This window comes from Aulonocara sp. 'chitande type north' Nkhata Bay, linkage group LG16, assembly GCF_057382095.1.
Source record: "Aulonocara sp. 'chitande type north' Nkhata Bay isolate Kocher_YH1m ecotype deep benthic linkage group LG16, A_spYH_male_GT1.1, whole genome shotgun sequence".
NCBI lineage: Eukaryota > Metazoa > Chordata > Actinopteri > Cichliformes > Cichlidae > Aulonocara > Aulonocara sp. 'chitande type north' Nkhata Bay.
In genome coordinates, this window is record NC_141359.1 from 25,453,955 (window position 1) to 25,526,043 (window position 72,089).

General features: G+C 38.8%; 1 protein-coding gene across 3 annotated transcripts; it reads left to right on the forward strand.

The window, feature by feature from the left end:
* Positions 1 to 815: 815 nt before the first annotated feature.
* fign (fidgetin) lies at positions 816 to 29,097 on the forward strand. Of its 3 annotated transcripts, XM_086266689.1 has the most exons (3): positions 816 to 984; positions 1,831 to 1,865; positions 22,029 to 29,097. In XM_086266689.1, exons 2-3 carry the CDS (start codon positions 1,841 to 1,843, stop codon positions 24,260 to 24,262), a joined length of 2,259 nt encoding a protein of 752 aa, XP_086122815.1. In that variant the 5' UTR covers positions 816 to 984; positions 1,831 to 1,840; the 3' UTR covers positions 24,263 to 29,097. The 3 variants fall into 3 exon arrangements, with proteins under 3 accessions (XP_086122815.1, XP_086122814.1, XP_086122816.1); XM_086266688.1 differs by having other exon boundaries at positions 816 to 1,865; XM_086266690.1 differs by lacking the exon at positions 1,831 to 1,865.
* The last annotated feature ends 42,992 nt before the right edge of the window (positions 29,098 to 72,089 follow it).

The following is a 72,089-nucleotide window of genomic DNA, read 5'->3' on the forward strand; positions in this document are numbered from 1 at the left end:
ATTTTAGGAAACAATGGGAAACAACTATGTTAGTTCTGTTTGAAATTAAAAAGATTTACCAGCACCAGCACTGATAGCTCATTGATTTGTATCGATCTATATATCTATATGCAATATATAGATCTATATATATACCTAATAGTGTAAATGAATTTCAGTTTTATGGGGGGTTATGTGAAGGGTAAAGATGTGATTTCTTCTAGGCTTGATGCACTGGTTTCCAGTCTTCTTTTCAGTGTGAGGTTGCAAGGCACTTTGCATAGACTACAGTGTCTAACTACCTGCTGCTCGCTGTAAATTCGTACTCCCAGCAAACATGCATATGTCTACGTATTGCTTAATATTTTCTTACCCTAAACCAGTGCACTGTTGATGCACTGCATGTGGTTATTCACATTATTCATGCCATCATTTGGATCAACAATGGCAGAAAAAGCAGCTGATACGCTTGGTGTATGACCTGGAAAACAACAGATGCTTTTCATTCTCATTGTTGACTCTGTATATGTAAAATGTATGCAAAGCCAAACGAATTACGCATCATACCTACAGTTGAATAAATGTGCAAATACACATGTGGCTCAGAAGAGTGTTTACAGCAGCACACATACACAGTGCCAACGAGTTCTCAGCAGTGCTTGCAGAAGTATAATTAGATAGTTAATACGTCAAATTGCCCCAGAGCAAAATTTTTGCCATGATAGGCTACAAGTGAACTGCTGCTCATTAAGGCTCATTCTCTTTGAATTTGGCTCTCGCCGGACAGAACATGCGCAGTGTGCAGCGTACTGCCTTCAGTCAGTGGAGCAGCTGTCCAGGGTTTGGAATTCCAACATGGCAGAGGCTGTGGTCAGTCTTCACCTCACTAACTTGGAATGGTTTCAAATCGTGAGCAGCCACGCTTAACCCCAGCGAGCCATTCATCTGCACACTCACTGGATCGATGGTACTATAAACCCTGACGCTGCCCTGTCACCTACACAGGTAAGTCCTGTTATGTCTCTCAGTGATGCGAACAATTAAAAAGAGAAACGGAGCAGCTCTGCACGCACAAATGCTCGCAGCGAGAGAGACGGTGTCGCGCGTCACAGAGCTGCAGCGCAGTCTGTGGCCAATCATTCTGCGTTCTTCGAATCAAAATTACCGGCCGCTGCTTTAGAAAATACCAAAAGAAGATTATGAAGTTGGAAAGGGACTTTACAATTAACGTGCAACACTCCGTTGTGTGAAGCGAAGGTTACACGCACGGCTGAATCTGTCTCCAAAATAACTTCCCTGCAACGAGAAGTTTTTGCATGTCAGCCTGAATAAAACTTGCCGCGATAACCGCAGGCGGGTGGTTAATAGATGGGTTGTCATTGCGCGCTTAGTGGGACAACTGCTGGCAAGTAATCTATTTTAAAAGTAAAGGGAGGGGGCATCACGCTGGTTTAGCCTCTTCCTCTAATGGGCGGCATGAAGAATGTGTGTTTTGTGTCATCCACAGTCTCTCACATGCTTCCTATTCTCTTGTTTCAACTCGCGCAAGAAGTGACAGCCTCCAGCCGCGCCTGTGTGGCTTTTGCGTCTCCTTCCAGGGCTTTTTCTTTTTTTCTTTTCTTTTTTTTTTGCTTCGAAAAATATGAGTCGCACGATGCGTTCTTCTTCGTTTTTATTATTCTTAATTATACGCTCTAAATGAATACCTACAGGAAGAAAAGGGGACCGTGCGTTTTGAAAGTTGTGAAATCCGATAGCTGAGCAAAAAGTGGCTGTAATGAGAAGCAACCTTTGGAATTCCTCCTCGTGAAAATTCCGTTTCTGCTGTTTTCCCTCTCCTCTTGTTTTTAGGCTTGAAGACATGATCACTAGCACCAGTATATATGGTATGTTCAATTTGTAATTATCTTTAATATTATTATTTTTAATTGTCATATTTGAAAAAAGGCTTCCATTGCAGTAAATGTGTGTGTGTGTGTGTGTTTTTCTTTGTGCATGCCTGGTTCATCTACAGAAGTTTACTTGATTTAGGTTAAATAATTTAATGATTGTAGATCATAGACGAGGGTACATCGTGATATTAATTTTGTACAAGTGGCATTATCAATTAAGTTCAAAGTGCCTTGTGTAGGTTAAGAAATTTGCCCCCATTTTAATTGGTTTGGTTTCTGTAATTGACATACTTGATGTCCAGTTTTCCTTTTTCTTTGTCCTTTCCCTGCTTTCATTTCCTTGCATGCATAACTCTAACAATATGACTTCTTTTGTTAGGGTTACAAATTAGTATTAAGAGCTCTCATTTCAAACCTACCAGCAATTCTTATATGGAGTCTGATTTTATAGTATAGTTTAACCATAAATAGAAATATTTGCCCATCTAGAAAATTGCATTTTTTAAACATAGTTTATTTTCAGATTTATGACATGGCTTTGAATTAATGGGTGTCTTCAGAGTTGTTAGAACATAAATATATTGTCATGGTTCCATAGTAATCAGGTTGCATCACAAATATACTATAGTTATGAAGCATGATCTAAAATAATTTATACAACAAAACTACTGGTAATACAAGCTTGCTGTCTTGTTTCAACATTACAAAATACCTGATGAGATAACCCAAGTAACCCAAGTTTAAGGAAAACACACACTGCTTTTATCTTTAGCTGTCACAATCCAGAAAGACCTACAGGTGAAACAATATCGTATTTCCTCACAAATTAGTTCACAAGCAACGTATAAAAAAATGCTGTCATTTATGATAAAGTGGAAATGATTCGTGAAAAGCCAGTAAATGAACGCAAAGTCAGTGAAGTAACAAGTTGTGTGCTTTCTCTCTTTTTCAAACACTTTGTCCTAAGTGAACCTTTTCCACCTCCATAGAACAATTTACTTAATTGTGTTCGCACATTTCATTTGCATGTTTTGCTTTGAGAGGAAATTAACATCATCAGCAGTGAGCTGAAGTATGTTTTCATTCCTCTTCAAAAATAACAGCATTCCAGCATCCGTCACTCAGTGGAAAAAATGTACATTACCGCCACGTTCATTATGTTTGAGTGTTTGGTTGTAATGTGTTTTTTTTTTAAGTGGGTATTAATTTTGTCGGTTTGATTTAAAAAAAAAAATGTTTTTCATATTTATACCCCATGTGTGGTAGGTATTTTTATTGCAGACTTTTGGTCTGAGCTTCTCTGACATGCACACTGGCTGAGACTACACTTAGTTTTAAACATTAAAAAATATATTTTATTTAATCTGTAGCCAGAGCTTGTAATCTAAATGTCATGTACAGTGTATACGATCTTTAAATGTATGATTTCAAATGATAGACTTGTGTAATTTAACTGACAATTTAAATATATATATATATATATATATATATATATATATATATATATATCGCAACGCATGCATTTTCCTGGAGGTTTACACCTACAGTATAATTTTTGTGGCTATTATGACTTCAGAGGTGGGTTTATGGTTTTATCTTGATAAATTTACAGTATTTGTACACACTAAATAGCCTTCTTACTCACCCTGAGCATACTTATCAGGATTCAAACCCTGGAAGGGTTCCATGTATGAGCTCCTGCAGCGTGTTAGCCGATTCTTGCAGATCCTTACTTAACCCCAGACACCTCTGTTGTGCATGGAAAAGAAGCTGACAGCTCTGTTTATTTCTGATAGGATAGCACTTATGATAACAACCTAAGCTGCTATTTGACACAAGTCTCAGTTTTGACTCCTGTTTTCATCACCTACTTTGCCTTATGTCACACATGTTCACACTTTTAAGAGTGAGTGCAAAGAATAACAAGAAGTTGCATGAAGTAAACTAAAAAAAACTGCATGTACTTTATGGCAGAAGGATATAGAAATATTGACAAAGGGATTCCTTGCTAATGGTGGTCAAAGAAATCCATTTCTTTTCCACACTGCAGTGCAATGTAATAAAATGTTTGGGTTTTTTAATCATACTTTAAAAACAATTTGGATATTTCACTTTTTTTTCTTGCTTATTTTACTGCTGCTTCTTTATATGTGCTAATAGCGTCACATAAATCTAAACAGGTTTCCTGAAACACAGTGTAAACAAATTAAAACAACAGGTGATTTCTTGATTTCTTGTTGAGTACATCTATAATTAAGTAATATAAGTACACAAACATGAAGCAAAAAATAATTATGACTGTGCATCTTGTGAATGCATCTTGTCCTTGTGAATCAATTTAGCTTCTCTAAATCTCTAAATGTTCTGTCTATAATCTAAAGTGTGTAACATTACTAGTGATCACTAAAATTGACAGCACGGTTTAAACTATTACCTTAGGGAAGTGGTGTGTGGTGGAACTGACACTTTATATATGTACTAATCACAACAATTAAAGCCAGCCCCTGAATACCTTGAGCTGACTCTCTGTAAACACCCCGTGGGATGTCTGCAGGGCTTTTGTAAATAGATGAAATGCTCATCTTTACAGACTGATCTATTTGTCGGTAACTAGATGAAATCCCATTCAGCCCCTTGACTACAGTGTGTTGTACCAGATCAGTGCAGGATTGTCATCTTTCAGAAAATATGTTAAGTGGTGTCTTTCCTGTTTTTCATATAAAAAGCAAGGGAGTCCCCCAACGGAGTAAGACTCAAGCCAAAGGGACAGAAAAAAAACCCCTCCAATCTTTAACATGTTCCCCCTCCTCTCTCTTTGTTTCTTTCTCTGTTCGTTTCCTCACTTGTATCCACATCTCTGTCGTTTCCCTTATGGCAGCTTGCTATGTTATCTGTGTGTGTTTCACTCTGCACTGACAATTCTTGCAGTGATTTAAGTTGGACTGCATTAGAAGGTGGAGGCAGCTGTCTGTTGCTATACTGAGGGACGTGTTTGCTCTACTGCAAAGATGAAGGACCGTGAATCCTTGACATCCTCCCTCTCTCTTCCCTCCTCCTCCTCCTACCATCTCATTTAGACACAGTGACTGTCTGCTCAGACTTGTTTTTTTTCCCTCTGAGTGACAGCATATGGCATAGACATTTTCTAAAATGCATGTGCCTACTATTGGCTGCTTGTACTTACCCTTCATATGTCTCTTAGCTGCGGGCCTGTCACATTTTTTTCTAATTCTAACAAAATACTCTGACATTAATTTAGTTTAACAGGTAGTAATTGATAAAACAATGCTGGCTTTATATTAAAGAAGCGAACAGATATTCAGAGTCTGCTTTACTACTGTCTGTAATTTAAACGGCCCTTTAGAGTTCCTTTGTTTATTGCAGTTTGTTTTATTTTTTCAGTCAAAAAAAAATGTGCAGTGGCGCTTTTGTGTGTCTGTGTGCTTGCAGGTCAGCCAGCCTGTTTTTCTTTGTGTATGTTGAGGACCAGTTTGAGGATGGACACGGTGCCCTGTTCTATCTTTAAAGACACTGGTCCTTGCATAAACATGCTATAATATCATTACGATCCATACCATAAAGCATAATATGATTACAGAGCTTAGGATTCAGCAAATGGCTAATTATAATGGCAACACTTTCATAGGGTACGTTGCAGGGGCAGGTTTGTCTAGGCCCTCATTGCCAGGCATCTTATTTACACAGTATAGCATTTGTTGCCTTAAAGTCCTTGTTCTTCTCATTTCCAGCACACTGAAACAAGGGCTTTGTTTCATCTCCTTCACATGAGGTGTCTCTACACTCATAAGAAGAGAAGGCAGTTCAGCGCCTGTTGGGGATTGGCTAGAATAGACAATTCCCAGGTGTACTAAACTAGGTTTAGCACTAAGGCTTTTAATCTGGACTTGTAGGAGATTCATGTGCATTCATAGATTTGCCTCTGTAATTATCATACCCCCAGTGGCAGCCACAGAGACGTTTGCCTAAATCACTGATGTCCTCATTACACTGTTTACATTTTAATTAGTCATGCAAAATTCTTTATTTCTAACCGACCAAAAAGATTTGGTTTCTGCCCAGACTGTTTTGTGGCTCTTTCTGAATAGTGTCTGCGTCTTGCAAAGAGAACTGTTGCTTTCCCGTGTTTTTCATCTGTTAATGTAGCTTTCTTTACATCTCTCAAGCGTTTTATAATTACATTTATAATACAAAATATAATTGATTGACTGAGAATGTCATTCAGGTGCTTTATGAGCAAGGTCTGAATGAAGAGGCAGCAGACAACTCTAGATGACAGTTCGAGGATGTTATTCCTCTCTGAGAAATAACAACATTATGTCCTTATGACTGAATCTGCTTCCATAACTTTAATTTATTTCTTTAGCCAGATAATTTACTGCTACTCAGAGGCAGTGAATACCCAACACTTAAGGAGTATGATTAACAAAATCTACAATTCTATGATTTTTGAAAATAGCTGGCACTCTGAGCTGTCATTGTATGCCTGAGTACTGTTGCTTATCACTGAATAACCTTGGTGAAGAGTGGTGTTTGTTCCTGTCCTTCTTCCAAGGTGTTTTCTTTTTTGTGCTTGCTGTTGGGGAGGTTTTTTATTGTGAAAGAGGAGCAAGCCTTTCACTAGAGGATAAGAAAAAAACTCAATATTTTTGCTGTATTGAAATTCCACTTGTGTTCTCACAAACCAGTGTCTGATTAAACTGGTAATCGAGGCCATCATTCTACTGATTTCACTGAAAGCCCATGCAACTAGACAACCTTAAATACTATTTCATTTCACCACGTTTGTCAGACTCATTATAGGTTATTCCTAGTGGTAAATACCCTACTTCTTTTATGTAAATTGTCACATTTGTCTTGGTGTTGGCTTGTCCTAATCAATATTTAATTGTGATAACAGCTGACTGGCTTTGATCCTGCTACTGTGATTCTAAATGTAGCTTGCTCTAAATTTAATTTGGATTTCTTTTTTTTTTAAGTCATTTTAAATAAATTTCTCTCACAGACTAACAATGTGTCAAAACCATTTTACTTTGCAATCGTCATAATGACAATATAATAGTGTTATAATTCATAGACTGGAACACATCCTTGTATAAACTTCAAAAATTATATTCAAGAGCATGCACACATTAGCTCTGAATATAAGAGTTCATCTTTTTTACTGGGTTTTTTTTCATCCCCTTTTCATCACACCTGAGGCTAATTGTCTCAGATATCAATTTGAGGCATTTAGCTAAAACGATGATCAGATGAGATGTGAGCTATCAGTGGTTTCCTTAAAGTTCTTAGCGACTCATTCATCCTCCGTGGAGTCCGGTGACTGCCGGGCTGGCATTGTGCCAGGAGCTAGCAGAGGGAGCCTTGAGTGCCAGGGTCGAGAGCGTGCGTTGAAGTTTGCCTGATGATGTGGAGAGGAGGGAGATGAGGATGAGTGGAGGGAAGGGGAAGGGGGGATAGAAGGTTGAGTATATGCTGCCATGAAGGTTTAAGGTGTCAGGCTGCGGCAAAGGCAGCAGGTGTCTGCAGTGACACTGTAGTGTGACCACAGCAGTCTGCGCAGAAGTAAATCGGGAAGACTGGATACGTGGGGAAAGAAAGAAAAAAAAAATACTCGTTGTGTGACTATTGTTTAATAATAAATGTAGATAAGTTAAATTCATAAAGCTGTTTCTAACTCTTAAGTGAATAGTCCCGGAAAGCCTTGTTGTCTTGCATATGGCCTATTTGACAGTCCCTCTTAGAGTCCGCCTGGTATTAGATTAATTTAAATCAGGAGACGAAGGAGCGCAAGAAATGAACGTTCGAGAGTTCAGCATCATCACTGAGCTTTATGAGGGCTGACACCTCTTTTGTGTTCATTATCAGGAAATCACCTCAGGGAGTCGTGTTGACTTTGCATGCTCTAAAATAGCTGTTATAGTGGACTGCCCCACACTCGCTTGCTCACATCCACCGCAAGTATCTGGGGAGGCAAGGTGGAAATGGCAAACGAAGGTTTCGCTGAGAATAGCTAAACATAGTTGAAACTCCCACTTTCGCAACGGAAATCAAGCCATTTGTCCATTTGTCTGTCTAGGATGTTGCTGTCAGTAAAGAAAACCTTGTGTTCTGTTTGTGATACCTGCTTGTAGTATAGTCTTGTAACTGTAGACAGCAGAATGGTTTCATACTTTTAGACGACGTTTGCTGCACTGTATCCAAGTCACAGATTATCTTTTTACTTGGTTGAAATATAAGTTTGAAGTGTTTTTATTGATATATATTTACTCTAATGTTGTCCTTTGGAAGGAAAATATATTATTATATCATTGTTGGCTTTATTCGACCTGCACGCAGCATTTCTATATGGTACGGAACAATAGTAAATTCATTTACTTGGAGCGTGATGTTTCTGCAGCACAAGCCCCTGACTGCATCGCCTCTCCCACATCTTTAAATGGATCCCATGAGTCTTCAGCTCTGTTGTTTCCATTATTCATTTCAAAACTTCCATGTAGCATGGAGAGGCTAGAGGGGTGAAAAAATAATTTTATGTCTGAAAAAATTGATGTAAAGCAAAGTCACTGCTTCATGCAAAGTGTGCCATGCCTTGGGAGCATGCGAGCTGGTGTACTGTAGGAGGAGGGAGTGTTTTGGGCAAGGGATGGACTGTGTGTGTGTGTATGCGTGTGTGTGCGTGTGTGTGTGTGCATGTGTGTGTGTATGTGTGCGCACGCGCCTGTCAGTCTGTCAGTTAGGTCTAATGTGGCTCCCTAGAGGTACCTGGGGGAGACCCATCTAGCACCCAGTCAGCCTCTGCTGGCGGCCAAGTGGTGACAACGGGTTCCCACAGAGAGAGGAAGTGTCATAGTATGTATGTAAACTAGTGACAGATGACTGGAGACATGTGGCCTGTAGACACTGAGCCTGAAAGTAAAGCAGTTTTGCTTTGGCTTCCTTTCTTTCTTCCCACTTGAGACCTCAGAGAGTGAGCATCAGGCTCCACAACAGCGCGGAATACAGTGACAACAGTTCAAAGATGTGAATAAAAAGGATGCAAATCATTTGGCATGAAAAGACACATGCTATGTGCAAAGGTTTTGTTTGCCTTTGAAAAGCTGTAGCAAAGGAGTGAGGAGTTTTTAGTGTGCAGAGCTTCAGGCAGCTTTTCTAGGCCACAGGTCATATGGGTCAGTGTTACACTCCCTGCAGCCTCACTTCAACCCTCGGTCTTGAAATAGAACATGCAACGTCACCCAGCCAGGAGGGAGGTAGATTCCAGACCTCAGTGGCCACAGGCTGCACATGTGGAATCTGCTCGTGTAGTTGACCCCAAGTGTTTGAAAGTTAGAATGCTCCCAGTAGAGTATTGTTATTTCATGCATACCCAAATGAGCACGGCTGTACAATCTGCCTTCTACAAAGTGGACCGGTATACTTTACTGTATGTTCACTCTGTGCACCATTCATCATGGGAGCTCATACTAGCCAGAGGCAGATTTATTTAACTATCCACACATAAACCTGGAAAAAAGGAAAAAAAATAAAACAAAAATAAAACAAATAAACAGAGGAGTAAATGTTTTTTTATTGCACATTTCTGCCAGAAGGACTTGTGCCTACTTTCCTCTTTCAAACATTCATTGTAATAGAACAAGCAGCACATGGGCGATGGGCAAAAGCAGAGAACATTTAACAATCAAAGCTGTGTTTTTTTGGTGTTTGCTTGTTTGTTCAGGGTTTTTTTTGGCTGTATCAACATAAATCAGATTAATTAAAATTTAGGGCACAATAGTTGTTAAGAAAAACTTAAGAACAGAAGACGTAATAATAATGGATTGCATTTTATATAGCACTTTTCGGGGCCCTCAAAGCGCTGTACAATTCCACTATTCATTCACTCTCACATTCACACACTGGTGGAGGCAAACTACAGTTGTAGCCACAGCTGCCCTGGGGCAGACTGACAGAAGCGAGGCTGCCATATCGCGCCATCGGCTCCTCTGGCCATCACCAGTAGGCGGTAGGTGAAGTGTCTTACCCAAGGACACAACGACCGAGACTGTCCGAGCCAGGGCTCGAACCGGCAACCTTCTGGTTACAAGACGAACCGGGAACTCTTTGAGCCACGATCGCCCCATGTAAGACACAACATCACGCAGATTATTGAATATATCCTCAGTATTTTTTGAAAAGCCTTTTAGTCACCCATCTTTACTAAATTCAGACACATTATAACAATATGTGTAAATTAATTAACATTAATTAACATTAATTCAATGAATTAATTCATTTCTTTCTTTTTAAATTTAATACGCTTTGTGTAGTTTGGCACATTGCAGGAAGAATCTTAGCACATGTTTACAATCGCAGAGGGACGAACAGTTGTCTTTCAATATTTGATGATGAATAACATAAAGCACAGTGCTGCTGTGTTATGTATATAGTAAGACACGACCATTTGTTAGCTTGGATATCAAACTCCTCACCAATTTTCTTACAGTGACCATTGAAGAGAAAGCTATATTTCCAAGCGACGGTCCTGCTTTCTGTCAAGGGAAGTAAAATCCATCAGCACTGATGAGTTCGTGCTCCATCGAATATATCCATGCCAAACTGTTTATTGTGAGGTCTAATAGTGCTATTGTGCTATTCTCTAGTCCATGTGGTCCAAGACCCAATTCACATTTGGGCAATGGGTGACCCTAGGTTGTGTATATTGATGAGTGGGATTTGTTTCTTAATAGAATTGTGTCTAATTAATTAGCTTTAAATTGCTTGAACTCTGAACATGCAAATACAGCACAATGCGGAACAATCATTATTTTAAACGGTATAAAGAACCGCGTATTAAGTCGACATAATGAAATGCTGGAGATCTTTGTGCCTGTTTATCCTGTTTGTGATACTTAACGCATTGTAGTGTATAATTCACATCTCTGAACTTTCTCAAGGAATGGATTTATAACCCTTGAAAAGTGTTAGTCAAAGAAAATGTAGAAATAGTTTTAATGCGCACCTCTCAATTTCTATTAATTACCTCATTTATTTTTCACAGTTGCTTTGTGACACAGATTGACCTTTTGTCTTTCCTTCATTTCATAATCTATTAAGGAATGCTCTGGAATAATTCTCATTTCACATCCCTTTCTGCATTCATGTCTCATTTATGTCAAAACACTCTGAAGGCTCCCCATCTCCCACTTTCCTCACACTGGTTTACAATTGCACTATACTGCCTCACTCATTTCTGCTTTTGGAAAAATTAAAGTATTAGAATTACACTAAAGTACACTACACTATTACCCTTCTTAAGCATGGATATAGTTGCAACAGTCATCTATACAGAAGATAAGCATTTATTCCAACCACAGATATCTGGAATTTAAACCCTATTACAAACGTCTAAGCCCTATAAAATAATTTCATGATTTTGAGTTTTACAGGGCTGAACTTCATTTGATGTCATGAAATTTCCGTAGAACCATTGTAATGGGAATTTTAAATGATGATATGTACTGTACAGAGATACAAAATGAATGCTAATATGGACTTTTTCAATAATCCATAATGCGTTTTCCATAACGTTACCTTATGTTGAAAGGTCATATTATCCTGCTATTGTCACATGCAAAATTTATATCAAAATGTTTTTTTTCTAAATTGATTTTTATAATAAAGCAAGAAGATTTAAAATTGTGATTTGACAAAATATGATCCTGCTTTATGGAGAAACCCTAACACATAAGAAACAATCCAGAGATCTGGCAGCAAAAGGATTTTAGGTGTTTTCTAAATTATTATCAGATTTTTAAAAAATAACTATTTTTTTCACTTGCTTTTTTAAAAAAGTTCTTCCTTTTTCATTTGTTTCACATTGGATTACTTAAAGAGGTCGTGTCAAGGCCAGCTTGAAAAATTACAAAACTCTGGTTATGAACAAGCCATAGAATTTTATTCTGGAAGTATGTTGGAGAACACTGTGCATCAAAGGGCAGGTTGAAAATCACGTTCACTCAGTGTCTCTGCATTTTACTCAACAGGTGTTTGTGTATATAATCTAAACTGAATATGCTTGAAGATAAAAATAGTTGTGCTGTCTTTTATTTTTCACAATTCAAGTTCTGAACTCTATAAGGAGGAATGGATACTTCATAAAGTTGTCAGTGTCTTTATGTTTTACTTGTTCCAATATTTGTTTGCTGTTAAGTGAAAGATGTTGGTATCCTCCCTCACATCACTGTAAATATTACTAATATTTAAATATAACAGTCATATTAAAGTTATTTGTATAAAACACTGAACAAAACGTCTCCTATACTGTCATTGGATTTGTTTTTACGGTCCAGCTGCAATAAGAACTGATCTAAGCAGGTATTCTTGGTTTGTCACTTTAAAACCACTACAGTGGAATATTAAAAGATTTACACCCTTTTTTTTTCCAGAGCATTGCTTTCATCACTTGCATAAAACTTCCAAATTACATTTGAATTTAAACACACTTTTAAAAACAAATGTCCTATTGCATTTCCAGGGTATTGTGCTCACCATGCCACCTCTTACAGTAGAAGCCATTGTTTGCCAGTGGGCGAACCAATCTCCTGGACAGCTCTTTCCTTGTAAAAGTTCCCCTTCACTACTTCACTTCAGTAACTTTATTACAGTATAGCTGAGAGATTTCTATTTCATATTGACCTAAGATTGCTTCAGTTGTCTCATTTCACCTTTTGTCTGGCCTGTGTTGGAGAAGTGACCTTCTTTGAGACTTGCAGTCGATATCACAGAATGCTTCAGAATGCTTCAGCGAAAGGCTGACAGCAGTTACAGGCAAACATCCTTTTTCTGTTCACTTGGCTATTTTCAATTAGAGTTCAATTTGAACTTTTAATCACTTCAATGTGTAAGAAATAGTAAATAGAACAACAGATGGCCGTGGATTTCTAGTGTATGCAAAAATAACGGCCATTTCCTTTTCCATAAGTGCTTTTAGACTGAATTCTGTAGGGAATGACTTGGGGCAAATTTAAATACGTTTTGTCGCTCCTTTTTTGATTTGTTTTAGGGTTTTGATTTTTAGTTTGTTTTTTGGGTTTTTTTGACCAGTAATATATAACAATGGATGGCTCCCCATTGGCAGTCTAGCGATTTAAAACAGCGGCCATCCAATGAATGGTTCAAATACCCCAACTGATTGTGTCATTTGGAATTTGATCAAAAGGAAAATAAAAAACAATTCTGATTTGTGCCTCAGCATTGGGAACAATTACCTTTTTTTAATAATGTCATTGCATTGATGTCTTAACCAGGTTAATATGGCTAAAAGCCTAATATTTGGAAGTGGAAAGCAATCACAGTTGTGACTGGACCAGTGAACAAGATAATCTGTTAATTTCCAAAGGGGCTTAGCTTGTTGTTTTCTAATTCAAGTAGCAGGTTTTCGGCGAGACCAGTTCAATACCTTACATTAAAGTACAAGTGATAAAAATCACAGAAACAAGAAAACAAGCTAATAAATAAATAACCCAAATTTACACCTTACTGTTTGCTTTTTTCCATACTCTTGTTCCTCTTGGACTGGGGAGTTCCTTGGGGTAACAGGACGTTTGGGAATGAAAATGTTACTGAATAGCTTTTGGTCAATGAGCCTTCGTGTATCAAGGTCACAATCTGCCTCTCTTCTCTTTTGAAGTGTGTAAGTGATCCCTTGAGGAGTGGAGTAGCAAAGTTCATATAGGCTTGCAAGATCACTGCTTCTACTGTATGTGTGCTCTATGGTTAAACAAGCTTCACCCAGTGCTTGAGTTCAATGACTGTGTTCTTTTGACTAACAAGCCATTTGAGTATTCATCAGTATTATGCACTACAGAACACTATGAAGGCTCTCTCCTGTAATTGTCTTAGTTATATTCACTGTACAAGTTTTACTTGTGCATGGAGGGCTGTTAGTTTAGCATATGTGTGGATTTAGCTATACTTAGGGTAGTAATGGAAGATGTAGCCTCAGGGGCTTCTTGGCCTGAAGACTTATGGTTTAATGAGCATCATTTAGACGAAAAAATGATAGCTCAGAGATTTTCTCAACCTATGATTTACTGAATTGCAAAGAAATATGTGGAATACATGTTACCCTAGAGCGAATATTTGGAGTACATAGTAAAAATGCATTACGCTTTTAGATTTGAATTTCAAAATTATAGAGATTTACACTGAATAAAGATAAACATGTGACGATTATGTCATCATGCCATGTAAGCAGGGAATACAGATCAGATGACATTATTGACCTTTTCTATGGTTACGTTAATAAACATGTATTCAAAAGGAGCTTCGAATTCTGGTTCAAAGCAGAAAAAAACCAACAGTCTACTTTAATCGTTTTGTTGATCCATCCATTTACTCAGATCTCATCAAGTACAAACTCCTGCTCCTTTTAATAGTTGCTTTGTCTGATGCTGTTAAAGTGATACATATGCACTTATATAAAATGGTTCTGTAATTTGAAATCCTGGTTTTGCTGGGATTTTCAATATTTCATGGAAGTAAAGATGGTACAAGGTGTTCTTCCATTTGTTCTTCTACATGCCTTAGTAATGCAGAAATCAAGTGACCACTGATTGTTTGAAATGTAGCTGTAAAGACAAAATATTTGACAATCCTGACTGGCTTCATGTTAAAAGCCCTCACAAGACCACTAGTTACATGATTAAGAAACCGCTGTTCCATGTTATGATCCCAAATGAGTAATGGAATGGACAAATTTGAAGGTCTAGACTTAGCTCGGTTCAGTTCAGTTCAGTTTTATTTATATAGTGCCAAATCACAACACCGGTGATTTTGTTGTAAGCAGTGTTGGTCAAGTTACTTGAAAAAAGTAATCAGTAACTAATTACTGATTACTTCCGCAAAAAAGTAATCCCGTTACTTTACTGATTACTTATTTTCAGAAGTAATTAATTACTTAGTTACTTAGTTAGTTAGTTACTTTTTAAAAACACGATTTACAACCTGAAGAGGTGATAAAGCGATAGATCTTTCAGCCCAATTCTACTTTTTCTACATAATCCATCATACAAAATGTAATCAAATGGAAAAGTCTCTTTTTTTAACTTGTTTTATCAGTTTTAATCTTTTAACTTTATGCATCAAGAAAAAATTTTATTATATGCAACATTCTCTGACTTGAATAAATTAGTTTAACATTTAAACCTATTTTCTACACATTCCAGCACATAAAAGAAAATATTTTTTGTGTTTACACTCACTCTTTCAAATAGATGCAAGTAAAACACAGCAGGAAATAAATAAAGTCAAAGACTCAGCGGTCCTGTTGCTCTATTTTCACCTGTAAAGCAGGACTAGGGTAGGCGGAGGTTTACCCTGGTGCAGGTGTGCCGCGGTCAGTTGAAGAATCCGCGAGTTTCTCTGTGAATTTCCCATTATGTTGTTGCGCACTCGGTGCTTGCTTGGAAGTTTAGCGGTTTTTTTTTTTCGCTGTAAAAAGAATTTTTTTTCCCACGCACGATGGACGCTAATGTTTTTGTCACTTTTTATGGAATCAAACTCAAAGTAAGGTCAGTACTTCCACGCTTTAAACGCTGCACGCTCATACGCTCTCCCACAATCGATATGTGATCCATTGTTGATCTGCACACAGCTGTTGTCACCAACACAGCTGTCGTGAGACATTCTCGCAAAAAATCACGGTTTTAGTAACGCAGTAACGCAGCATTCCTACGGGAAAGTAACTGTAATCTAATTACCGTTTTTGCAATAGTAATCCCTTACTTTACTCATTACTTGAAAAAAGTAATCAGATTACCCATCTCTGGTTGTAAGCGATAAATTTACTGTCAATTATAACAGCAATAGAGAAAGATGTAGTTTTTAAATGTCTGCTTTAGTGTTAGTAACATACAATGAGTGCTACCTCAGTAATGGTGATTGCAACTACTAGGGCCACTTTGGTTAAGCTATTACTGTAGTGATGACTATTAATAGGTGGTCTACTAGTATTGTAATGGTAATTTTATGCCTGACATTAATACCGTTTTTTAAATAAAATATTATGTATGACTTTAAAGACAAGTAGTTTGCCTCACATTTGTTCAGCTAGTTTATATCTCTGCAAAATAGACCACACCAGTTTTTGAGATAATTTAGCTAACATGCCTGGCTCATAATGGTAATCCTATAATCTTATGTAAAAACCTAATAAGCAACCAGTGCATTAGATTAGGGGTGCAAAACATGCAGACTTGGACCTAGCAATAGTCCGAAAGAGGGTTTGCTTTGGTGCACCACATGACTTTGCAATTTAGAAATTGTCAGACATAAAATAGTTTTGATAAGTTACAAAAATTCTAGATTTGAAAGTTTTATTAATTCAAATCTACTGGTAATGACAGTCTTAATTCCAAGTAATCTTAGCAGACAGCCATCTCTACACTAGCTAATACAAGTGAGTTGGTGTGTAGATGTGTGGCTGTCTGTCTCTCTATGTTAGGCCTCTAATGGACCGATGACCTGTCTAGGGTGTACCCCGCCTGTGACAGCAAGGACAGGCTCCAGGCTTCCCACAAACCTAAGCTGTATAAGCGATCAAGAAAATGGATGGATTTTATTGTTTTGGGTGAATTCCTATTCAAGGCCACATGTTATTTTGCCCACCACAGACAATGTCACTCGGTGGGGGGAATAGTACATGCAGTTTGGTTATGTGTTTTCACGATAGGCAGTGATTACATGTGGGACACCAGTGAGGGATGATGATGATGATGCGCAACAAACTCTTTGTGGTAGGTGAGGATGCCTGAACAGAGTGGACTGAGATCTTATGGAGTAAAATGAATTTTGTGTGTGTGTTAAGCCTTTGGTGAAGTGCCCTTTTTGCCGGTGCAAAGAAAAAGATGACTTTGTAGTTATGTGTGAAGGAGGTAAGCTGTCTGTTTGCTGCCCTTCCCAGGAGGAACTAGCAGTGACAAGGTCAATAGAAAACTAAATTATGAAAAAAAAAAAAAAGCCTAGAGAAGTCTTTGTGCAATTTCGAAACTAAGAAAATGTTAACTAATCTTGTACCTCTAAATTTGATATTAGATGTCTATGGACACATACGAGAAAGAATTGTAGAATTGTAACTTGTTGTCCCATAAGTTATAATAATGGCATAATTAATTTATATATGAAATGTATTCTTGATGCCATATTTATATATTACTTCACCAACTGGATCCTGATTAGTGGGATTATATTAAAGTTTTAATTTCTTTGAGTTCTCATTGCCGGCCTTTATAAAGTATTTCAAGTTAAATGTCCTGGATGCATTAAATGTTTTTCTCTAAGCAAACTGAAGTGTTTTATATCTTTGTACTTAATTTATCTGAATAATACGTGACTGAAATTAAATCACACAAGTTTAAATTTCTTAAATGCTACTACTGCTATTTAAAGAAACTTGCAATTATGGCAACTTGTTTTGTTTTGTGTGTGTGTGTGTGTGTGTGTGTGTGTGTGTGTGTGTGTGTGTGTTATCCACATTGCATTAATTCTTAATTCTGAATTACTGACAACTAGCCCTAGTAATTTCAATTACAACATTTTTTAATAAATATCAAATTAATTTCAGTACTTAATAATAAACTTAATTTGCAAAACTTTTTGTGTGGAAGATGTTTCTACATTTTTATTGCCTTTTAAAATTTGATTCTTAACACGATTCAGTACATTTTCTTTAAATTTTCGGTGTCAATGTCTTTTTTTGATATTCCAGAAACAACCCAGTTAAGTACAATAATAAATGGATAAAAAGTAGTATAATAAATAATAAAATGTGAATTTTAAAAATCCTCCTTTAAACCTGTTTTTTTCCATTATTTATTTTATTTTGACAGGAGATATAATATGTAATATTGTAATATACATAAATTATCTCATTCATTGTTAATCTATCAAATCAGCGGGTTCATTGATAAATTACATTGTTTCTAGTTATCTGAACTGTGCAAATGGCTCAGCATTGGGTAGTTTTAGATAGATAATGTTAATACATGTGCTCAGGCTAAAGTCAGACACGTTTTCCTGTTTGCTACTTTGAAATGGTGCTTCCTCTGTTCCAATGGGTTTCAAGCTCATATCTTCCTGTATTATTGGCATTATAAAAACACTTTCAAAAGATGCCATAAACATACTATAAGCACATTGTACAGTCATTTCCTCCTTTTAAGTTTGGAGTAGAATAGAATCATATGGCATCATTTGACTTTGATAGTCTGGAGACCTGTAGTAATTTGCTACTATGGATAGACAGACTGAAATGTATAGGCAGTAGCTGCGGAAAAGACCGTAACTGAGGAAGGCATATCATTTCTAAATGAGGGGTTAAATGGCACTCTGCCATCCAAAGATTGGAGCTACTGCTACATGGAGCTCTAAATTGAGTTTAAATAGTCTTAACTTGATATGTGAGATGAATGACTGTAGCTATACCGATTACCATTTCACATTGTATTAGAATGTTTTGCCCCACCCCTACTTAGAATATCTCCAGTGAATTTGAATATGAATATCAGCTTGTTTTTATTTATAAACATAATTACTGTCTGTCTGCAATATTTTCACGCTTGTCAAGTAGAGAGCTCTGTGTGCAGAATAAAAGCAAAAGCTCCCATAATTATGTTTACGTCCAGCGATGAAAACCCCAGGGTTGTAATGATCAGTAATTATAAATACTTTTCAGCATGTCTACTGCCTCAGCTGGGACTATTGTGTGGTGTGAAGTGCAGAGTTTGTGCAGCTTAATTATGACATTGTACATGACTAAATGTACCAGTCTGCTTTAGCTCTGCAAAACACTTCCAGTGCATAATCACACTCAAGTTTGACTTTAAAGAGCTCATTACAGTTAGTTTTCTAAAGAGCGGCTTATTAAACACAGTTACCTAATAAGCATCTTTGGTGGTGCAAATTGGTAAAAATGGTAATGAGTCTGATTAGGCTGCGTTTCAATTACGACAGCTTTCACCCCCCACCTCCCCAACCCCCTGATTTCCCCTCCCCCAAAACCAAAAAGAGGAAGGAAAGTCCAGCTCTTTATGCTTGGGAACCCTCCTGGAAGGCATTTTGCTTTCTCTCTCTCGCTCACACTCACACACATAGACAGAAAAAGGAAAAGAAAACCACTCTGCCACCTCTGTGCTTCCTTTCAGCAGCACAGTAATGAATAGAGAATTGTGCAAGCGGTGGTCCAATTTACGCACTAGGAAATTGGATGGACAGAGTGGAGGCCCACTCTTGTTTGCTTAAAAACGGCCTAGGCTACCAGATTAATAGTTCCCAAAAAGGTCAGCATCTCTGTTTCATCGATGATGATCACTCAACTTGAAATTTAACACCATAACACAGCATGGCATAACATGCCGAATGTATTTTCTGATCTTCTCTGATGATATTTTATTTATAATGTATAACTGAAATTGTTCTATATTATTCTGTGCAGGACAATTATGTGTTTTATCAGATAATTCTTGCCTTTATCATGGGGTCAGTCAGATGTCTTATGAACTAAATAACTCCAGAATTGGACACATTTTCAATACAAATGTTTACTTACAATGATCATCTTAAATATGCCATAGAGGATTATTGAGACCAATGAATTAACAAACAGAGAAAAGTCTAACAAAGGCCTTATTTGTGAGTCGCTGATGAGTGGAATTTGAGCTCAAGCCCTGAGGCTATCTGAAAACATTCCTCTAATAGAGTTCTCTGTAATTATACCATTTCAAAGAAGGACAAAGGATCTTGTGGATGTTGTATTTGAATTTCTATGAGGGTACAATAAAGAACAACGTTGTCATGTAAAACCAAAGTAGGTGCTTATTATATTAATTTGCTATGTGTGTGTACACATGAATTTATGCCTCTTGATGGATTAGTGTCTATATGTGTAATTATTTGCCTTTTATTTATGTATAGTATTTATTCATATGCTTTCTTTTGGTATGCATTGATCATCCATTCTATAACATTTGTTCTTTATCAAGCCATTCTCTGATTTTCGTTAAAATACTACTGTTTATAAATGTTTCAGTATAATTAAACTGGTTGATGCATTCAAACAATTTCAACACCCAGTGATACCAATTAAGACTGGAATGTGTCGTGTTATTGCTGGTGTATGTAATACCCATTTATTTAGGCCAGGTTTAGGTGTAAGTTTTTCTTTTTCTTTTTTTTTTTGTAAGTGCAAATGTACTTTATTTTAGCAGTGCGTTGAATTTTGATCATCTTGAATGGTCTCCTTTTTATAAAATACTTGATGTTCAGTGATCTCAAGTATGCTTCGCTAGAAGCACTTCTTTGCTTGTCCAAAGTGGCACATTGTTCAGAGAGGATTAGCTGTAATAGAAAAAGCTTACTCAATAAGCTGCGTGCAATTTTGTTATTGACAAAATGTGCCTTGAGTGTTAAAGAAGTCTATTGAATGATTTTACAGAGATTTTACAGATATATATATATATATACAGTAGAAAACACATTAGCAGAGAGGAATAAAGAAAGGGGGTGTCAGACTGTAATGGAAAAATATTTTTTCCTCTGCAGACTCTTTAATTTGCATTTGACCCACCTACATACCTAGTAAAACAGTTGATCTGGAATATAATGAGTGACTAACACAGTAATGTTAGTCAGTAACTACTTTTGGAATTCTCAAGCGTGTAGACGCTTCATTTTAAGTTCATTAATATTAGAAATATTAGATTAAATACACTTTTTGCAAGATTTTGTGGTATGACATGTATGACTTTTTTTATTTTATTGTTTCAGATTTTAAAGTTTATCACTGTTCTCCATAGTAACAGGATTTGTTTTTACATGTCATTTTCTACATATTGGTAAACATTTCTATTCAACTACAGTATAGCTATGCTATTTTTATGTATTGGCTTTTTGCCTCAGGTTTTCTTTCCTTTATGATTAGCTTGGATGGTTGACAACCATGTGAGCTATAGCATGGATCTCTTTGACTAAAACCTTGTAAATTAACACAATTAGTGCAGCATCATCCCGCTAATTAGCTGCTGGTGTCTAGAGTTGCTGGTGGGCAAATAGCTGGGAGGGAGTCAGAAGGGAATCGACAGCATTTGTAATCTGGACATTAGCTGATTGTTGCTGTGGTATGGACTTAACCTACTGAAATATACAGTATAACACTACACTGCCTCTTTAACAAAGACAGACATTCTAATGGGCAGAAACAGTTGAGTTGAATGCATCCTCTCTCATATCTTCTTGTGGCATTTGGTCAGATTAGTGTTCATGAGAGATGTGAGACTGTGTACACAATCAGATTGCCTTGAGCTGTAATCTCTAGTAATCTAAATTCTTTGGGGATATAGTACACCCTCTGATAATCTCAGAGTAATAGATGACAGCGTGAGTAAAAAGTTTTATTTGCAGATTTATTTTAGTATTTAACTTGATTATTTCTGTCATTCAAACCTTTAAAGCTACATAGAGAGGCTGGGGAGAAAAAGACAAGTGAAGCATGGGGGGGGTTTTTTGTTTTTTTTCCCTCATCCTCACTCTGCCGATGAGGGAGCAGTAGGCAGACTCGATGTGGATGTAATTCATGCTGGGCTGAGGGGTTTGTGTGATGAAAGCAACAGAGCGCTGCCAAGGAAGATTGCTTTGCTGCTGTCCTCCAAGCAGATTTGAAACTGTCTCAGAATGCCTCAGATGAGAGTTGGATTATAGACTGACCTGCAATGTCTGTGTCACTCTGCTCTGTGTTGGGTGGATTATACCACCGTTACCAAGTGATGGGTCCCACATCCTCATCGTGTCTGTGATGTGTATTCAGATAGTGTTTTCTGTCATAAGAGACATGTAGAGATTATGAAGCAAATAGTATTAAACATTATATTTCTGATATTGTATAAAATGTACTTAGTACATAGGTTAAACAAATATATCTTCTTCTTTTTTTTACTTTGTATGTTTTTTTTTACTCCTCTTACAAAACGGTCATAAAAACACCTATGGACTTCAGTGTGTTTGAATTTTTATAATTTGACTGTAGAATATTATTGCATTTAAATGATGGTAAACCACAATTCAATGCTTACATTGATATATTTCTTCCCTATGTGAAATATCCAGGTCTAAAGATGCAGTGGACCCCAGAGCACACACAATGGGCAGAGCAACACTTTGACATCTCATCCACTACTCGCTCGCCAGCACACAAAGTAGAGGCCTACCGGGGGCACTTACAGCGAACATACCAGTATGCGTGGGCAAATGATGACATCTCTGCGCTGACTGCCTCCAATCTGCTTAAGAAATATGCAGAGAAGTACTCTGGGATCCTAGAAGGCCCAAATGAAAGAACCCTGCTGTGCTCCTACTCTGATAGCACTACTGGACTCATGAATGGACGAAAGTCAGAGAATGAGTCCTGGCAGGAGGGGATTTACCCAATGAACTGTGCTCCAGATGTTATATCTGTGAGCAAAGCTGGAATGACAGCTGCCCTACCCCCTACAGATGTGTCAGCTAGCATAGGCAGCTCCCCAGGGGTGGCCAGCAGTTTGTCTGAGCCTAGCTATTCCAGTAGTAACTGTGGAAGTCACACAGCCACTACTCTCCACTCGGGCCTCCCCTCTCAGGAATATACTGCCAGCTACAACGGTTCCTACCTGCATTCTAGCTACAGCGGCCAGAGTACCCCCGCCCTCCCATCCCCACATCCTTCTCCTTTGCACAGCGCTGGGCTATTACAACCCCCTCCCCCGCCTCCTCCTAGTTTAGTGCCGAGCTACAACACTGGGTCTCCAAACCTTCCCAACTACAATTATCCTCCAACAGGGTATGCTTCGCAGGCTGCAGTTGGCCCTGGTTATAGCCCTGGGGGAGCACCCCCTCCTTCTGCTTATCTGCCGTCTGGTATTGCAGCTCCTACACCAATCCCTCCCTCCACATTGCCTGGCTACACCTACCAGTCCAATAATCATACCCCAATTGCACCAACACCTTTGAATGGCAGCACATCCAACTCATTAAAACGAAAAGCTTTCTACATGAGTGGACATGGAGATATGGACTCAAGCTATGGTAATTTCAGCTACAACCAACAGCGCTCTGCACAGAGCCCCATGTACAGAATAGTAGATGGCAGCATCTCAGACTCAAACAGGGGCAGTGGCTTTGAAAGAAATGCTGAAGCGACATCTTTAGCTTTTAAACCAACGAAGCAGCCAATATCTTCTGATCAGCAAAGAAAATTTAACTTGCACTCTGGCAGAGCACTAACTCCTCCATCATACGGCTCAACAAAAAGCTCTGCAGGTGATCTTAGAACTACTGAGCCCTACAGCAAGTTTGAATCTCCCATGATGAGCGAGCAAACCGAAGAGCACAGACAGCACCTCTCTCACTCCCTAACGGGGTCTGATATAGGTACAGCTACCTCCTCCATCCATGCTGCAGAGGAACAGCTGAAGAATAGTGATTCCAACCTTGTAGAGCTGGTAACCACAGAAATCCTTCAGCAAGGCTCCCCAGTGGACTGGAGTGACATTGCAGGTCTGGATATGGCCAAAGCAGCCATAAAAGAGGAGATACTATGGCCCATTTTAAGGCCAGATATGTTCAGCGGACTGGCCACGTTACCTCGGAGCCTCCTTTTATTTGGACCTCAGGGAACTGGTAGGACACTTCTGGCACGCTGCATGGCCAACCAACTGGGGGCTGCCTTCTTGCGATTAAGCAGTTCAGCACTGGTGACCAAGTGGTTGGGAGAAGGGGACAAGATCATCCAGGCTTCTTTCCTCATGGCACGTTGTCGCCAACCAGCAGTAGTCTTCATCAGTGAGGTGGACCTACTGCTGTCAGCCCAGCTCAGTGAGGAGAGTCCTGTGAATCACCTGAAGGCTGAGCTTCTCATACAGCTTGACAGTATTTTGACCTCTACTGAGGACCATGTTCTTGTGGTCTGCTCCACAAGTAAGCCTGAAGAGATCCCAGAGTCCCTGCGGAGGTACTTTACCAAGAGATTGTTAATTCCCTTGCCTGATGGGACTGCACGCCATCAGATAATCAGTCAGTTGCTCTCACAGCATAACTACTGTCTTAGTGACAAAGAGATGTCACTACTTGTTCAGAGGACAGAAGGCTTTTCAGGACTGGATGTGGTCCAACTCTGTCAAGAGGCTGTCGTAGGTCCGCTCCATGGCATGCCTGGTACTGACCTGTCAAACATCCACCCCAGTCAGATGAGGCCAATCTCTTACCAAGACTTTGACAATGTGTTTTGCAAATTCCAGCCCAGCATATCACAAAAAGAACTTGATGTGTACACTGAGTGGAATAAAATGTTTGGTTGTAGTCAATGAAATGGGACCTATCAAACACAGTTTCTTTAAAACCAGTTGTTAAGTACAAATAAGTGTTTAGCCTTCAGTGAGGAAGAAAAAAAAACAAACAGTGATGACATGAACATGCTATATAGAGTAAAGGAAATTTCCTTTTTTGGCTTCTGACAGAAGTTATCAGTCTGGACGTCAGACTTTGGTTAAAATCAGAAAAGAAACTTTATATGGCTAAATCCATGTGTTAACTACAACTCAAACAGCTTGGAGAAGATGCCCCACATTTTTGTATATACATATATATATATATTTAAATATATATATACTATTCTGCTGATCTTGAGATTTAGTTGCTATCAAGTGCCTGAGGTGGTGCTGTTTAAGTTTTTTGTTGTATTTTTTTGCCTCACAATCTTCATTGGTGAAATGTGCTAATACAAAAAAAAAAAGCTTTACAATGTGACAAAACCTTGCTTTCTCTTTATTATTGAACAGTGTTCTTCAGCTGTGTCTGTTTTGTGCTCTCTGTGAACACCCGTGGTTAATTTGAGCTGAATTAAATTTACTGGCATAATTTTAGTTGGGGTTCATTACCTTACACAGATTTTATGCATGTGTAAGTCATTTACTTACCATAACTTTGGTATATCCATTATTTTTAGGTGGAGAATATGAAAATATGTTTGTTTGTTTTTCACTCAACTTAAATTTGGTTGATGTGCTATAAATAAAAGTGACAGTTACATTTTTTGAAAAAAAGCTGACACAGTGAATTCAATTTCAACATTAAATTACTATGTAATTCTTGTTAAAATATCAGAATAGTCACAATGTAAAATTCTACCATTTTTTCTTTTGATGTTCTCTATTTGACAACTCAGGAAAGTGATGATGATGTTGATGATATGTCTAGTACCTCATGAGCTTGTATCAAAGCACTACACAATACACAAGCATCTGACTTGCATTTAAAATCGCATCATCTAACCATGAAAGGCTATTTAATACCTCAAAATGAGAAGTTTCCTGCAATGAATGTTTGAGAGTAATTCTCATTTATTTGTCTAGGATTCTTTAACTTTGAAATTAGTTTGAAATGGAAACTTGTTCTATGATCAGACAATTGCCTTTAAAAATAATGGAATCATTGTGTATCTTGACTTATAGCCTTAAAGAAATTTCTGTTTGGAGCATTTTTTCCCCTTTTGGCTGTCAAAAGAAAAAAAAATCTTCATTTACATCAAATAAAATGATCCTGTTGTTTAGTTCCCAGTTTGCAGACATAAATTCCTAGCTTGTGGTTATGCAGAACTGAAAGAAATACAAAGGGTGTAGACAAACATCTTGGGGTTGAGAATGACGACTGCCCCAAGCGATTTCATTCCATCTTGCTGCTGTTTTATCATTAATGAAACCTAAGGATTATGTATAGCCCAAGTTTCTTTCTACCTCAGTTTCTTTGTTATCTCTGAAAGACAAATTCATAGGGACAGCAAAATGTCAGCATCTCTTCTGCTTGTTCGATTAGAAAATCCTTTGAAAACGAACAAAACAATTTCTGGAAAAAAAAATCTATTAGCTTTACATTTTGATAACTGCCAAGAACCTTGTTACTCACCATATGATATACGTAAAGGGGAATGCCATTGAATGTCAGGTTTGTGATACACTATGCCTTTGCCTTAAGGATAATTTGCTCTGTGTTAGCCAAGATTCACCAGTGATCTTGTTGCTGTACCTTGCTAGACCCCTGAATCTTTGTCTAACATAGACGTGTGTAAGCCTGCACATGTTTTGTCTTAAAAATGATTCCATTATGTTGAAGTTTACTTTTCCTTCTTAGGCTATAAGTGTAACATCCATGAATTGAGTGGCATTCCCTTTTAGGGACATTTCCAAAGGCTAGTCTTGCATTGTCTGGTAAATTGTTTTTATTTTATTATAATTTTCACACTTAAACTCGTACAATGTTTTCAATCACTATTTGCTGCCATTTATCAGTACATGCCCATGCAACATTTCCAACAATAAAAGAGCCAATCTGATAGCTGAATTGGCAAGTAAAAGTATTGAATGTATTATGTACTCATAGTAGTAAGGAAAGCAAAGCACTCGCACATTGAAAAATGTCACTGAAGTAGATGCAGATGTAGATGGGTAGAGGCACTTAAGGACCGTATTTTTTTTGTTGTTGTCTATTGCACATATTTTATCTTTTATCTTTTATTAGACAACATTCACAATGATCACTGCTACCTGGTATGATATCATTAATTTTCGAAGATCCACATCAGGATGTTTTCAAAGCATTTAGAACAATTACAGAGCAAGAAATCTACCAGCTGCACCAAAAGTCTGTTTCTAGTTTCATATAATCTATGTAACACTTTACAGAAGAGTAATCTAAGCAGTTTAATTAAATCCATACAAGTAATTGTAACTGGTAAAACGGTAACTAAACCCGACACATTTTGATCAGCTTAGGGACAGAATCATTGTATTTGTTAAGTTTGAAAATTGTAGACCTACACATATTTGGAGAAACAGTAATGAAGAATATTCATGCCTTCTTCACTTATTTATTATATTCAGTAGTTTGTTTGTAACGCACGACTACAGTCAGGATCGATCATGTTCTGTACATGTAATACCAATGGTAATTTCCAACACCAGTTCTTTGAAGGGACTGGAATTACCGGGAAGTTATAAAAAAAATAAACATACATTCATTGTAAGTTCATTAGTAGTAATAATTGTCGCATTATGTCAATTGTAACAGTCATACTCACCAGTCACATGCAATTTTTCTCAAATGAAATTATCCTAAAACATTGTAACATTGTTACATGAAATTTGGCCACTGCTCAGGGCAAACACATGAAATTGGAAAAAGTTGATGCTACTTGTAAAAGCCCTTACACATCAAGTATTTACTGCCTTTTATGCGTCTGTTTGTTTTGGGTTTTTTTTTTTTTAATTTTCTCTCCTATATAAGATGAAAACAGTTTTAAGGAAGCTGCGAATTTACCTTTATTGCCGGATGTATTTATGTATAATTGGAAAATCTCTTGCCATCTCACTGGGCATTGTTAAGTTACAGAATCAAAGTATGTTAAATGTTTAAGAGATACATGAGCTTGTGAAATAATAAGTTTCAAGTCTCACCCCATCAAAGTGAATGGACATAGCATATCTGCATGGAAGACAAATACACATATGGTTAACTTGTTTATTACAGAGTTTGGTAGAAAATGACACACTGGAATATGAGACTGAATATAGAAGTTTTTTTCTTCTTGTTGTTGTTGTTTTTGTGTTTTTTTAACAAGTAGGTACTAAGAAGCCTTGAGCACGATTTACAAGCACAGATTTCACAAGTACAAAAGATCAACTGTTCACAAGCAGCAGAGATGTACATTGAAAGGGGGAATAGTCCACTCAAATGAAGTTGTATGTAAGTAATCTTTCGTGCATTTTAGAGAAAGCTGTCTCCCAAACAATGTGTAATAGAGCACAATGTAACACAAGGCACATAAAATGTTACATTTCTATGATTTTATTTGTCATGACAGCTAAACGGTAAACATTTTTTTGACAAATATCTGATATGAGGAAAACTTAGACACATTTATCAAAATACATTGTAAAGTTCAGATGTTGTAGATGTTATTATAAATCATTCAGTATTGAAGGTGATGTGGGTATACAGTCACAACATGTCAGCAGAACCTTTGATAAGCACATTGACTCTCAGTCACTTGTATCATCTTTTTCAATATCTTTCAGTTTTTCTGTGATTTGATTTTGCCGAACTGCTTAAAATGGTGTTTCCATCATGAGTTTTTTCAGTCTGGCATTCTTTATAACCTTTTCTACCTCATTGCTACATATTTTACATGTAGTACTCATGTCCTGTCATTTTGAATGTCATGCATTTGTGGATAAAAATTTAAAACAAACAAAAAAATGCATAAAATAAAAGCTTGCCCTTGAATTTGAGCAGTCTACCTCACAGAGACTGTCTTTACGCTGTCAAGAACTAGTCACAGAAAAAAAAAAGGCACCTTGAAAACAAAGATGACGTTAACCTGCACATACAGTACTGACGTTCAGTATATTCACAATATCATGTTTCCATTAACCTTGTCTCTTGCAAGGTCCCCAATGCAAATTCTTTTCCTAAAAAATAACGACTTGCTTTAATCTTTTGTGAATTGTTGTAGTGCGCATGTTATTGTGTATATCTGTGCACTTGCAATTCTACATGCAAGTGTGAGGGATAACATTAAAATATGAAAGTTCTGAATTTTTACTTTTCATATACCTGTACAGAAAACAAACTTGCACATAGCTGTATGTATTGTACATTTGCTAATGATATACAGCGTACATACGGAAGTGCACCACATACATGTTTATATGTGTGTATGTATTGCCATACTTACAGTACAGTCGATTTAAATGTATTTTAATTTCAAGGTACATAAAGGTTATTGAATACTGAATAAAGGTGTTTTCTTTTTTTCCTGAACTCTGAATGCATTTTGTACTTAAACTTACTTGATTAAATTTGCAACGGTGTGATAGACTGTGCTATTTCTTTTTCGAGTTATTCATTTTGAAAGACAATGTTAAATCAATTACAGCGTGATAAATTTTTTTTTTTAAGTTAACTGGTGTTTTAGAGTAAAATAAATCAGTTAGCAGCAGTTCGAAACATACTTTTTTATTACGCACCGCCCATCAATGACACCTTTCGTGATCCATGAACATTTATAAATTCATAATTGATGTTTTTTTAGTACACGCTGGAGAGATTATATCTCTCGGCTGGCCTGGGAACGCCTTGGTATTCCCCCGGATAAGCTGGAGGAGGTGGCTGGGGAGAGGGAGGTCTGGGCCTCTTTGCTTAGGCTGCTGCCCCCGCGACCCGGCCCCGGAAAAAGCGGATGAGGATGGATGGATGGATGGATGTTTTTTTAGTAGAAAGCAAACAGGTATGCTAAAGTTCCACTTTATGGTGTCATTAAGATGTAGGTGGTACATGCGTGGGAAGGTTCTGTGCAATTAACATGAATGAGGAAAGACACTTTATTAGTACTGGTTATTTTCTCTTTTTTTTAATTGTGTATGCATGTTAATATTATTTGTGTGTGAGTTTATCATGAAATCTAACATGTGTCTTTCTCATTACTATAAACATAAAGATAGTGACACTGGTTTGACAGGATGAAAAACATTCTGCTTGTATTATGTCCTTCATTCCTTATTATTTGGAGAAACATACATTTTGTAAATTTCCATATAGCTGTTCTAAATGAAGATTTGAGATTTGCATTATTTAAATTAGTAAAATTACCCAACAAAAAGATGGGGTTTTTTTTTTTAAAAATTGAATTTCGTATTATCAGTGCCTGTCACTATCTGACTTCATAAGGACTGATAAGCTTGTCAAGGCAAGAATACTAACACTTAAAACACTGCAGTCTCCCATGGAGAACTGTCCTTGGAGGACGGAATTGTTTTCAGGCATTATTTAGCATGGGTCTTATGCTTTAGCACATTACCTGGAAATAATTCTTTAGTAATTTAGTCAAGATAATTTTATCTAATTTATGGCTGAATGACAAAAATACTCTTCAGATTTATTTCCTTTGCCTCATTTATTGTGCCCTCTTTGTTTAATTGAATGGATGGATGGATGGATGGATGGATGGATGGATGGATGGATGGATGGATGGATGGATGGATGGATGGATGGATGGATGGATGGATGGATGGATAGATAGATAGATAGATAGATAGATAGATAGATAGATAGATAGATAGATAGATAGATAGATAGATAGATAGATAGATAGATAGAGTGTTGTGAGCTCTGAAATTCTAGCACCAAACATGCCCTTTGTTTCTTCCCTCTGAATTTTTAAACAAGAGGCATTTGACCAGGAAAAAAAAAGCAGGACAGATAAGAGAAAAATAAAGTTGAGTCAAACAAATTACACTCAAGTTATTAGTGGCTATTTTGTAAATATCAAAGATCCACTTGTCCCAGTGTTCTGTGCTTCATTTGCATTCTGATGAAACTGGAGTGGATGTGTGTGAACTCGGAGGTTATCTGTGGAGCTGCAGCGCTGAGCAGCCGAATCAGACAGCTTCACAACCGCATGGCTCAAGAGGATGAGCCACAGACCTCTCTCAAATCACTTCCTTCATAACAATTAAAATATGCAAAGTGATAATTTTCCTTAAGTAGCCTTAAATGTGCAATCTATTTAAATGTGAGGGAAATTGCCTAAAGCTTGCAGTGTGTGTATGTGTGGTAGGTGGGGTGGGGGATAAATTATGCAAATAACAGAAAGGACTCTTGAAAGCCTAATTTTTCTGTAATAAGCATACTGTTTCATTTAATTTTTTTCCTCTTATTAAAAGTGACAGTTCTTTTGCTCTGTCTGATGGCTATATCTGACACAAGCCCATGAAACTGACTGCTAGAGTAAATGGTAAAGCATTTTTGTAGCTTTTAGATGATGGTTACATTCACAAAGTAATTATGCACTAGAAAGTCCAGAAATAAGGTTTAATTACACAGTAATCGCTTCTGATGGACACGAGGAAGTGTGAACACTGCCAGACTGCAATCCATCAATGACAAAACCTCTGGCCAGTTTTAATTCCTCCTCATTTGCATCATAACCTCGGCACCAAGTTGCACAAATGCTGTTAAATGTTAATAGGACCTGTCTCTCCACTCAAAATGAATGCTTAAGCCATTTCAATTCTCCCTTTCTCTCTATCTCGTTCTTTCACTCCCTCTCTCTCACCCTGTTTCCTTCATAACACGCACACACACACACACACACCCTCTATCTCACACAGTCCATATCTCCTCTCTCTCGCCTCAATTCTCACATTCTCATGAGTCTTCACATAAATAGACCCTCTTCAGAAGGGAAGCTGAGCACAGGAGACAGTGCACGGTCACTGCTGTGCTAATTGGGAGCAACATGTAAAGTTTTATCTCTTGAGTGCTAACAAACCATACAGACAAGTATAAATTCTTGCTTTGTGTGTACGCGCATGTGTGTGTCTTTGAGTACAATTGGACTGTGTATGTGTCTCGCACACACCAACAGAGCTACAGAGCGCAAAGGTTTGTTCACACCACATAGAAGGCCCTCAAGTTATCCCCGTCCTGGAGGACTGAACAAAATTATGTTTTCATTAATTGAAAACTGGGTGTGAAAACTGTTGGTGTGGCAGATGCAGCTCTGTTCCTCTTCAGACTTTTATAAGGTTGATTAGAGCCAGGATGTCTCATTATAAGCCTGTCTCCCTCATATATTGTAAGTATACTCCTTATTATACGCTGGCATCCCAGTGTACTGCAGTGTATTTTAAATATAGATGACAGCTTGCCAAAGGTAGACATAAGGCCCAGCGGACCACTTGTGCATACATTGTCGACTTTTTGTATTTATTGTAATAGCGCATCACATTTTCTACTTCACTGATCCCACTGCTGCATCACACCCACCATACACTCTTAGATACTTATACTATGACCCTTTTAATCCCCAGGCATTCAAAGCATCTCTGTCTCGATTTGAAAAAAAAAATAATAGCAATAATAAAAAATAAGTTGGTCTGCAATGCACAAATATAATTAGCATGTGTATGTCTTCCATGTGATTTCTTCTTTTTTTTTTTTCCAAACATTTTGAACTCCTAATATTTACTTTAGAAGCTTTTCAGACTGTCAGTTCTAATTATCAAGAAATGACTTTTAACTGTTTTGCTTTGGTTTATCAGTTCTCTCATGTTTTGCATTTGAAAAAAAAACTGATTGCAAAGGACAGTCGTGACTTTAGTGGAACCGAGGAAGCAATATAAATAAAGAAAAAAATAAGAATAAATAAACGCTGTAACATCATCCCATTGGATGATTTTGAAGGCTCTGCATTTGCCAGTTGGTCAAACATTTGTGATTTTCATGAATTTACTTGTTGATGATGGTTATGATTATTAACGGTGGTAATAGAATTTGAGCCTTTGCTAAAGCGCATTAATCGATGCCGACAATAAATTATTAGATAGCAGCTGAAGCGATCATAACATTTTCTTTTTCAGCAGAGAGAGAGCGAGACTGACTCCACAGTTGAGGTCAGAGTTTTTCAGATTCAGTGGCCTGAAATGGGCAAAGTGAGGAAAAACTCAGCTGGAATTACCTATAGTTTATATCAACTTAAATTAGTGTTGCAACAGTGGGAGAGATGTCCCTCTGTTTTACCATACACTGGGCTCGATAACAAGCAGACCCCCTCCACAGGTGTCATCAAGTTTACATGTCCTCAGGTCAGCATCATCAGCTCTCTGCTTCCAGTTTCCAAAACAAATTCTAGGTTGCATACTGTTGTATACCTCTGTATGTGGATAATTTCTTTACACATTTTCATAAAGTAGCCAAACTGGTATTGCCATTAGAGGAGTTCTTTTGAAAAATATAATGATGGGCTCACAAATTACTCCTGGAATACCAGGCTAGCTATAAAGCTGTCTAAAATCAGTGGGATAACAGTGAGCAGAAGGGAGAGACCCTTTTTATTTTTCTCTTCTCTTTTAACCATTAAACAGTAATACCTTTAAACTGGCCTTAGCTCCTGAGATCTTTTCTTTTTCAGTGCTCACTAGTCAGTGTATTAAGTTACATCCATAGTATATAATGCTGAAAGCTGTCTAAATTCTGATTTTAAAGAATTATTTGTGATATTTGTTGAGCGACAATCAGCACTGTAACATTAATAAGATTGACAGTTTTTTACCATTCCTTTGGATAAAAGTTCATGTTGTTGAAATACCATCACTGACACACAGAGCCTTTGACTGGTCAGATTGGTGGATCTCTTTAGTCTGTCTTAACCCCTGACTGGGAACAAGTGGACCTAATGGGGAGCAAAGACAGAAGAGTACATGTCCAATAGCCACACATCCCCCTGTCAAGGCAATCATGGGAAACACAGAGCGTCACTCTTTCAATTTCATCCTCTTCACAGTGCAAGCTGCCCTCTATAACGTCATTATCTCCAGCAGATCTGCAGGGTCCTCTGACAGGGCCATGTTATCCAGGCACTGGGGAAATGCAAATTGATTTCATATCAGCCATGGCATTTTTAAAGCCTCCACATGTTACACAGACTGTCATTTCAAGCAAAGATATGAAAAGCAGAGAGAAATGTCAAACTGTGGATTGACTATATTATACGGAGCGTGTTGTTTACTCTGATCACCGGCTCATGGAACAAGATACATCTTAATGCCGCATGGTGAGTTTACAATTTAAGAGGTCTCTATTATGCTTTGAGTCTGTGCAAGTAGAGGAAATCTCCGACATTGGAATAAACTGACTGACTTGATTAACAGGAATATAGACGAGTAAGGTAAAGGGCTCTTACATATATATAATCATACTAAAGCAGCCATAATAATTTGCGCGAGCCAGCTGACCTGCAATTCCACTCAACCCTACAGGGATTTTTAGGGTATTAAAGCTTATTTTTTTGGATTTTAACCCACAACTTTAGCCTTGCTGCTTTTATAGTTCATATTTCATTACTGGAGGTAACAAGCAGCTACCTGGAATTGGCTACAATTTAACTTGTTGCCCACAGACGATGCTGAAGATTAAGCAAACCGCATTTTTCAGCTGTTTGGTGCATAAGACAATTTCCCAAAACCAAATTTTCTCCATATCAATGCTTTCTGTATATCTGTAAAACAGTAACCTAGGATTTGATTTTGGTTTAATTGGATTTGATGAGTTCACCCATTTTTATGCTCAACTATAATTTATTTTGATCACAAAACGACTGCAAGGGTGTTGTGTTGATCCCGAGCTTCAAATCAAGTCTAATTCAACTGTGCTTAAAGGTTGAGCACATGGATCAGTTGTCAGTTGTTGTGTTAGCTTTTCTCTGTTGCGCCTGCACCAGTCATTGCAAGTCTAAGATAAATAACAACTAATTGTTGCTTTCAAAAATGGCTTGTTTTCAACCATTTCCCATTTCAAGTATAGTTGCTTTCAGGTGAAATAGACTATGGAGGTCAGGGGGAGATAAGGAGGAAGAGGAGAAAGCAGATGGCTACAGACGAAGGCCAAAAGCAATTGAGAAGTTTGTCAAAATTTGATGACATAAGCAATCTGTAAGCAGTTATTGCACCCACGCTTGAGGTGCAGAGAAACATATTGAAATTACAAAAAAACACTGCAGCTGCCAGCACACTGCCAGGAATGATTGCCCCGAGTGTTTTTTTCTTGCCTTGCTTTTCTCTTTCTGTCCCTTAAACCCCCCTCTCCCTCCATCCTTTCTTCACATGCATGGCTGCCTGCCAGATGTGAAGAGAGGCATATCTGGATTTAATGATATTACAAATGCTTTTCTTTATGCTCAATAATAACTCCATTTTGATTGGTACAGGGCTGCCAGGGCCTTATCTAGATACAAATAGAGTTGTCTGTCATCGAGCATTGAGTCATCAATTTAGCTGGTGATGAGGCTCGTTTGCCATACCTAATCATCTGTCACGTTGGCAACCTTCTGAGGCTGATCAGATAGCACTTGTAAATACTTCACGGCAACAACCATCACAACACGAGCTTTCAGGGAAAATTGAGTGGGTCCCATTACAGCTTGCACTCTTAGCAATGTCCGCAGTTTCTTTGTACATAAAGCAAAGCCTGGAATAAATCATAGAGTACACCCACATTTCTATTGATTAAAACTATTCACATGCCTGCATCTGGTGAATTGTCCACAGAATAAAGAGCAGCTTTATATTTTGTCCTGTCAAAATGTTAGGTCATTCTATCAAGGCCAGTCAGTTCTATACAATAGCACAGTAAGTCTTCTGTTGAAAAACACCAAGAGCCAAAGAATGAATTTTTTGTATTTTCAGCAATACGAACCAGCGAGGAAATAAGAGTTGTTTTATTTTGACAACTAGATATTATAGCTTTATTGTGAGTAAATCATAAAAGTCTGCTATATTTTAGATCAGGTCATTTCTCGGCCAAATGTGCATAAAGGACAAAATTAGGAAGACTGTTGTGTTGTGCATGATCAGATATCCAGTTAAACTGCATTTTAATTTATAGTTAATGTGCATAGCTTCAAAAGTTATGTGACACAATGTGAGTTTATGTGCGACTGGTGCGGTGACATGTTTTGGCTGTTTATAACCACTAGTTATTTTAAACCAGTAATCTATTACAATATACTGTGTGTTGTCGCTGGTTACTTTCTAATGTGTCAGTATTATCACACATAAGACAAGTGCTCCCTGTCTCCTCAAAAGCATTGGTTTGCATATTACTGCATCCTATACAATTACCCTGATGAGAATTTAAAAGACCTTTGTTAATGTGAGAGTGTGAGAAGGCCCGTAGCCTCTAGACCCTGCTTTCATTCATCTCACTAACATCAGGGAGCTCAAGCTTGGCGTCACTCAAAGCCTTTTTCCTTTGAAATTCCCCAGGCAGACCCACAAATTAAGCTCACTTCTGTTTGACCAAAGATGAGACCAGCCCTGAAGTAAGGCAGCTTTCCCTCCCTTTTTTCACAAGAGTTTGCGATCTATCCCTCAGAACTCCACAGACCTATAAATCTCTTGAAAATCTCTCTATTCATTGTCAGCCTGCTATAAAGAAGCATATAAAAAATTCTTTCAATCCAAATATCAGTCATGATCTGACAGCAAAGGACAAACACTGTTTGCTTGTGAATGTCAGGAGTGCAGTTGCAAAAAAAAAAAAAGAGTTTTATTTGTAAAGGATTTTTTTTTTCTATTGAACAAACTGTAACTGTAAACATTCTGTATTTCAATGGTAAATGCAGCAGAAACGCAGGGAAGAAATGGCGCAAGTAATTTCTGAAGAGCAAACTTTTCTTGCCATTAAACAGACAAGCCTAGTTGTTTGTGTACAGTATTGAAAATGTGGCATTTTTAATCCATAATTGTAAATAGATAGCTACCTCATTTGTAATGATAATATAGTGTTTGGTTGAGGCTTGATTTCCAGGGAGGAAAAAAACAGCCAGACTTTTTCTATGAGCTGGTGGGTAGAATGTATTGATTGAGGATTGTGCAGCTTGCAAGTAAATATTCATTATAAAGTATGATTTTGAAATCGAAAACTTAGCACAGATATATTGTATTTCTGTGATTTAAAAGAAGCACAAAGTTAAGGTTATATCTTCAGAGAGCAGGGTGTATCTGTGGCCAAACCTCCCCAACTTAAGAGAACATCTCATGACAAGCAATCACTCTTAATAGGATTCTTCTCCTCGAGAAAGATTCAAAAGGAAAGATTATCTGAATCTATTCTGAGCACATTCAAAGGCAAGGGACCATGCACTCCCCTTGCGAGTTCATTATCATTCTCAGGTTATCCCAGGCCCAGTGAATCTGGAACGCAAATGAATTAGTGAGAATTAAGAAGTCTCTGTGGTCTGAAACCTCTCCAAATCTCCTCCAAGATGAAAGGTACATAGCCATGGCTTATGCACCGTCGCTCTTCTCACCTGAGCCCCCACAGTAGTCCTATATCTACAGACCTACCCCACAACACCAGACGCCCCCGCTACATACCCCCGCCCTGTCTCAGAAAATGGAAATGGTACAGGCAGTTAATGTTGCCTAACATCTCCTGACCGCAGGTTTTGTCGTGAGGGAAAAGTTGAGCGAGGCTGCAAGACTGAGACTACCATTGCTGGCGATTAATTACAGCACTGTGGTGCTGGCATTTAGGCAGAGCTGATCCCTCTACAGGCAGGGCTTCCTCTCATCTCCCCTCTGTAGCTTTCAAAGGACTCTCTACTGCCTGCAAGACTGAACCTAGGCCAGGTAAGAAAGATGCCATGGTTCCTCAGTGACTGTACTTCACATATTTCAATGGGACTTCAGTTGTAGATTGTGTTAGTATCACTCCCCCCTGCCCAGTGAGTTATCATGAGCCATAACAAAGCTGATAATTGGTAAAGTTTTACAAAGGCTAATAGATAAAACAGTTGTGAAACATACAGAGTTAGAAATGTTTCTTAATTGATTTTGTGAAATCATTTTTTGTAATGTTTATCTATGTTTTCCTCACACCAAATTCTCACAAGTTCTCTGTGACCATTTTCTCTGACAAAATGGATGAAATGTAGTAATGGTCTGTCTGTGCACAGTATTTTTTCCCTCCTTCCCAACCTATCAGACCGGCCTTTGTAACAGACTGCAGAGGCTGCGTCTCTCTCTCTCAGCTCATTCAGCATCACACTCTGCCCTTGTGCTGGACATCAAATGACCAGCTCACCCCCTGAGGAGCTCTCAAGTTTCTTCATTTCAGCAGCCGCCTGGCTCTCCCCTGGTCAGCAGCCGGCCACGCGGGGAGAGGGGACATCTGCCTGTCTGAGGATAAGGGACAGGCTGGCTCACTATCCGTCTGTCAGCCCCTCAGACTGGACCCCTCACGTCACTGCTCCACTCCCTCCTTGTTATTCTGGAGAGAACGCAGGGATCTGATATGCGGCATTGTTTGTGGCAGTCTGGTCAGAAAGACAGAGGGGGCTAAGGCTAATGCACTGTAGGCAGTATCTGCAACAGGAAACATCAGTGTTTGATACAAGTTGCTCACAACACACACAGTATATAACTGAAGAGGAAATTTGTTGTATGTTTAATCTGTGTTCAAATGTGCTCAAACGGGTAATAATTGTCAAGAGTGTTCAAACTTTTGGGAATCTATATGAAACACAGCTACCTTTATATGCCGATGTAAACATGGCACATTAATGTTTATTCCATAATGATTGTCTCGATCCAACTACAAGCAGTCTCTCCATCCCTTTCTGTCAAAGATAGGCAGAGAGAGCAATAGACATATTTGCATTAAAATCTATTTCACCTAACTGTTAGTGTCAAGTCCGTGCTCTCTGGATAAAGATGCCTTTGGCCTTCGCTCCATTCTAACCTGCAAAGTAATTTATTTGCTTTCTAAACTTAATATTTGTTTTCTTCCATGGCTGATTTATAAATGAGGTTAGAGTGCATTAGCATGTGGCTAAACTGAGGAGTCTCAATGAAAACACGGACCAGTATTAATTATCTCGCAACCTTCTCCGCAACTCTGTGGCTATTTGGATTGTATGGAAACACATGCTCGTAAATTTTCTGTAATTTGTGAATCTCTACCTTGCTGTACATACTGTTCCTTTCTGCATTGCAATTACCAAGAACTGAGGCGTAAGATGTGACACTCCACTGCTCAGAGAGAAGTGTACTGTAAATGATCCTGTATGTTTAACTGTTGGCCAGCAGCCACATCTATGAGGTGAGGAGGACCGCTCCAAAGAGCCCACACCTCGTGGACTGAGCCGGAGGTGAAGGAGAGAGTATCACACTCTCCTTGTCAGCTGCAAGGGTAATTACTGCTGGCTGAAATTACTCAACATTTGTTTATTAGCTCCCCAGAGCACACTGTAAATAGATTGTCTGTTATAGTCCGATCACATTAAAACCCTGTGCTGTCTGAGAACACCCCCCCACACACACACCCTCCCCCTGCCTACTGTTTGCTGTGAGCCAGCCTGCTGCTCACTTATTGAACAGCTAGAACCAAGGAGCCATGTTAAATGTGATTGTTTTCCATTAGCTACATCCTGTCTAATACCTCACTTGTGCTTCGCAATTACTGAATTCTGCCATGCAACATAACCTTCATTAGCTGACTGTAGAGTCCTGCTGTTCCAATAGCCACTTACCATTATTCATTTTTTTATTCATGAGTGGGGAGTGTTTTAATTCAATATTGATTTCTACATAGACAATTTGTGCCTGTGCTTTGTGTAGTACATGGTTGCCATGCTGTAAGTGTATGCAGTGATCGAGAAAGAAAAAAAAACTCAGCAGGCCGTGTCTTCCCTTGTATTCATTGTGCTGGTTGGTTCCTGTCAAAAATGACATTCTGAAACATTTGACCCGCTAAAAATGAATTCTTGGCCAGAGCCCAGTGACAGTGGAGAGCAATTCGTTCCCCGAAAATGTAAAGAGATAAAAAGCAGAGGCATGCAATTGGCCTGTCAAAAGAAGGAGAAAGAGAGGGAGAGAGAGGTGGAGAAAAGAGAGAAAGTGAGTATATTAATGCGAATGAAAAATGTGAATGAAATTTTTATTCACAGCTGTCGGCACCGAAATCCTTTCGCACAGTTTGAAACATTACACCAAATAACTCATTTCTGCAACGCTGGACCACTTTGGTGATAATAGCCCAAATGTTGTTCCACAGACAGAAACATTTGTAACAGAGATATTTAGCTGTAAAAATGAACTAAAACAGCATGCTTTGTGTGCCTCTGACAGGTAGAGCATGGCTCCCTGGGAACCAGAGTAATAAAACGCTATCTTTCTGTGGCATTCTCCCTTTTCCTCTAATGTTACCCTAATAAAAGCAACCGCTGAGGTGACCGCGCGCAAATAAGGGCCTAAAGCTGCTGGACATCTATCCCAGCCCCCTGGAGCCACATTACACACACCTAATAGCCACTCGAAGCTTCATTAGGATATTAATTCTCCACATTTCTGAAGTGAATCCATCCGTAATGTGACTGTATCTGGCTGCTACCAAGACAACTTGTTGTTATTGTTGTCCCACTCCCTCCGTTCTACCCATTTTATCCTCCACCCCTTCCTCCTCTAAGCATATTGTTATTCTTATAGTGCCACTGTCTCAGTTTTTCTAGGAAAGAGAAATCTGATAATACTTGGTGTCCTTTGAGATGGAGGCCAATGGAATAGCTCTGAGTACTGCCAAAAATCATAGCTCCATCTGACCAGGGGAGCAGATGGTCAGGTCCACTCTGGGTCTGGGAAACAAGCACTAATGCTAAATATTAGATGTCATTTTGCTTTTTTAAATACATATCACCTCCTCCCACCTGCAGGAAGGAAGAGTCCAACATTCACAGCCAACAGTCATGTGGAGTCCATGTGGCAATAATGGATTTGTTTCTAAAAGGCAACAAAGTAAAGCAAGGACAGCAAAGTCAAAGCACCATTAAAGTCTTTTGAGTAACATTTTATTTTAACACCTCCTGCTAGTGTTCAGTTGAAGTATCCAGTATAAATAAAGCAGAAAATAAATTCTAAATCCTAAAAAGTTAATAAAATAACAAAGATTTTTTTAAAAAGAACTCAAGCTTACCTATTTGTAGTTAAGTACACATAACACGTCACCTGGTGGGAAACCTATCCCCAAACAATCGCTCTCAGATAGACTGGCAAAGATCTGCAAATAACTGTCATCATACTAATAAACAAAAACAGATTGGCAACACATTGCAATCAGTCTGAGTCAGTCTGCACTGATGAGCTCAACCCATCTGTCTCTTTGCAATAAGAGACTCATGTCAGCTGGTTGGCATCTGGTTTTATTCTGGTTCTATTCCCATATAAAAGCAGGATTGCCAAGTGCATGGTTTTGCTCTTAAATATCCTGCAGCAACTATTTGTGGGACTATTCATGGAAAAACTTCATAATTTCTGATTGTAAGCAGTGTGTCTGTCTAATATGAATTTCTGTATACGTAGATGGCAATAGAGTTACAATTTTTAGCATAAAATGTAAAAAAAATGTAAAATGAGCTTTGTGTTCTTATTGGTGAGCAGCAGTTTTTGCCCTGGAACTCCTCCATAAATGTCATTTTCAGTCTCTTTCTTATTGTTAAATCATGAGCGTTAAACATCTGAAAAGGTCATGGTGTGTTGTTCGAACCTGTCTTCAGTATTTTTCACAGCTTTTTCTGACTCTTTTTCATCTAAAGATTTGATCAATTAACAAAAGAAATCTGCAGGTTAATCATTAATTGCAGCCCAAGTTGTTTCCGTTCATATTCAGCCTTGCACTCGTGCAGAGCCGGGCTAATTCAAAGCTAAAATATAGTCAACATTACAAGAAATTCGTTCCATCACTGCTTTCACACCAATTAAACCTTAAACCTAAAGCCTCTCCGCCACTGTGATCCTATCACTGCTTTGCTCACATCCTCTATCTTGAAATAGCGCAGCGGTTTCTTGGAGAATATCAAAGTAGAGGGAAATGAATTGGGAGTATTTAAAATGCAAAGAAATTCTCTTGTTTCAAAGACTGCAATATCAGACGGTTCAGGGATGGTGGGAGAGGGCTACTCATCTGTGTCGGTGAAGAATTCCATTCATCCCAACAAGGCTCCTTAAGATACAACTGAAGTATAGTATTTTGACATTTCTGAAGTGAAATAATTATTGCCTTTAAAGACCAAGGAGAGGAAAGAGAGAGGAGATGAAAGATAAAAGGTTGGAACTAAAGAGAACATTAGGGCGGTGAGAGGGAAGGCAAAGCACAGAGACCAGCCACATAAATAGTCATGAAATGAGAACTTTTTGCTTTGTATTGAAGTTAAGGAAGAAACATTCAGCGAGAGGCCAACAGGGCAGACTAAATAATCCTTGACTGAGCCTCCCATTTTGAATCCCATATTAGCAGACCAGATTTTAATGTAAATATGCCATTACACTGTCATTACAGTGATCAGACAGCATGGCTTACAGGTCAGCCCAGCCACTGTTAATTTTGCAGGCAAAAGCTTTTTTTCTGTCTTTTGAAATGTTAATAACTTTCTATTAGTTAATGTAGCGTGACTAAAATTCAAATTAGACATAATTTATTTTAATATCTGTGACTAGCTTGTCTGACCATTTAGCAATGGTCTCCCGCTGAATATAACACTCTAAATTGCGGTAATTTGCATTGGATGGTTGAGGCACGCCTTGTCTCGCTGTTGTGCTGTTGCGAAGTCAAGGATCATTCATTTTTGCTCCTCGAGGTACAAACATCTAGAATTAAATAATGCCATTCGGCACGTTTAACACATTTGCTTTTGCAGGGGGTGTAATTCCTACAGTTGAAATAAATAAAAGACTTGTAGATTCATTTTGAGTTTCAGAGACACTGACAAACTGTAATAGGCAAGCTTGTGTGTTTTTTGTTTTGTTTTGGGGTTTGTTTGTTTTTTTTGAATAACTAGAATACCCTGTTAAAGCCCGTAGGGGGAAACCTGCTTCTCACATCCTAAATCCCCTCACTTGGTCCACTCTGAAGCACACTGGACAGAGCGCACTATATATCTGAGCTACTGACTTACTTTACATTTTAAACTTTACCTATGCCAAATAATGGTCTGGGGTTTATATTAAAATACGTTTTTTTATGTAACTTTGGTTTGGCATGAGTTAGACTAAATGCAATGCCTTTAAAGGTAATGCAATACAGTGCAACTAAAATTAAGACCAGTCAATTTTTGACATAAAAAAATGGGCTTTTAATTACAAAAATTCTTCTTCTTCTTTTTAATCCTAAAAGTTTCCCAATTTGTGCCTAATCAAAGATTTACTTTGTGTCTTTTCTTCTCAGTGCTCATTATTTTTTATTACTTTTGGACACAAAGGACCTTACAGTTCTCTAAACACTTTACAATCCAACACTCATTTGCCTATATAGCTACAATTTGTCTCTTCCAGTTTATTGTGAAAACTGGTTAACACCAAAGTCCTCTACATCTGTCCTGGTTCCTTTTATCCTGCTATTATAATTTATAAGTACATGTGCTATTTTTGTCTGACATGGAGACAAGGTGACAAAGCAGAATATGTCAGTTTTCCTACTTAACTGCGAAGTTGTAAACTAACAGATTTTCTGTTATCATATTTTATGTTTTAGATACTACAAGCTGTAAAAACATGTGGCTTTTTTTTTTACTGTGCAGCCATACATACTGCAGCACAACAGTTATATTAATTAAGCCAATTAATTATCAGCCCTTCTGAAAATAGCCTTGAAGGATGTAACATATTTTGTCTTACCATTTATTAAAATGGACAGAAAACAAATATAGTTCAGTTAAATAATAGGGTTAAGAAGAGTTAAAGCAATATAAGGCACCTGTCAGTGAGTTATTACATTCCCATCACTGTTATTGGTTAAAAATCTTACACTGAAACATTACAGTGAAAACTTGCTCATAAAACTCTTTGTATTAACTGTGGCTTTTGATTCTTTTAAAGGAGTGGAATGTGCCAAGAGATCAGGTGATGAGTTGGGGGGAAAATGTAAATTATTATTTGAAATGTCACCAGAGCTTTCAATTAATCTGATTTTCTCATTCACACACTTTCATAAAATGTTTCCAGTGGTAGAGGGTGACACTCCAAACTCAGTACAGAAAGTGGTGGAGGAGTATTGGAGAAGTCCAGCTGATTGGAAACATCTGGGTGATTGTAGGGAGCACTCCCACATCATCCAGCGTTGGCTGAGATTTGACAGTGCCCTCTGAAGTGACAGCTTTGACCTCGGCCAGTGTGCATGCGTGCAGCTGCCAGAGACCGGTCTGGCTGAAAAAGAGGACAGAGCCAGACGCTCTAGGCGCTGGATGGTACTGCTGCTTTTGATGGGAGCTCTGTTGACAGCCAACGTTGCAGCAGGAGTAAAATACAACCAGCCTGTTGGTACCAAAAAAGTGACCATGCAACAGCTTTTCAAAATATTTGGGACACATTCTTCAGATGTATGCCACAGTTTGTTGTTTTCTTTATGATTAACTGCACAGAGTCTTTCTTGTTCTCTCCAGAGGAAAAGCTAAAGATATATAACGCAGTCACTGTGTGTCGATATCAACGTGTGGCTCCATGTTGCTGAAATATATGATATACTTTTTTATTCGCCCTCTAGAAATGTCATGATTTATTTTCACAGAATATTTAATGGAGTTTTTTTTTGTTTGGTCCTTTTTTTTTTTTTGCTCCCGTGTACAACCAAAATGCAGCATTTTAAAATCTGTTAAGTTCTAGCAGATGTACATTGTTATTCTAAACAGCTATGCCTGTGAGAAGCAAAAACACTGAAGGTGGAGAATATATTGTAGATCTTACCTGCCTGACAAACAACACATTGTAGCATCTTTTTAAAGACGAGTAAAACATGTTTGCGTTCACAAAAAGACATCATTGTCATAAATACTGAAGAAGCAATTACATTTATTTGAATTTCTTTCTATTTTTGCAAACACTGGCATATTGAAACATGTCATTAGATATTTTAGCTCAGCATCACCACATAATGGCATTAATATTAATGTTTATGGTAATGCGCTTTTTTTTTTTTTTGAAGAGCAACACTTATTCATGTTTGATTCATTAATATAATGAATGCAAGGAGTGATCAGATAATATGTTCTTGCGTCCTTGATATGCAACAAGGAGTATTTGACTGCCTTAAATTCGAGATAGGTATGCCTAAGCCGTATTAATCTGTACTAGAATATGGAAGCTATAAACTCAGTGAGAAAAGACTGCAGAAAACCTACAACATTATAGATTAAACAAAACAGAGTGAAATGGAGTTCATTTGCTTCACCCTCCTCTTTTCAGAGGAGCTAAACTGCTTACCATTATTCAAAGATATCTTTTAAATAAGGCCCAAATATGCGGGTGAAACCAATTTAACGAGTGGCCACCAAAGACGTTTGTCAAAATGATCTATATTGAGATTTTGACTGTGTAAGCCTCTTATCATAACCACTATAAAACACACATCATTCTGTTTCAGGACTGAATTTCAGAGATATGGAAATACAATAAATGTGACATTTTAAAGCTTGGCTTACTTGTTAATTACGAAGCCATTTAAAATTGAACTTTAGGAACTTAGTATGTGCATTTGTGTTGAGGAATGAGATTCACTCTGAAAAGGAAAGAATCCCAGCTAATGTGCTCCACCAGAGATCAACTAAAGGTCTGGTACTGCAGGTCATTTGACTTAACTGCAAGTTAAGTTGCATTCCAGGTGCTTTGCTCATTTAAGCGACTCGGAACCCCTGTTCTTTTTATTTTTTAGGCAAAATACAAAATCGTTTGTGTTGTCTGCATTCCCTCATTATTTAATGTTGGCTGCATGAAAGACGTTACAGTAAATGCAACAAAAGATTGAAAGGAAAGCACATTTGCATGAAGCTGGAGACAATAAAGACAATACCACTCAAGTGGAAGAGCTTAATTACCTCAAAGAAAAACAAATTAATGCTTCCGCTTTAATTGTCTGCTGATCATCGGCACAGAAGAAAGGAATCGCTGCACACCTTGTTCAACAGCTGCATGCACCATGATACATCATGTGTAGGTGTCTTCTACTTAAACATTAAGCTGGGGCACAGTGTTGCATCTTTATCGGGCATTCTGACACTTACAAATTCTGACAACAGATGCAGGTGCAGCTATGTTTTGTGCCTTAATTACAAATTTAACATTAGCAGTTATTCTCGTGTCAAATGTAACAAAAACAGTCTCTTATCTATCAATAAACCCTTTCGATGAGTCTAATATAACTGGTCAAATATCTGCTAATGAGCTGCTACGAACCTGATAGCCACTGTGGATGTCTCTGTATCATTTTTTTTAAAGGATCGCAATGCAAATTCGGCTGCTGGCACTAATAAATAAATCTAATTTCTTGAAATTGTCATGTGGAACAAATGAGTACTCTAAGCCAATGCCAAAAATCTGATACTTTGTGCTGCGTTCTTTACTTTAGGTCTTTACACTTACTGTGTGGCTTATTAGGGTCTCTGTCTAGTTCAGTAAACACTGCACACTCCACACACAACATGGTAAAGATGGATGAGCAACACTCCTCGGTTACTACAGCCACATTTATTTAGAAACAGTGGGGAGAGTTTTGGAGGTGAGGAATAATTCTAGCCAGCGGTTGGTGCCCAGTTTGAGAAAGAGGAGGAGGACCACCATGGGGCACCTGACAGTGATGAAGAGCATGGGCACATGCTGGCAGATTCATCTTGAGCCACAGTGAGAGAGGGAGAGAGGGTTAGAGAGAGGTGGTGTGTGTGTTTGAGAGAAAGAGAGGGACTGAGAGAGAGGGAGGAGGAGAGCTGAAGCTCAGGAAGGGGGAGGAGGGGAGTAGACAATGGCTGAACACAGGTTTAACAAAAAAAGCAGCATAGAGTGTTGTCTTTGAGGTTTGTTCTTCAGCAGCAGGTGCTGTAACTCTCTGCAACCTGCAGGAAAGGGTGAGGTGGAGAGTGAGAGGAAGAGAGAGAGAGCGCGAACACAACAGAGAGAGCTCGAGATTTGATATGCCTTCCAAATTGACACGGGGCTTTCAAAATATTACCTGCTACTTGGACGGTGTTGGTAAATTACCTGACATTTCTCAATTCTTTTATTCTCCACTTCCTCCACTGTGTCCCCAGTGTGGTATTGTGATAGGGCTGATGCTGATCAGAGTCCCTGGCTCTCTGCGGACCAGCCAGCTGTCAGACAGGAGCTGATCTGTGTGCTGGGAAACCAGCGATGTAAAAGAGAGCATGCCTTTGATAACTGGGAGATGCGCCCTTCTAGTTTGTATTTATGTATTCAAGCTGCCCTCTGCTGTTCGCATTACCAATGACAGCAGATGGAACAAAGGGATATCACAAAGTTTTGCATGAAATCACAACTATTATGTCCAAAGTCTGACATGTGAAATATTTAGCAGTCTTCAGCTTTCTTTCCTGTTCCTTAGCTTGATTCACGATTTTTAAAAAATATTGCATTGAGCTATGTTAAGCTCCTATTACTGTGTGTCACAGTTACTTGAATGTAGAGCAATCAAAAGGCACGTGACACTTTACACCTGTTTTTCTTCATGTGATTGGCAACACTGAGGTTGAAGAGGTGGGTAATATAAGCATAAAGTGGAAACTACACAGCTGGTAAAGCTTTCCTGCTATTTTCAAGCATCAGAAGATCTGATATTAGTGTTGTATACATATAGAGCTTCCCAGTGTTAAACAGTCACATTTTTAATGCATTTCAGCAAAGCTATGTCCTTTATAACAGAAATGAAACATGTAAAATAATATTCCACCAAGCAAAAATTCTTTGAGTTTGATTAACAAAGACTTTTTTTTTCTACCAATTTATCTTTGCCCCTAGTCCATTAAATATTTTTTTCTATGACAACTAGATTATTACTGTTATTTCACAAATGTGCAGGCTGAATGATAATATGTTCCTGAAATGCAAGTGGCCCATATGCTAACGAGGGCAAAATATTTCCCCTTCACATTAACATATAATCTGAATTCGGTTACCTGACACAATTGCAGAGATCAACACTGTTGATGTGTCAGCTACATGTATGTGTTGGTACGTAAAATAGGCTGCACTGAAAGTCAAGTGGATGTTAATGCCCCACAGACCCGTCAGTCTGATTTCCCTCATAACGCAGGAGAGCATTTGTGCAATAGCTCTCCTTACATCTTTTAAAAGAAAATTGTGGAGTTTAACCTCCCAATATTATCTCTCCTTTTTTCTTTGTGCAGGGAACAGGCGTATATCCACAAGGAATTTGGCACAGTCCACATAGTCAAGACGCTGATAATCCTAAGTCTTTGACTGCTGATAAGACAGCCAATTTAACATAATTATAAACCAGTAGTATGACTAGTAACGATTCATTAATTTAGAGGAAGAAAATTCATATCTAGCATTTACTCACAATTATCACCCATGATAATGATTTCATTAAATCCTGCTTAGTTTTTGGCATTATAACATACTTGTAATTGCAATAAAAAAAAAAAGGGTTTAATATAATAAAATGCTAGATTGCAAATTAAAGGATGTCTGTACTGCATTAGAGAGGTGAGGCTGACAAATCCCTCTTTCAAAACAAATGCTGTTGACCAACACTATTATTACCTCCACACTTAATTACTTTTTTTGCTTTTTGATTTAATTGCTTCAATAAAAATAATCTATAACGCTTTTTAAATTACACTTTCCGAGTGACCTATGTAAAGAGAATTTTATTATGTGAGCTCGGTAATTACCCTGTCACAGTCCAGTTAGGGGCTATTGTCTAGCTATCCTTTGCGTAGCTCTTACTGGCATGACCAGCATGCTTAACTACCTATTTAGTGAGCTCATAACTTTTTCAATAGTTGCACAATATTCAAAGCACAGGCGCATTTGCTATTATGTAGACATTATGTAGAGAAAGAACGAAAGATAAAGGCAAAAAAAAAAAGCCCTGCCCAAACACCTTTTAATACTGTGTGTGTGCAATACCCAATGAAGGGTTTGGAAAGGAAATGACAGAAGTGAAACAACATCTGAAACATGCTGCGTGTCGTGTCAGGTGCAAGGTTTTTCTATTTATAAATTCAACAGTGTAAATGCTGCAATAATTTTAACTGACTGGTGTTGTGTTGCTAATGAGCTGCTAGAGCATACACAATAATTTCTTAAGCATAACAAAGTGCTTAAGTGTTTATCACTGTGTTTGTGTATTTTGTGTCACTGTTAGCATATGACTCGATATTTTTAATCTGCACCTATAAAATATATATATATATATATATATGTATATATATTTCACCAATCTCTTTTTAGAGTACTGTCCAGTACTTCCTGAATACAGAAAATGATTAAATAATTATAACCTCTAAACTGTTAACAGAAGTTATTAGAAACATAATTTTCTAATATTCTGATGCTATTAAATAAAGACAATAGTTTCACACCCATTGAGACTGATAAAGAACCACAGTCATAAATGAACCACTCAGTGGGTATCAAAGTAATTTTCTGTTTACTGTGTTCTGTACACGTTCATTTTCCAGCCCATCCCCCCACCGACTGACTACACGCTGCCCCTTTCTTTGTCTGGGTGGCCTTGTCATCCAGTTTCCAGCAGCCATGGCCTCTACTATTCCTCCAGTAGGTTAATAGCCGCTTCTCTTGAAAACGTTTTTTCCACGATACAATACAAAAAGATATATTAATTAAACATTTTTTTTCCTTATAGAGTATGGATATGTGGTTTAATTATATGAGCTTCTCAAGGCTTTAGCGCTCCACTTACATAAAGCACAAATTTATATGCAATATTCAAAGACTGATGAAAAAAAGAAATACATAACTATACCACGAGACAACTTCTACTGATTTCTCAATTATTAGGGTTCTGCTTTTTCTGCTGGTAGTGTTCCACAATATATTTGTGCTTCTTATTAAAAAATAAGTTGGGTAAACAAGTATCAATTTACAAAATTAATAATCAATTAAGTACCAGGTTTAGTGTTCCTCTTAGCTACAATATATATATGTTTATATGGGGCTATATAGTAATACTAGCACTGGTCATGTTGAAAGCAGACTTTCAAAGACATTTTAAATTGCCAGCTGTACTATAAGACAGCCACAGAAACGTAAAGCCTCAAAGCAGACGCTATATCGTCCACAGAATCTCTGAGTGAGGGTTGAGTGGGGAGCAGTGGAACAGCCTTGGGACTGGGGGCCTTCTTCATGCTGGCTTGCCGGAGAGCTGCCCAAAGCATGGACAATTAGAGGGGTCCCTGGTGCCTCTTTGCTCTCTGTGCGCCTGGTGGGCTGCTCCGTAAGGCACCGGGGGGCTCAAGGAACTGACTGAGTTGGCTTGGCTGGCTGGGCCAGAGGCATAGAGCTGGGGGAAGCCTGATCTCAATAATCCCTTTGCCCCAAGAGGCTGTCACACCACTCACACTGCTGGAAGCAAGAATGGAAATGGACCGAGGGCTTTCTGAAGCTTTTACCTGCTTGAAGAGCTCATCATTGAGAGACAGAGACATACTGAGAACTCAATGTGCTTCAAACACAGAGACAAGTTGTTTTTATAAAACTGAACCAGCGCCATTGGCTTGACACTCAGCACTGTAAAACATTCATCTCTCTTTTTATTAAGGTTCAGAAATTTAATTTTATATACTTTAAATTGACCTTCTGCTGAAGTAGTTTGAAGCAATTTTCATTTTTTCATCTACACAAATAGAAAACTAATGTTTTGTACCACAGACATCTTCACCTCTCGTGAGATCTGAGACTCGTCTACTAAAAGGATGTTGAGGAAAAGAGCAATAACTCTGTCACAATGCTTCTCCACAGCCATTCTCTGCTTTCATTAATGTTCAATTTCTTCTTAAAATTCCCAAGACTATGGCATAATCTATTGGCCTGGTGGAGTATATATGATGTAGAATCACCTTGTTGTACAACTTAAAGTGAGCTGTCCCATATGAATATGGCCACAGTCAAAACCATTGGCCTAATTAGACCGACATGCCTCCGAATGTGAGGGAAAACTTAGTGCAAATGGATAAAGGTCTTTCAGCACTGTGCCGCTGGCTGTCTCAGTCCCTTAATGTATTACCACCTGCACCCACAATCAGCACAGGAACATTTAAATGACTGCGATTCAGAGGAGACCAAGCTCCAAACTGGTGGGTAACACATGAGAGGTGATTTAAGATATTGGCTGTAATGAAGCTGACCGTTGGCAGGTCTGTTCTGAATGTGATGGGGAAAATTAGGGGCGGGAACAGGTCAAAGGCATACATATACTGAGGGCAAGGCAGCAAATGAAATGCAGAGTAGAAGTCTACAGTCCAATATGCTGTTTACTTCGTGTCACGTAAACATCAACCACTGTGAGCTTCGGGTGTCTGTAAAGATGATAAAATCAATGTTTTGTGTTTGTTTTCTAACAGCTGGAGTATATTGTGGTGTTCCCGTCTTATCACCTCTGATTGCTCTCTTCCCCAACATCAGCCCTCCCTTTTATAGACTCCAACACAAATATAGAAACAAACAGCCTCCCATGAGGTCGAAAATAACACATTGTCTGCAGCCGTTTTAGGAGCAGGTATATCTTTCATTCTATATTTCTAAATAATAAATAACCCAACGCAAACACATAATAAAATGATCAAAAGTGTCAGACCACATTAGTTTATGATCTGTAAAGGCAGAAAACTCAAACTGCAAATAATGGAAAATGGATAGTATGTGGAGGTAGAGCATGAGGAGATGGAAGACAGGCAACATCTGGGTACGGCTTCTCAGAATGATGGCTGCTAACTGATCCTTGTGATTGTGATTGACAGACACTGACCACCACTCTACTGGCCCTGGCTTCTCCACACTGCTGAGCACAGCAGGTAGTGTGAAGGCTCGCTGAGATTCCCAATAAAATGGACATTACAGGGATAAACAACAGCCGGCCTCACAGAGGTGAATGTTGGGCACGTAGCACTCCTCCATCACACAATGTACCAGGGTTCACTGACTCTGCACTGTTTCGGGATTGCAGAATAGAGAGCCACACTCAGGCAAACATCTTATTGAGAAAGCTGAAATGACCAGTGGTTCTGTGAAGATATGCTCTTCGCTCAGACAAGAGTTCACCCAAACAGAAGAGTGAAAATCAGATACTGTAGCAGTAGTGTTGTTGTACCGTGATGTTAAAGATAAGTATGCGTAATATAATCTACATGGAACTGGGTTTTGTTTTGTTTTTAATGGTAAAAGAAAAAAATAACTGCCAGCTTCATTTTTTTTGTCAGGTGCGGCTGTTAAAAGAATGCTTTAAATAAGTGTTTGCTGCTTGTCCTTGAAAATGGTTCAGCAGTATTCATATGGTTTCCAAAAATGAAAGTATATGTATAATGTGGGTTATATAACTGTCGTCTTTACCTGGTAAATATTCCCACGAGCAATGAGAATAAAGGCTCAAAGCCATTTACATTCCTAATTTTCACATCCATTAAATAGATGGATGCTTTGATACCATTGCAGTGTTTATCTACAGCCCCTAGGGATTCATTAAAGTGAACACTCCTTTCAAAATATAATCTATTGCTTAATTAAACTTCCCAAATATGAAATTTGAACCCACATATCTGGAGAGAAGTTACTGCTTTGTTGTTCCCTCATTTGCACAATATTTTAATGAACAAGTTGCTAAGATATATTGCCATTTGCATGTAAATAAAGCTTTTCCTCAAGCACTTAACAGCTTTGATTTGGATTATATGCATTGTTTTTTGCACTGCTTCTTTTTTTTTAAATACTTTGTGTGAATGTGTGTGTACATGTGTAAATTTTGTGCGCTGAATGAACCTCCCAAGAATAGGAACGCGAGCCCACTGACTGCTTTGTAAATTTCACAGCTTCTAGCTCTGAAGCACATCATTACAATGTGTGAAATTTTAATCAGAGATGTTGTGAAGAAACAGAGATCAGCCGACGAACATAATTAATGTCCTCTGTCATAGAGATTATGATGGCAAATTTGAATGTGCAAGTGTTTTAAAGAGCAAGGGGAAATGCATTAACTAAATTACATAGCATGACATGAATAAGCCATCATGCTTTTCTGTCAGTTTGTGTATGCTCAGATATCCTTTATTATATAGGATGCCATTACTTCCCTTTTAATTGAACAGTGTTTTGTTTGGCACAGGCCTACTGAACTTTGCATCAGTCATGCATAAATTTTATGCATGGCTTCCTCATACGTGTCCCAATCAAAGCAGATTTACAAAGAGCAAGACGCAACACGTGACTGGGTGTAGGTTGAGCATATGATGAGCCAAAACAGAAATCAAAAAGAAAAAAGCTTTTGCGCACTCAAATTAATTTTAAATAAACTCTAAAAGCACTTTAAAATAGAATTATGATGATAACTTATCTATAAATGGGTTAATAAAATATTTCATTGCTATACTAAGCCACAGCTTTATTGTAAGAGTTGCTGTTGCCAGGACAATTTGTTTTATAATGCTTACTTGCTCATTAAAATGCAAATTGTGCATATGCTTTCATTTTCCAGTACAATAATCCAGACTCAGACTGTTTATCCAATCATCAACTTCACTATAAAGACAAGCTGGGGTTTACAGGGTGCTGCTGCTAAGACCAGGCATATGCACGGACAAATGCACCCACTTGCCCTCGCACACACATATTCACACACTCATACACATACAAAAATTTATATAGTTTGAAGTTTAGTGCAAAAGTACTCAAAGTACTTCAGAACTATACTTGACTGAAGCATAATTCAGTACTCACTGTGAAGGACCAAGTTTTATGCAATTCTGGAAATATTTGTGCATTTCATGAGTCCTGCAAAATAGTTTTTTCTCTTAAAATAGAGGTTGTTCATTTGAAGAGTCCTAGCAATCGCATTTTGTGCCGGTGAGAGAAAATAAGCAAAAGCTGGCCCAATGCATAATGACATGCAGAGAGATAATGCCGCTAAGTTATCCCAATGGTCACATTGTGGGTGTCGTTAATGTGCTGTTAATGTGTGTATGAGAGACAGAGCGAGTAAGAGAGTTGCTGCAAGGAAAGACTGCACACCTGGCATTCTGCCCAACAGTTGCCAAGGCCATACTCTTGTTTCTGTCACCACCGTTTGTTTCACAAGCCTCCTAATCAATTGGAATGCAGCCCCTGAAATAGAACTTGGCACCAGACTCAACTCCTCTATTGTGCCTGCTGGTCAATGCTCAGAGAATACCACCCGTCACTCATGTCACTTTCCAATTTCCCCCTTTAACATGGAAAGCGGGGAAGACATTAAACAAATTTTACATTATTGGCCTGCCAGCTTGTAAGAGGATTCCTACTGTACAACAATTTACTCTGGAATTGTTTGCAGTGAGTGTTCTGCCAGGTGTGTGTCCTTTTTTTGCGTATGGTTGACAAGCAACATTAATGAAATCAGAGCTGATGGCATCAAGAATAAAGCGGACCGCTTAGGCTGGCTAGTGAACACTCCCCACGGGCCCAACTGGAGAAACCTGAATTCATTCTAATTTGCTTAAGACAGCAATGAGTGGGATACACACTCAAGTACACTGCCATTATTTCATTTGATACAATATCAGGCACTGCGATTAAATTTGCCGATTTCTCTCGGAATTAATAAACAGTGGATAAACAATCCCCAGCAGGAAACTTGAAAACTGATAGGTCATTGCCTTCATGACACGCCACTGCATCAGCCTCTGCATGTTGACATGTGTTCCCCAGCTAATCAAGGGCAGTCTGCTTCTCGCCATCTCCTTCTTGGCCTGCCAACAGATTCATCTCTGGCTGGGTTAAACAGGAATAAAAACACATTAGTGTCATGTTAAACTGATAGAGCAAAGTGTCTGGATTGGCACTGCACAATGGTAAAAGTCTGAATGTGTATTGATTTGTGCTACGTAAATCTTGTTTTCTGTCTGAGTTAGTGAATCAGTTGTGACCCCTAGGGTTAACAAACATTGTTGAGGCTTTCAGCTGGCGTGTGAGCCAACAACGCCCATGCATTGCAATAGCCATGCCCCATCTTGTCATTTCTCAGCCTGCCTGGCTTTACTAATTGCTGGCAATCAACAGACAATATGATGGGGCTGAAAGAGGTGGTGGGTTTCTTGTGGTTTTTGGCTCTAACAAGGAGGTTTGAGGCTCCTGCAGCCAAAAACTATCAACAATGGATGTGAATTGGTCAGCAGGAGTCTGTGAGTTACAACCTGCATTAATTGGCATAAGGGCATCCAACATGGTTAGTGCCAGATCACATTAAGCTGGTGAGATTTGACTCAGTAAACTTCCACAAAGGCAAATCCCTTGTTACAGTGACTGGATGATACTATAGCATGTAAATTTAACTACCTATCTAATGCTCAGTGAAAGACAAAAAAGAAAGAAAACTTTGTGTAAAACTATATCAGCAGCTGAGTAATATACATCCACTGGGAAAACTAGGACACAACAGCTATGTCTTTATAAAAGACGACCGTTAGCTTTAGAGGAACTGAAAGCAACAAGGTAAACAATATGTAGGTTGAGCAATATGAAGGCTGCTGTATTCGAAAGGTCCCCTGCTGTTTGGACCTTTTTTCATTGTAGTTGTTGTTTTAATAAATCACCGAGACAACAGGTGTTAAATTGCTTAATCTTTCAGTAGTATATGAAACCCATTTGTTTGTGGGCTAGGAAGATTACCATTGAAAAAGTAATTACATTATTTCAGGTGCTATTATCATCATTTATCTTTCTGACATTTAAAGACGTACTAAATGCCAAACTGCTCCTCAGAGACAAGCGCTTGATCCTACATGATGTTCAAACACTTTTAATTACAGGGTCTTTAAATTCTAATAGTGGCAATCTGCAAACTTGAAGCATAACAGGAATATACGGAGAAAACATGTGAATAACTTTATGTATATGACACTTGAATAACCTCAGTGGTTTCATTCCCCCCTTCAGTCTGTGTGTGTGTGTGTGTGTGTGTGTGTGTGTGTGTGTGTGTGTGTGTGTGTGTGTGTGTGTGTGTGTGTGTGTGTGTGTGTGTGCTGGTGGAGTAAGTTAAAGAGAGAGAGGATAACAGAATTAAACAGCGAGATATAGGAAAGGGGGGATGGTGTGTCTCTAGAGGCCTCCACACCAGTGCTCACCCTGCTGCCAGGCACGCTACACACACCAGAGACCTTATTTACCCATCAGCCCCGAAGAGGCCTGGGCCCCGGATCTTATTTACTCAAAGCCTGGGCAACCATCAGGTGCTGAGGGGATCTGGCCAGCAGCAAAAGCAAATACCCCAGATCAAAACCAACCATGGAGGAAGAAAGGGGAGCCCAGCCAAAGCCTTGGTCAAGTGCTAATGTTTACTCTTTGGTTTGAAGGGCTGTGGATGGACTCCATTTGAAAAACTCCAAATTGCCTCCCCCACCCTGACTCTCCACCCCACCGCACCTTGCAACCCCCACCCAACACCCTCCATGAAATAAAAGAGGAAAAAAAAGTATAAACTCAGATGGCTACTACTGTCTCATATCCATATGTCTAGAGCACCTGCGGTAATGTGGACTTCTCTTGTCTTTTAAACCAGCACTGCCACCGGTCTTCAGGATCAGACATGGTGTCGGGGGAAAGAGAGATGAAGACGGAAAAAAGCCCAGCTAATGACTAGCTCTTATGCATCAGTGCACTTACTAATGAGCTTCCAGGGAGAGGCTGGCAAAGCCAGAGCGAAGGCTGAGCCGGGATGTGAGAGGCCTGGGCCATCACTTCCCCGCTGTGATCCCTGCCTTCCCACTCACAAGGAGCCCCGGCTTCCAGCCACTAATGAGTGTTAGAGGGAGAGTCCAAGCTCGCGTCCACCTGCCAGCCTTCAGAGCCCAGTCTGCTGCAAGACAGTAGGGGTCAGACGCATTCCTGAGCTCTTAATAATTTACATCATATTGATTTCCTCACTGTTAGACACTCTCACCTGCATGGACTCTAACTCCCACTTTCTCTCTCAGCCTCTCTCTCTCTCCCCCTGAAATAAGCACATTCCTCCAGAAAGAGGAGTTTGAATGGTACAAAAGCATGTAGCTTTGCCCTGGCTCCAAACCAGTTAAATACAACATTCAATTTAATAAACTGTGGACAATGTCTGTGTCAGTGGGGACGGCAGCTAGTCTATGTACATCAACTGCTACTGGGCCTTGAAAAGACTCATTAACAAGCAGGTCCTGCACATTAAATATTATGCACAATGAAAGTTGAAATTCATCTTTAACTTTGACACGCTAAACACAAATAGCACCAATTATCCCTCATTAGCATTCCACACCTTTCCACATTTTCAGTTTTGAAAGGGCCGGACTTTGGCACAAAGAAGTTATCAAACCCAAGAAGAGCCAAATCAAAAGGCAGAAAAATGCAAGAATGAAAATGAATTATGCAGTCTGCATTCTGCTTAACCTCTAATCAGACTCAGAGAAGAGGACATTAGTATTCTTCCTTTGTCAATATGATGATGTGTATACTCAATCCTTTAAATATTCATCATTTAAGAACATAGAGTTCTTCCTGCTCTGATTCATAATTCAAATGATATGAATGTTACATAGGTATGGCACCATTTCCCCCCTCACAAGAACAACTTTCTATCATCAGTGCCACACTTAAGAATGACTTTTAACACCTTCCGTCTTTCTGTATTTTTTATTTTATTTTAGAGTCTTCAAAGTATACTTAGTCTGTTCCCTAAGAAAGATATCTGTCTACCTATCTGTCTCTCTATCTAGTGTCTCTGTAGTTCTCAGCCGGCCTCAAGCCTTGATAGATTTATAACTCTTATCTCTTAATTTTCAGTGTAGCAATCCAGCAGACACCGTGCCATCAGTTTAGTCCTTCCAGTCAGATCGCTCTGACAGCATTACCATTACGATCCTCAAGCTTGACATAATTATCATGTCACCTCACAATGTATGTTTGGATGCATCATGATACAAGGCCCTTTTTCACATTGAGTTCATTTTTCAAAACTCTACATGCAGTTAACAAACCAAAAATGCAGATAATTTTCCATTGCTCACAGCTACCTTTCATTTACACCATAGTCTACATTCTGTTCCATGGATGGTGTTACTTTTCCTACCGTACTCTACATTACTCAACCCTGCATAGGCATTGTTTTCACCAGCCACAAGATCAGATGTCTCTCCTGGATGCAGGAAATGCTAGGTGTCTAGATATATCTGCAGAATATAGTAAGGGATGGTTCAGGCAGGCAAACAGTATTTTCCCCAGGTGTATTAAATAAGAAAAGAATATATATGGTCTAGATAGATATAGATAATGTTTTGTATAGAATTTCTAGATTTATTTTAGTTTCATTTTAACACTTGTTGCAAAAGTATGTTTAAAACAAACTAATTAAGCTCATTGTTACACAATTTTTGCAATGCATACTTTGCAATCCAGTAAAAGGAGTAATTCACTGGATCTTTTTTTTCTCTGTTTTTTTAGTTAATATGATTTCATCAGTCAAACAGTAGACTGTGAGCAGCAACATATTAGCATTACAGCACGATTGTTTCCTATGTTCTGGAACTATAGATCACAAGTGTGTCCTGTTGTGTGTTAACAACTGTAATTTTAAATGTTAAAAAACTGTTTGTGTTTTTCATATCATAGGGGAATTTATGGGCAATGCCTCACAGTCAAGAATTTGAAGCAACTGTAAGATAAATAAAACCGGTTGACTGGTCTAGTTTTATTTCTTGTTCAACACTGCCCTCTTCTGTTTTACATGTCTTCATAAATATCTGTATATGCAGCAGGAGAACTTTTTGCCAAATCACTTAAATCAAGGAAAACAGTATTTAATGGTGAAGGCATCCAACGGAGACTTTTGTGCTTAGTTTGTGGTTTTTTGATGCCACCTCCATTATTTATAGCAGAAACACTGATGTCCAAAGGCCATTTTACAATTCTACTCCTCAACTGGTCTGATGCAATTCTCTCATCAGGAACGTCGTTCTCACCAGCCACATTAGCATTTCTTCTTCATCTGACTGACAACTCCTCAGAACTGTTTTTCCAGCATTGCATTAGTGTTTTCACTTTACTTGAAGTTTCTTTAATTGTTTCTCAAGTCAGCTTTGCATAATAACTGATAAATTGATAACTGTTGTATTGTTAGAATAGTACCACCACCTCACCATTTCCGGTAGACTGGTCCTTCTGCAAACAGGAACAATGAGAGAGCTCAGCCTCTCTGTACAGGTAAAAATAGACATATTTTCTCTATTTTCTAAGCTAATATTTCTAATGTTCACAGCTAAGAGATGGCTTGAGTTGGAGGCCAATGAGATGCTTCACAATTTTGTGTACATGGTTGAGGAAGGATTTGACCTGAATAAAATAGAGAGATATTACATGAACATCATCCATGGAAGGACCACATATGCCAGGCCAGCGTGCTGCTATTGCTGAACATGTGGTAATTCATGTGGAACTAAAATGCCCTCATTCCTGAAAATGAAAGTGGTGATTGTGAGAGCCAACATGCTACTTCATGTGGTGATTTGGGACTATGTAACTTTTCACCAGCAGGTGATAATGGTCCATCCTTCGTCATCCGCTTTATCCGAGGCCGGGTCGCGGGGGCAGCAGCCTAAGCAAAGAGGCCCAGACCTCCCTCTCCCCAGCCACCTCCTCCAGCTTATCCGGGGGAATACCAAGGCATTCCCAGGCCAGCCGAGAGATATAATCTCTCCAGCGTGTCCTGGGTCTGCCCCGGGGCCTCCTCCCGGTGGGACATGCCTGGAACACCTCACCTAGGAGGCGCCCAGGGGGCATCCTTGTCAGATGCCCGAACCACCTCAGCTGGCTCCTTTCGATGTGGAGGAGCAGCGGCTCTACTCTGAGCCCCTCCCGGATGGCCGAACTTCTCACCCGATCTCTAAGGGAGAGGCCAGCCACCCCTCGGAGGAAGCTCATTTCTGCCGCTTGTATCCGCGATCTCGTTCTTTCGGTCACTACCCACAGCTCGTGGCCATAGGTGAGGGTAGGGACGTAGATCGACCGGTAAATTGAGAGCTTCGCTTTTACACTCAGCTCCCTCTTCACCACGAAGGACCGGTGCAGCGTCTGCATTACTGCAGCTGCAGCCCCAATCCGTCTGTCGATCTCCGGCTCCCTTCTCCCATCACTCGCGAACAAGACCCCGAGATACTTGAACTCCTCCACTTGGGGCAGGAACTCATCCCCGACCCGAAGTGGGCACTCCACCCTTTTCCGGCTGAGAACCATGGCGTCAGATTTGGAGGTGCTGATCCTCATTCCAGTGCGAGCTGGAGGCCCTCACCCGATGAAGCCAACAGAACCACATCATCCGCAAAAATCAGAGATGAGGTTCTGAGGCCACCAAAGGTGATAATGGTGTTCCTGCCATTGTATTCACCATTCCTCAACCCTATTGTGGAATTCTTCTCTACTTGGAGGTAGAAGCTGCATGACTGAAAGCCTCATAATCAACAATCTCTAAATGAAGCAATAGATGCTGGCCGTGAGGGCGTTAAACCAAAGGCTTCTTAAGTCTGGTTGTGGAAAGCAGAAAAATAATTCCTTTTTTGTCTCCATCCTGATATGACAGCATCGGGGACTTTCTGCGTAGAAAGGACCAATGTTTTTATGTTGTTTATGCCACATTTTGACCTTATTCTTCAAATGTCAAAGCTGAAATTCATGGTTTACAGACTAGGCAGCATTTTTCCAATCTCCTATTTTCCAGTTTTGGTAAGCCCACGCAAATTAGTTTGTTATTAAGTGAAAGGAGTCTGCTGCTATAGCCTACCTGCTTCAAGGTTCATCATGCTGTGTTTTCAGAGATGCTCTTCTGGATACCTTGGCTATAATGAGTCGTTATTTGAGCTACTGTTCCCTACTTTTTAGCTTGAAGCAGTCTGTCCATTTCCTCTGACCTCTGGCATCAACCAGGCATTTTCTTCCAGAAAACTGCAGCTCACTAGAAAGTTTCTCTTTTTAGACCATTCTCTGTAAAGCCATTGGTTGTGTGGAGAAATCCCAGTAGATCAGCAGTCTGAAATACTTAGACTACCTTCAACAATGATGCCACATTCAGAGTCACTTACAATTTTTGTCAACAGCTTTGGTCACAATTCTCACATCAGTAACATCTCATGAGTCTTAAAGCAAAATTGTTTTAGTGTTTTGCACACATGAGTCTGTGTTATTAAAAAATGCCTTAACTGTTTTGAGAACTGGATTAAGAGTGGTGAGAATGACGTTCCTGATGTGAGAACTGCACCAAAGCAAACTATAAAAAAAGAGAGCCTTTTCATTAACATGTTTTTTTTTCATTAATATGTACATTTGCACCTACATGGCAGGAAAACTGCTAAAAAAAAAAAGAAAGAAAGAAAGAAAGAAAGAAAGAAAGAAAGAAAGAAAGAAAGAAAGAAAGAAAGAAAGAAAGAAAGAAAGTGTCACAGGCTGGGTCTCCGACCCAGCACTCTGAGTTTTCTTTGTATTTTTTGATATGTTATTAGTTTTTGTGTTATTTCCTATTTTGCCTTTAGTTTAGGCAGTTATTGGTTATTGTTCCTGGGTTTTCTATGTTTTGGGGTTTGGTATTTATTCATCACGTATTAGGTCTGTTAAGTTGTGTTGTCATGTTTAGTTTTAGTATTTCCTGTTTTATTCTGACAATGTCATGTGTTCTCTGTTAATTGTATTTAGCTTTTCTCTCCTGGTCCTGTCATTAGGTTTATGGCTGTCAGCTGTTTCCCCATATGTTTCCACTTCCCCTGATCACCTCATGTCTGTATTTAAGCCTTTTGTTTTCTTCATGCCATTGTCGGGTCGTCTGTTTATTCTGCCCTAGTTCTAGCCTGGGTCTGTTTATTTTGACCTCGGTCTTAGTTATGGTTTTCATCTGTTATTCATCATTAGTCTTAGTCATAGTATTTGCTGGTTATTTTCCATCACAGTCATAGTTTAGGTTTTGGTCTCAGTACCGTTTAGTGTTTTGTTTCTTAGTGTTTTGTCAGTTTACTTTGGTTTCCTGGTTTACTCCTGCCGTCATCTAATAAAGGATCACTTTTCTGCTCAAACTTTCAACTACTCGTCATCATCTGCTTTTGGGTCCTGTTTCCACACACATCGGCGCACCCCGCCGTGACAGAAAGAAAGAAAGAAAGAAAGAAAGAAAGAAAGAAAGAAGCACAACCTGTTAACAGGGCTTACAGATCCTGTAAATTAAAAAACTTAAACTGCCTCTGTAGGCATTGTGTAACTGAAAAGAAATGTTTCAGATTTTAACTACAGATAAGTCTGTTAAATTTATTCAGCAGAAAAGTTAAAGTTTACACTAAAATGCAAAGTGTGGTAATATAAGCAGAGCCTACCTGTAGTTTATTATACAATTATGACTGATTTCAATTCCAGTTCACTAAACACAGTCTGTCAACTAGCTTCACTGTCAATGTTTAAAAATGAATAAGCATCATTTACATTGCTGTTTCTATAACACAAGTAGAAACCTTGAACACTCCATAGGCTGTTGCACGTGGATATGAGACTATTATGTGCATCTTTGTCTTAAGGATCTTAGGCAGGATCATCAAACTGTTTCTGCAGGCATTTTTTATACTAATACCCAACTGAATTTCCTTAGAGCCAGATTTTGGTCAGAGCACAGCTAAGAAGAAGAATTTTACTAAAAATGAGTGACTTGCCAACAATTTAATACAATCTAATTAAGTAAGTATGTAAAATGTATTTATATAGCGCTTTTGATAGATAAAAATCACGAAAAAACAGAAACAGAAATATCAATAAAATAATATAAAACAATGGAAAAAATTAATTACAAGTTCATTTGTAGAGAAATGTCTTCAGCTGCTTTTTAAAAGAGTCAATGGAGTACTGTGCAGTGTCTGTGCCTACATTGCAAAAATGTGTAGATAAGTTTTGTAGATATACCAGAACACAGTATGTTTATGTAGAAAGCTTAAATATTAATTGCACCATAAATCTTATAGATTCATAATATCCTGTTAAAAACTCTTTGCCATACATAGACGAAAAGCAGACAGACTAATCATGAATTCTACAAATTATCCACTGGCAGGGGAGTCTGTGTGTAAAATCATTTAAAATCATTCTTTGGTCTGAACAGGTTTTAATGCAAGATCTATTTTGTATTTTCATAGTGGAGACAGATTGTACAAATAATACACTAATGTTCACTGCACTGAGTTATATGCAGTAAAGGGTCAAATGAGCAAAAATTTAAGAGATACATTTTTACTTTTTTTTCATTGTTTTAAAAAAAGGACCACGATGTGCATTCATATCTGCTGGGCGAGGTGACATGCTTATGTCAAGTGTCCTGGGTTTTCTAATAGAGCAACAGCATGAAGTTTAGCGATGTCACTTATAAAATCTTATATGTAATTTGTTGTGGTGGCCACATGATGTCAGCAGAGAGTCATTCTTTCCCACTTACACCACAGTGCTACGTGCAGTCATTCTGCAACCTTGAAAATATATTTACCCTAAAAGTCTATTTTATTAATATTGCACCAGTTCACAACGTTATCTAAATTTACTTTACACTGTAATGTAATGACCCTACAGTTTTAGAGAGAGATCAGATGATCCCCAGTGAGCAAGCACTTTGCAATGGTGGGGAGAAAGAACCCTCTTTTAACAGGAAGAGACTTCTGGCATCATAAGGGTCAGGGAGGGCGAAGGATGAAGGTGAAGGAAAAACAGGAAGACAGATGCACACAGAGCGTTCTCAAACATCGACAAAAGACTACAGTTGATGCAACAGAAAAAAAAGACATAGGAAGTAAAAAGATGGGTATGTGGAAGTGCTCAAAGCAAATTGAGTGGTTCCCCAGCAAGTTATAAGCCTAAAGCAGCAAGACTGGGTGGTTCAAGGTCACCTGATCCAGCCTTAACTATAAGCTTTATCAAAAACAAAAGTTAATAGTAAGACAAAGAATAAAAGTGGCATTGATATTGATATTGATATTCACCATGGAAATTGGAAGAAGTTGCCAAACAGCCAGGTCTCAGTGGCTTTATACATATCAGGAGGTGCATCTTCTAAGTTGCCCTACTCAGTAACCTGCTCAATTTAAATCCACTTATTGTCATAATTAAACTTGTGAACCTTAGCTTATATTTATTTTATTCTGCAGACATAGATTTGTTTCCTCAAACTATTTAAGTTTTAAGGTTTATTGTTGCCACTAGTGACATGTTTCAGTGCACAACATTGCCTGGAGCACTACTGTCATGTTTCAGTGCACAACTTTAATTACACAGAGTGGAATAACATTCACACACATGCTTTAGACCGTTTAGACTGTGCAAGTGTCATTAAACTATTCAGCAGAGACTACACAATTATTTTGGGCATTAAAGAACACAGTTATGTAAATGTTCAGAATATCTGTTACTTTGATTACATTTGAAGCTATAATACTGTACTTTATAAAACTATAATCATTCAAAGCTGAGAGTGATATATTCTGTTCCCGCTGCCTTCTAAGGCATGTAGCCTGAGTTCACCCTTGTGTGCTTCATACCTTGGACCTAAATATAATGAATTGCATTTTCACCACTTATATCACAGTAAGATAACCCTGCCACAGGGGGGCCACAAGCCACCGTACTCATCCCAAACGCGAATAAATGGGAAGGGTAGTGTCATGAAGGGCAATTTAAAAGCTTTGCCAAATCAAACATCAAGAATAAGATTTCCATATCAGTTGGAGTCCGGGTTAACAACAACCGCCTCGAGTGCTGTCGGCCAACATGGTGCGGGTGGAAACTGTGCTATTGTTGGCCAAAGACAAAGGAAAAGGAGAGGGGGGAGGCATGCTCAAAGGCAGTGTGAGAGAAGAAAAGGCAGAGTGTGGAAATGAGAGAGACTTTAAATGAAGGGAGTAAAGGTAAAAGGAGGGAGTTGATGATATAATTGAAAGAGGGAAGGCACATATATTGTGTGTGCAGGGGACAAGGTGGAAAGCAAGCATGGCTGGGAACATTGGAGGTAGAGTCAAACAGTTCTGCCATGGTACTGACAGGAAGAGAAAAAGATAGGGATAATCTTGAAAGAAAAGAATGTAAATAGTGTTGTGGAGGTAAGAATGTTTACAGACAGGATCATAAGTTTGAAGCTGGAAATTGAGAACTGATGCTGAATGTTGTCAGTGCATATCTCCTACAAGTTGGATGTCAGAAGAAAAAGAGGAATTCTGGAGTAAGCTGGATGAAGTGTGAAATAGAGAGTATCTCTGGGGGGTGAGCGAGTGGTAACTGAAGCAGACTTCTATGGACATAGGTGAAAGGAATAAAAGTGGTGAACAGGGGTTGGGTGGGTATGGTCTTGCAGAGAGGAATGCAGAAGGATACATGGTATTGGATTTTGCAAAAAGAATTGCTGTGTTCAACATATATTTCAAGAAGAGGGAGGAACCCAGGGTGATGTATAAGAGGGGAAGAAGGTGGACAGATGGTGGACTACATCTTATGCAGAAGATGAAATCTGAAAGAGATGCTAAGGTGGTAACAGGGGCATATGCAGCTGGGCAGCACAGATAGTTAGTAGCATGACTTCAAATACCAGAGCTAAGTGAGTGAAGGAAGTGAACGCAGAGTTTAGGGAGGAGCTGAGAGTGTCTCTGGGTGGTTGGGAAGAGTTACCAGATGTCATGAGAAAGTATATGTCACATTCCTGGGTCTATTGACCCAGCGTTTTGAGTTTTAGTTTATTTGGATGTTTTAAGTTCTTTAGGATAGCTAAGTTCATTTGTTTATTAGTTTCTCTTTGTGTTTTTCTACCCCTGTATTTAAGTTTCCCTCTCCCTGTTTCATGCTGCGTATCTTATGTTGTCAAGTTTATATTGTCTTGTCTACATCTCATGTTTCCTGTTTTATTTTGAAGGTCTGTGTCCTATGTCAGTGTAGTCAGCGTTGGTTCCTTTGTCTCGTTATGTCAGACTAGTGTCAGCTGTTTCCCCATGTGTTTCCACTTCCCCCTAATCACCCCTGTGTGTATTTAGTCTGTGTGTTTCTGTTCGTTCACTGTCAGGTCGTCTGTTGTCCTTTGTGTCATATTTCCAGGTTCTGTGCTCTAGGTATTTTTGTGTCCATGTTAGGGTTCATGTTTTGGGTTTCTATGTTATCTTAGCTCTCCCAGTTTAGGTTATTATTTAGCTTCTCCTCTGCATTTTGTTTTGTAATGTTTTCACCAGCCTTAATAAACGGCTCGCTTTCTGTTAACATTTAAGTTTTGTTTCATGGTGTCTGCATTTTGGGTCCTCTTCATAATACATACAGTCTGCCTCTGCCAGACTGTGACAGTACAGCCGAAGTGTTGAGGGAAACTGCCAAGAATGTGTTTAGTTATGCTCTGGACAGAGGAAAGAAAACAAGGTGATAGTTGCTGGAATAGCAAAATAAAGCAAATAAAAATGTTCATCTCTAGGAGATGAAGAAAGGCAAGGCAAGGCAAGTTTATTTGTATAGCACAATTCAACAACAAGGTGATTCAAAGTGCTTTACAGAGACATTAGAAACAAGACCAAATAAAAAGCATGATTTAAAATTGAATAAAACAAGCAAATAAACTAACTAACTAATTAACAAACAAACAAACAAACAAACAACAGTATATAAAATCAAAACAGATAAAATCAGAACAGTAGATAAAATCAGTAGTTAAATGTAAGTTTTGAAATTTAAGCTTAAAGTGTGGATTTGGTGCTTTATTCAAATGCAGCTGAGAACAGGTGAGTCTTCAACCTGGATTTAAATAAACTGAGTGTTTCAGCTGATCTGAGGCTTTCTGGGAGTTTGTTCCAGATATAAGGAGCATAAAAGCTGAATGCAGCTTCTCCGTGTCTGGTTCTGACTCTGGGAACTGATAAAAGACCGGATCCAGATGACCTGAGGGATCTGGATGGTTCATACTGGGTCAGGAGGTCATTGATGTATTTTGGTCCTAAACCATTCAGAGCTTTATAGGCCAGCATCAGAACTTTAAAGTCTATCCTCTGACGGACAGGCAGCCAGTGTAAGGACCTCAGAGCTGGACTGATGTGGTCCACTTTTTTGGTCTTAGTGAGGACTCGAGCAGCAGAGTTCTGAATGAGCTGTAGTTGTCTGACTGATTTTTTAGGTAGACCTGTAAAGATGCTGTTACAGTAATCAAGCCTACTAAAGATGAATGCATGGACTAGTTTTTCCAGGTCCTGTTGAGACATCAGATCTTTTATCCTTGATATATTCTTGAGGTGATAGTAAGCTGACTTTGTTATTGTCTTAATGTGTTTTTCTAAGTTTAGGTCTGCATCCATCACTACACCCAAATTTCTCGCCTGGTTTGTGGTTTTTAGATGTATAGATTGAAGTTCTCTGGTGACCTGTAATCGTTTTTCTTTGGCGCCAAAGACTATTACCTCAGTTTTGTTTTTGTTTAGCTGGAGAAAATTGTGGCACAACCAGTCATTGATTTCCTCAATGCATTTACCAAGAGCCTGTACAGGGAGAACTAGCAAAGGCAAAGGAAACAACTAATACTGAGTTACTGGAAATATACTGGGTGAAGCACTGAGAAGGTTGAAGGAGTACTTTGGGAAGCTGAGGAATGAAGGAAAAGAGAAAGGGGAGGACAGATGAAAGAAAGATGGTAAATCAGGGAGTGAAGAGGATTAGTAAGTGAGGACAGTTATGAAGGGTGGAATAGCACTAAGTCCAGGTGAGAGGAAAGCAGACTTTTTAACCAGTTTGTCTAATCCTGAAAGGATGAATGAGGAACTGACTAGTGTATTAGTACAGAACCAAGAACCATGGTGAAATGCAGCGTAGTAGTAACTACAGAGGGGAGGGAAAAGGTTGATGAGTCATGCGGGAGTCCCATAGTAAAGAGTTTTTGAAGCTAGGTTAGAAAGAGAGGTGACAATTAGCAAGCAGCAGTACGACTTTATGCCAAGAAAGAGTTACACATAACATGTCTTGAGAGCACTGATGGACAAGTATACAGAAAGTCAGAAGGAGCTGTACTGTATCATTTTGGATCTAGAGAGGCAGACGGCAGGGTTCCAAGAGAGGAACCGTGGTTCTGTGAAAATTAGGAGTGGCAGGGAAATATGTGAGGGTGGTGCAGAACTGCAAGGACAGCAAGACAGTGTTTAGGTGTGTGGTAGTAATCACAACTGGCAGATGGGTTTGCAATGTTGATGAATTCAGGCAGGAGTCTCCAGGCACCATAATGATGACATTGTGATCTCTACTAAAGATAGGGGGCAGGTAAAAGAGAGCCTGCAGAGGTGGAGGTATGTACTGAAAAGAAGAGGAATGAAAGTGTATTGAATAAAGTCAGAATACCTGTATGTTATTGTGAGGGAGACAGCACTGCTATGATATCTGGTTTGGAAACATGAAAACAAAAACACTAACAAAAAGACAAGAGGTGGAGGCATCAAAGCTGAAAGATTTTTATGGGGAGCAGCCAGGATGAGTGTGAGTATATCAGACAGGGCAGGGCAGGCCGAGTGGTTTGGAAACAAAGTTAGGGAGGCAACGCTGAGGAGGGATAGTGGATATATTGCAGGAAGAGAAGAGGAAGATGTATTCTGGATGTAAAGAAGGAGGACATGCAGAGCGTTGGTGTGACAGAGGAGAATGGTAGGGATAGAGAGAGATTGAGGCAGATGATCCCCTGTGGCAATCCCTAAAGAGAGTAGCCAAAAGAAGAAGAAGAATATTACACAGGAAAATATTGAAGATCTGAGAGAAGTACAGTACCTCACAAGGGAGCATTAATTAAAAATTATTTTAGTGGTTGGTGTTAGTATTTTTTTCTCTTTGAAGCAAATAAGGAAGAGACGAAGCCTTGAGCAATTTCTTATTCATTCCCAATGATTCTGTTACCTGTTAAACCAGCATTCACACTTCTGGTGGGTGTATATCTCTGTAGGGAAAGCTATGAATGTAGCTGTCTATCTTCATAATCATATGGACAAAGATCTAAGCTTTTATTTTTAGAGTCATCATTTTCCAATATTTTTGGCTCATCCATGAGAAAAATTACTCAAAGATAGCCTGTGCATGGTTTACACAGGCTGTCTACGCATGCATTAGTTAGTTCAGATGCGGAGACGGACTCCTTATATTGGCTGTCCTCCAGAAACCGAGCTGTGAAGCCAGACTACTCGCAGTAAGAGTCCCTTGTGTGTGCTGTGCCAACCAGACAGCTCATGAAGAGATGGCATTTTTGTTAAGCATGATAGAGACTCAATTGGTGACATTTTGCAATACTGACAGATCTAACTCTCCATCAATCATATCTATACAGCGTTTGTGTTAACCAATACACCCTGTTGCTTAAAATAAGTAGCTTATTTTTTAATTGTAAAATAATACACAAGCAATAGTGAGCTATGACAAAAAATAGGAAAAATATGAGAAAGACAGCGCTATAGAATAATTTCATACTGAGAAGTCTACATTGCAAAGGGGGAGGGGGCAGCAGCACATCTGCTGGGACACACCAGTTTCCATGGTAACCTTTGATCACAGAGGGGATAACTGAAATGAGGTAATCACTCCATTGAATCCTGCCAGCAGTTTGACAACAGTGAGAACGAACTGCTCCTCCTCAAACTTGGCAAGAGCACTGCAACAGCTAGAAATTTCTGCACACCTTGATGACATTTACAAGTTTCTTCTTGTGAGATTCAGTGAGATTCACTGTCACGCTTTCCTATAGGAATACAATGCTGTCAGTGATATCATATTCAGTATTTAACATGTGATTGGAGTGATTTCACACAGCAGGAAACAAAGCATGAATGTCTGGAGTAATCGCATCTTTATAACGTGTCTTTTCCCAACTTGACTGTGAGTCATTATCATGAGCTGCAAAAAACAAGCACTTTAATATCAGAGAGTGTTTCCAGCTAATGAATTAGCTCTTTAGAAACAATTGTTACTTCCCTCTCCCTTCTGCACTTTTTTTTGCGCCAGCAGTAGCAGGAGTCATAAAACAGTTGCTGATTATTTCCTATTAAGTGATTAATCTGCAGTCAGATCTGAAGGTCATCAAAGTGATTCCAAATGGTGGTGGTGGTGGTGGTGGGGGGGTTGTCAGCACTGGATTTTAATTGGCATCATTTTAATTATTCATAAAGGTAAATTGTTTCTTAGTGGGAAAAGGTTCACTGATGGTGGCCTTTGCATGTCATCTGGCATTAGTGATCCAAATAAACGATCTATAATCATATTTTGCTGTAGCCTTGGAGAGCCATTTTCTCTCACAAAAAAGTGTCATTCTGCTGAAGCTGGTGACCTCAGTGGGGAACTTCTACCATTAGGAAAGGATGAAAGGCTTTTAATGTCACTTCAGGTTGTTTTACATACATCCCAATTACTTTGCAGCGTGAGTGATGACTGAAGTTAATGTCACTTATGATCTTAATGATCTGTTGTTGTTGTTTTGTTTGGTAATCTGAGGAAAATCTTTTCTTTTCTTTTACACAGAGCCTACAAGTATGTGAGATCCATCCATAAATATAATTTGTCCCCTGGCATGACTTGTGTAAGCTTTATGCATCACAACTAATTCTCCTTCCACTGCTACTCTGATAAACAACAATGGATGGCTGACCTATACAAGATGTCTGGCTTTGTGTTGAATCAGCAGTCACAGCTTGGACAAAGGCAAACGGCAAAGCAAGCCACATGGATTCACTATCAAATGACTTCGTTGCCTGTTTGCTGGTGGCAACATATGGTGCTTGTGCCAAGAGACTGCATCTGTATTCACACAGGGCCTAACACTGGGAACAGATGCTGCAGTACTTCTGACCCTGCAAATTAATGGAAACGTGATACAGGATGCTCAAAACAATCTTTGTGCACGTGGTAGCGAGAGAGCATAGCTGCCGAAGCTTTAGCTTAGTATATTTTTCATGTAATTTGGAGAAACCATTTATGAAAGCACATTTTTTTCAGCCCATGTAATAGGTCTAACATTTTCACTAGTGCCTAAGGGACAAAGCACTGACCTCTGGCGGATTAAATGATATTGTGAAGTGACACACTAAGCCAAAAGTGCAGGGTGGCCCTTTTTTTCTCATTGGGGGCAGATGGTGCAGAACGTGTGCTGCCATTTATGGGGTAAGGCACAGCAGTGGGTGCGGCAATAGCACTCTGATGTTTTGCAGTAGTGGATTATTCTCAGAGATAGGGCCGTAATGGTTTATATGAACGTTGAGTAAGCCCTGCAAGTGTGCACCATCGGTGCAAGTGTACGTATGTGTCACTGTACCACAGAGAGGAAAAGGAGAGAGGGAAAAAAAAGATAAAGGGAGACTGAGAGACAGAAAGCGCACTACTGCCGTGAGACCTGGATTAGGCTCTGGACAGTGCATGCTGCTCTGGTGGCTCAGATTGCTCTAAAATCTCAGAGATTATGTGCAACGACTGAATGAATGAATGAATGAAAAGGCGTGTGATTTTCAAAATTACCATACAATATCTAGAAATGCATGCCATTTGATGTTGTTTTTTTTTTTTGTTTTTGTTTTTTTTTTCTAAATGACATCAGAAACAGCAGTATGCGACATTACGTGATGGCAGAGCTTCAGTTCATCCTTTGTCATTTTTTTTTTTTTTTTTTTTTAATAAATAGGACAGGGGGAATGAATGAGAGAAAGAGGGGGAGAGAAAGAAAGAAAACCAAAGGGGAGAAGAGACGGTGAGAAGGGGGGGGAAGAGAGAGAAAAAAAAAAAGAACTCCTGGGTCACCTGTATGGAGAAAAAAAAAAAAACAAACAAAAAAAACAAACAGAGGAGACAGCAAACAACAAAGAGCAACATAATAATAGAGAAAACAAAGCACCATCACAATAAACTAGCTAGTCATAGATATCAATATTTACTAAATAATAAACGATATTGTGCAGCATGCAAGATAGACAGCGCACAGTGTGCTTTGAGGCAGCAGCCAAGAAAGCTTTAGTCCGCGTCTGTGAATACCCATGTGTGCATACCTGTGTGGATCAGCATGCTTGCATTCCAAAGGTTTCTCCATGTAATGATCTGCTAGGGAGTGTGGGGGGGCCACAGCCCCGTCCTCCAGGGTGTGAAGCGGGTATGGAGGAGATCAAAACTCCAGACATCCAGAGGCCCCCAGAACACAAGAGACCATGGAAGACCAACAGATGCCATTTGATGTTGTTAAAAAACACCTTATGATTTATTTAAGAATGCCATTCTATAATGCAATGCAATGTAATGCCTTTTGATATGACACAAAGATTGTGATTTTTATGCACAACTTCTATTTCCACCTTCCTACTAGTGACAGTTAACCACAGCTGTGGAACGGCAGTCTTTGTCTGAGCAGGTATGCATTCATTTTGTTGCTCAAATGATGGATGCCATCTAAGACAGCGTTTTGAAACTGGGTGCTATTTCTTCACGAAACCACTCTCACAATCACTCAAACCTGAAACTACTGTAACCCAACAGACCAATTACTAACCGCAGCGCGATCATATTGTTTGCTACATGGCATGACTGCATG

What these genes read in the sequence shown, in the direction of transcription:
- fign (XM_086266688.1), top strand. Translation starts at nt 1,841, where the DNA reads ATGATCACTAGCACCAGTATATATG. An exon ending in CACTAGCACCAGTATATATG is followed by an intron (nt 1,866 to 22,028) that starts GTATGTTCAATT and finishes TGAAATATCCAG; the next exon opens with GTCTAAAGATGCAGTGGACC.